The 72,089-nt window shown below is 36.6% G+C and overlaps 2 protein-coding genes and 1 non-coding gene across 6 annotated transcripts in view; 1 reads left to right on the top strand and 2 right to left on the bottom strand.

The window, feature by feature from the left end:
* The window catches only part of LOC142521380 (homoserine kinase-like), a 1,551-nt gene extending 362 nt beyond the window's left edge, over window positions 1–1,189 (bottom strand). The window contains exon 1 of the mRNA XM_075624580.1: window positions 1–1,189. This exon is cut by the window's left edge and continues 362 nt beyond it. Coding sequence (XP_075480695.1) covers window positions 1–667 — 667 coding nt within the window. The 5' untranslated portion in view covers window positions 668–1,189.
* A 48,793-nt stretch (window positions 1,190–49,982) lies between these two features.
* Window positions 49,983–57,901, top strand: LOC142521055 (uncharacterized). 4 transcript variants are annotated; one of them, XR_012814060.1, is made up of 8 exons: window positions 49,983–50,351; window positions 51,037–51,178; window positions 52,364–54,005; window positions 54,116–54,747; window positions 54,848–55,129; window positions 55,599–55,862; window positions 56,345–56,437; window positions 56,571–56,678. XR_012814060.1 is itself a non-coding variant. In XM_075624240.1 (5 exons), the coding sequence occupies exons 2-4, from the start codon at window positions 53,577–53,579 to the stop codon at window positions 55,122–55,124; spliced, it is 1,338 nt and encodes a 445-aa protein (XP_075480355.1). In that variant the 5' UTR covers window positions 49,983–51,178; window positions 52,364–53,576; the 3' UTR covers window positions 55,125–55,129; window positions 55,218–55,592. The 4 variants fall into 4 exon arrangements, 1 of the variants encoding a protein (XP_075480355.1); XR_012814061.1 differs by lacking the exons at window positions 52,364–54,005; window positions 54,116–54,747; window positions 54,848–55,129; window positions 55,599–55,862 and adding exons at window positions 56,762–57,025; window positions 57,337–57,453; window positions 57,542–57,901 and having other exon boundaries at window positions 49,986–51,178; XM_075624240.1 differs by lacking the exons at window positions 55,599–55,862; window positions 56,345–56,437; window positions 56,571–56,678 and adding an exon at window positions 55,218–55,592 and having other exon boundaries at window positions 49,983–51,178.
* Window positions 57,902–69,077: 11,176 nt separating this feature from the next.
* Window positions 69,078–69,188, bottom strand: LOC142521553 (small nucleolar RNA R71). Its single transcript, XR_012814260.1, has one exon. It is a non-coding gene; the product is annotated as a small nucleolar RNA R71 (small nucleolar RNA).
* Window positions 69,189–72,089: the final 2,901 nt, after the last annotated feature.

Genomic DNA, 72,089 nt, shown 5'->3' on the forward strand with positions numbered 1-72,089 from the left:
TACCTTCTTTCATGAAGGCCTCGACCATTCTCTCCCCAATTTCTCTACCCCTCTCTTCATCATCCGTCACCGCGACGGCAGTTGGCCCTGCCCCACTTATTGTACACCCAAACGCCCCAGCAGCGATTGCAGCTTTCTTTACGTCCTCCATTCCCGGAATCAATGGAGCCCTCCTTGGCTCGACTATCTTATCCGATGACAATGCACTGCCCAATCCTTTCAAGTCTCCTTGCAAAAGAGATGCAACCAATGCCCCAGCCTGGCTAGAATTCCACACATGGTGGGACATCGTGATTTCTTTTGGCAATACAGCTCTCATTTTCTTGGTGGGAGCTTCAAATTCCGGATTTACTAACACAAAGAATAGTTTGTTTTCTTGAGGGAGCTTTAATTGCATTAGTTCAAGAGGATCATAGCTTCTAACCAAAATGAAACCTCCCATGATAGACGGAGCTATATTGTCAGCATGGTATCCAGAGACCTTCGCCTCCGACTCAAGCCCCGCGATAACGAGCTCTGATGGAGACAACAGCCCTCCGAAGAGCTCGTTAACGGCTGCAGCAGCAGCAGCTGCACTTGCTGCGCTGGAGCCTAGACCACTGCCGAGGGGTAGACCCTTCTCGAGGGAGAGGGAGACGCCAACCGATCGAACTTCCAGCATCTTCATGACAGCGATGGCAGCGATACCAGCGCAATTCCACAATGGATTCTTGCTGAGTTTTGACCCAGCTCCGGAGATCTCATAAATGGAAACCTCACCAGGACGAACATCCGGGTCGACTCGAAGGTTGACGTAGTCTCCGATCCCATCTACGGCGCAGCCCAGAAAGTCGAAGCCCGGACCCAGGTTAGCTACGGTAGCCGGGGCGAAAGATTTCACGGAAGTAAACACAGGTTTGGGCTCTACCGCATTGATTGCTACAGATTTGGAATTGGAGGATGGTTGAGCAGAGGCAGATACTGGCCGTTGTTTCCGGAGTCCGCAAACGAACCACTAGGGGGCGCAACGTCTTCCGCCGATCTCGCTTCTCCGTTCCGTGCTTTACAGTGATCCAAATCTTGAACGCGAAGCTTTGTAATTCACTTGAGCAGTAACAATTTGCAGAGAGAAAAAATTGAATCGCGCAGACAACAGTGGCGCAATGAGTATCGGAGAAGAAAGAGATGACGGAGACTAATCAAGAAATTAGGGATTCCAAATCACCGGATTTGTTTATTTATATTTTTTAAAAACAAAATAATATTAATATTTTTATTATTACATTTAAATTTTAATATGGATAAAAGTAAAAATTTATGGTAAAAAATAAAAATTTCAAAATTTATCAAACTACACACTTTATAAAATTTTTTCTCTAATCAATTGTGATTTTTTTCACACAATGAGAGACATATTTATAAAATTTCTTTGAAAATAATTCAAAAATAAATATATCATTACATACATTATCACACACTAATTTTAAATATTTACAACTCTTATTTTCAACATTAACTTTCTTATTTTTCAACATTCAAATATTACAACTCGTATTTTTCAACACTCCCTCTTGTGATGATAATCATGATACAATGATTGTCTTCATTACGTGTTTTATATTGCCTCGTTAAAAATCTTACTAGGAAAAACACATTGGGATAAACACCATAGTAAGAAAAAAGAGTGCAGTCACGTAAACTCTCCATCATGTTAACACGAACGATTCTTCACAAATTTCGTAGATTGCGCATTCCAATGTTATATATATGCTTTCTGAATATTGTCGTAGGAAGTGTCTTTGTGAAGAGATCTGATAAGTTTTTACTTGATTGAATGTTACGAATATCAATATCTTTATTCTTCTCAAGCTCTTGTGTGAATGCGAAAAACTTAGGGGGAATATGTTTAGTTCTGTCGCTTTTTATATATCCTTCTTTCATTTGAGCAACACATGCAGCATTATCTTCATATAGTGTCACAGGCTTCTTGTCGAATGATAATCCGCATGAGGTTTGGATATGTTTGGTCATTGATTTTAGCCACGCACATTCACGGCTTGCTTCATGTAATGCAATAATCTCGGCGTGATTTGATGAAGTTGTTACAAGTGTTTGTTTCTGTGAACGTCAAGAAATTGCAGTGCCTCCACGAGTAAATACATATCCTGTTTGGGAACGTGCCTTTTGTGGATCAAATAAATACCCATCATCAGCATAACCAATTATGTTTTGATTGGTATCTTTTGAATACAAAAGTCCCAAGTCTGTCGATCCTCGTAGATAACGGAATATATGTTTAATTTCGTTCTAGTGTCTTTTTGTTGGTTATGAGCTAAATCTTGTCAATAAATTTACAGCAAAAGATATATCAGGTCTTGTGCAATTTGCAAGATACATAAGGGCACCAATAGCACTTAGATATGGTACTTCTGGACCAAGAATAATTTCATCATCTTCACATGGACGGAATGTATCCTTTTCTATGTCTAATGATCTAACAATCATTGGAGTACTTAAATGATTTGATTTATCCATATTAAAATGTTTAAGGACCTTTTCTGTATAATTTGACTGGTGAACAAATATTCCACATTCTCTATGTTCAATTTGCAAACCCAGACAATACTTTGTTTTTCCAAGGTCCTTCATTTCAAGTTCTTCCTTACAGTACGACACAACTTCTTGAATTTCCTTATTCGTTCCAATGATGTTTAAATCATCAACATATACATCAATAATTACGAATCTGGTTGTTGTTTTCTTAATGAAAACATAAGGGCATATTGAATTGTTTACATATCCCTTTTTCATTAAGTGTTCACTTAGCCGATTATACTACATTCAGCCGGATTGCTTTAACCCATATAATGATCTTTGCAATTTCATAGAATAACATTATTTGAGTTTTGAACTTTGTGCTTCAGGCATCTTAAATCCTTCAGGAATTTTCATATATATATTACTATCAAGTGATCCATATAAGTAAGCTGTGACAACATCCATAAGACGAATTTCTAAATTTTCAGATACCGCCAAACTAATCAAATACCGAAACGTAATTGCATCCATAACAGGAGAATACGTTTCTTCATAATCAATTCCAGCCCTTTGAGAAAAACTTTGTGCAATAAGTCAAGCTTCATATCTTACTATTTCATTTTTCTCGTTTCGCTTTCGAATAAAGACTCATTTGTACCCAACAGGTTTTACACCTTCAGGTGTAAGGACTATAGGCCCAAAAACGTTACGTTTATTTAGCGAATCAAATTCAACCTGGATGGCGTCTTTCCATTTTATCCAGTCCTGTCGATTTTTACATTCACCATATGATTTTGGTTCATGATCTTCATTGTCATTTATGATGTCAAATGCCACATTGTAAGAAAATATCTCATCAATTTCTTTTGTATCTTTTCGGTTCCATATTTTTCCAGTATTAATATAATTAATAGAGATTTCACGATTCTCATCAGTTTGTGGTTCTGACGGAACATTTTCATCATCATGTATTTCTGCCGGAATATCATTCTCTATTTTGTGATCATCGTGTTTCTCTATGATTTTAATTTTTCGAGGATTTTTATCCTTGTAACCGATTGGCCTTCCACGCTTCAGGCGTTTAATGACATCATGAGTGTCTTCAATTTGTTTCTTTGGAATTTCAATTCGAGCAGGGGCATTGAAAAAATCCACTCCCATGGCAATAACATTTTAACACTAATAACAAATGCGGAAGCCTTATCATTTAAAAGAGAAATAACAATATACCATTTAACATCATAAACATTTTCAAAACTAGTATACATAAACATTCACCTTTGAAACAACCAAAACAAAGCCAAAAGCCAATATAAATTTTTCCTATCATTCATTTGCAAAATACAAAATTATCAACATTTCCAATGTTCAATGTACCCCAAAATAAAAGTTTCATGACAAAAGTTCAAAAGTTTCCTTTCCTTGCTATACGACTTCTTCCTCCTGGACAATCCATTTTATATTTCTTTTTATTACCTGCATCACATGACTTTAACTGGAATGAGATAAAACTCAGTAAGTAGAAAGATATACATAACAAGTACATATACATGGCTTGGCGTGAAACATGGCTATAGCAATGACAATGAAAATAGAACAATATCATCTTTAATGAACAATAAATAACAAAGCAATATAGATGGTAGTTCATGGCATGAATTAAAGGAAAGGAAATGATAGTTCTGTGACCTGTGACCTGTGACCCGTGGATAGTATCTCTTTAATATATAAATACATCAAAACTGTGAGAGATACTCATAATCATGAAATTGGACAATGACATGCATGTAATAACTATCATTCCTTGGCTTCAAGTATAGGAAATTTCATTGAGTCAATTTAACAAATACTTGGTAGGCAACAATAGAGTACTAGCTCCTTATCAATGAATTCAATGGTATTCTTGGATCAATGAACAAATAACAATACATACATCAATAATATAATAATAGAAGGAGCTAGACATCAATAAACATGGCTTATATACTTATATATCATGTGAGCATTTGAAAGGGAAAGCTTCTACTTACAACCCACAAGAACTATGATGCCTATGATGATCTTGAATCAATCCTACAACAATAATCACAATAATAACCATAAATCATCACCAATAATCCAATGAATCAATGAACCCAACTTAACCCTTAATATTTCAAACCCTTCCAACTCCTAAAAATAAAGAAGCCTTACCTTGGGTATATAAGCCTTCAAATCCATAAAAAAACTTTTTTTTTATGCCATAGACACGGACCCCATGCCCCCCTCCGTGTATGGGTCCGTGCACACTGGAAATCACACATTTTGCTTGCCAAGACCCGGACCCCGTGTAAGGGTCCGTGTACCCACTGTCCAAGGGCCAAAACTGTACCTTTTCTTCTGAATTATCCAAAGTGGTAAACATGAAATTGTAGCCCTATGTCTTTTCTTGCATCTCCAAATGGCCTCATGTCATTTGAAGGTCTGAGTAAAAAGTTATGCTCATTCTCCCAACATGTGTCAGTTCAGGAACAACGATACACACGACACATTTCGGGCCACTTTTGGCTCGTCTTCCCTAATGATTTGAACAAAATTCAAAACATGAAAGTTATAGCCTTATATTTTATCATTCTAATGGAAGTGGCCTCACATCAATTGGATCAATATACAAAACATTATAATTAAAACCACAACTATGGCCAGATTTTCATATCGTTTCTGCACTTTCATTTCCTATAATCATCACCAACTATGAACATAATACCAAAACAATAACCATAAACAATGACCATATAATAACCATTTCAATAAACATATCTCCTAAACACCCAACCAAAAATAATAATATTATAAACAATAAAATCCTAAAAAGTTGGGATATTACAATCTCCCCTCCTTATAAAAATTTCATCCCCGAAATTTGCTTACCGTCAAATAAACTTGGATAACGATGTTTCATCTCCTCTTCCGGTTCCCACGTGGCCTCTTCAATCACATGATTCCTCCATAGGACTTTCACAAGTCCAATTTCCTTGTTTCTCAACACTTTGACTTTGCGATCAAGAATTTGAACCGGCATTTCCTCGTATCTTAGGTTAGGTAAAAGATCCAATGACTCGTACTGAAGAACAAGAGATGGATTAGAAAGGTACTTACGTAGCATAGAAACATGGAAGAGATTATGAACTTGATCCAAGTCCGGTGGCAATGCAATACGATAAGCTCGGTCTCCAATCTTATCAAGCATCTCAAACTGCCCAATATATCGAGGACTTGACTTATCTTTCTTGCCAAATCGCATAACTCCCTTGAGAGGAACTATCTTAATAAATACATGATCATCAACCTCGAATGCTAAAGGTCATCGTCGAACATCGGCATAACTCTTCTGTCGAGACTGAGCGGTCCTCATTCTTTCTTGGATCAGTGCCACAACATCTGCTGTTCGTTGAACCAACTCCAGGCCCAACATCTTCCTTTCACCTACCTCTTCCCAAAACAAAGGAGATCGACACTTTCTTCCATATAAAGCTTCATAAGGTGCCATGTCGATAGAAGAATTGTAGCTGTTATTATACGTGAACTCCACAAAAAGCAACTTGGAATCCCAATTTCCCGGGAAATCAATCGTACAAGCCCTTAGCATATCTTCAAGAATTTGGATAACCTTTTCTGATTGACCGTCGCTTTGAGGATGGTAGGCAGTACTAAAAGCAAATTTCGTTCCCAAGGCTCGATGTAAACTCTTCCAGAACTCAGATGTAAACCTTGGATCACGATCTGAAACTATCGATACCGGTATTCCATGAAGTCTCACAATCTCTTGGATATAAGCCTCAGCATATTGATTCATAGAATACGTCGTCTTGACAGGAAGAAAATAAGATTACTTGGTCAATCGATCCACGATCACCCAAATAGAATTGAAGCCCTTCTGCGTCCTTGGCAACCCAACAACAAAATCCATAGTTATGTGCTCCCACTTCCATTGCGGTATGGGCAAGGATTGCAACAACCCCGCCGGTCTCTGGTGCTCAATCTTAACCTGCTGACAGGTTAGACATTCAAAAACAAATAACATGATATCTTTCTTCATACCTGGCCATCAGTAAAGACGTCGAAGATCTTGGTACATCTTGGTACAACCAGGGTGTACAGAATTTGGCGCTGTATGAGCTTCAAAAAGTACATCTTTTCGAATGTCATCATTCATAGGAACACATATCTTACCTCGAAAGGTCAATAAACCATCACGATTCAACCCAAACTCCGAAACTCCTGTCAGATCACTTTTCCTCTTCAACTCTAATAACTAAGCGTCCAACTGTTGTTCCTTCAAAATTCGATCAAATAAGGTTGAGTGGAGAACCAATGCAGATAATCAAGCCACGGTACCTTGAAATGGTTTAGAAATAACAGATTCCAATAAAGAACTCGACTTGCGACTCAAAGCATCCGCAACCACATTAGTTTTACCAGGATGATAGCTAATGGTGCAATCATAGTTTTTCACAAGTTTCAACCATCTCCGCTGCCTCATATTCAATTCCTTCTGCGAAAACAAATAACTCAAACTTTTGTGATCCGTAAATATTTCACATTTCTCACCATAAAGATAATGTCGCCAAATCTTTAAAGCAAAAACCACAGCCGCCAACTCCAAATCATTAGTGGGATAATTCTTCTCGTATTCATTCAACTGACGAGAAGCATATGCTATCACTTTCCCACGCTGCATCAATACGGCACGTAACCCCTGCTTTGAAGCATCTGTATACACAACAAAATCTTCAGTACCACAAGGAAGTACTAAAACAGGGGCAGAAGTCAACTTATCTTTCAATGTTTGAAATGCTTTTTGGCATTCTGTGGTCCATTCAAACTTGGTAGCCTTTCGTATCAAACTCGTCAATGGCAATGCGATCTTCGAAAAATCCGCTATGAATCTTCCGTAATATCCTGCCAAACCAAGAAAACTTCTTACCTCTGACGCTGTCTTTGGAATGGACCATTGTGTAATGGCTTCAATCTTGGATGGATCAACCGAAATTCCTTCTTTCCAAACAATATGGCCAAAAAATGCCACCTGCTCCAACCAGAACTCACATTTCTTTAACTTGGCATATAATTGCTTATCTCTCAACAGCTGCAACACAATCCTCAAATGCTCACGATGAAGTTCTCGTGTCTTTGAGTAGATCAAGATGTTATCAATAAAAACAATGACAAAACTATCCAAATACAGCTTAAAGACACGATTCATTAAATCCATGAAAATTGAAGGAGCATTGGTTAGTCCAAATGACATCACCAAAAATTCATAATGGCCATACCTCGTTCTAAAAGCAGTTTTTGGTATTTCCTCTGTTTTTACCTTCAATTGATGATATCCGGATCAAAGATCGATTTTTGAAAACACGGTGGCTCCTTGCAATTGATCAAAAAGATCATCAATACGTGGCAAATGATATTTGTTCTTAACAGTTTCCTTGTTGAGTTCTCGATAATCAATGCATAATCTCAACGATCCATCCTTCTTTTTCACAAATAACACCGGAGCTCCCCATGGCGATGAACTAGGCCGGATAAAACCTTTATCTAATAGCTCCTGTAATTGATTCTTTAATTCTTTTATCTCAGTCGAATCCATTCTGTATGGAGCCTTAGAGATTGGAGCTGTACCTAGAATTAAATCAATAACAAACTCCACCTCTCGATCAGGTGGTAATCCCGGCACATCATCTGCAAATACGTCAGGATAATCTTCAACCACATCAATATCCTGTAATTGCATATTACTTTCCTTGCGCACATCCAACACTGAAGCAAGAAAACCAATACCACCTTTTTGCAACAATTTAGTAGCTTGTAGACAAGAAATAACAAGAATACTCATCTAAGAGCCTAGACCAACAAATACATCATTCTCATGGTCATCGGCTAAAAAATTCACTGTCTTGCCCAAACAGTGAAAGGGGATCGATTAAGGCGCTTGCTTGCGCCACAAAAGTTTCAAAATTATTTTTCTAGCAAGAAAAACGAGCACCCTAAACTATAATGTGTAGCAAATACAATAAAACACAAAATGTCATACATAGGGTGTTTTAGAATTTTACCTATCAATTTTAAAAGATTGATGATGGCTCCAACTTAGTTGTCAAACAACTAAGCTCTTCAATGGAAAGATTGATCTACAAGCTTCCAAGATCACACCTTGCTCAAAATCAAGCCAACCACCAATAAGGAAGATCCACCTTACACTTGCACTAAAAAATGTAAGACATTTTTCTTTGAGAAGTGTAAGTTTTTCTCAACAAAAAGAAGAAGAAAAATTTGAGAGAATATGCTCTCAATTTTCGGCCAAAGCATGTAGAGTGAAGTGGAGGATAAATTTTCTTGGTGTATGCAAAAGTAAAAGTAAGCATGTGCATGTCATGCCTTGGATATTGAAAAAGTAGTCTCCAACCCTTCACCTCCCAAGCATGCAATTCTATTTGGGCTTGTAACAATTACAAAGCCCATGAATTTTTATTTAAATATTTCAAACATATTTGATACCATTTAAACTTTACTTGATTTTACTCAAGCCCACTAGTTGAATAATTATTTCCTATTAGGCTCTACAAGACCCAATATTGTTTAATTAATTCAACACTTGAATTAATTTAATTATTTGGACTCTACTAGGCCCACTAGTGTTTAATTAATTCGACACTTGAATTAATTTAATTTAGTCCATAATAATGTTTATGAAAATTACAATTTTCAAACACATTATTTGTTTGGCTAACTTTTAATTTAGGAACATTTCCTCAAATTAAAAGTTACATTCTCCTTATAGAAGTCATACTTCTATTTTTATTTGCGCTTATAAACTCCTTTATAAGCCGTTCAACACATTGAACTATTTTACTTCTCAACGAGATCTAGAATGTTAGCACTTGTGTGGCCCTCAATGGTTCATTGATACAACTAGCCGTGGGTTCACATCTCCATGTGATTCGGGACTTAATATGTCCTTATATGAGCATACCCCAATTGCTCCATTCTTAATTATCAACTCCCTTGATAATAAGAACGTCAGAACTCAAGTCTGATAGTACCCAACCAATCATGTTAATCGCCTAGCAGCATCGTTTACATGATTCCCTAGGTATCAAATGATAGTGCCAGCAAGAACCATTCAATTATGGTTAGCGTACAGTACGGTCTCTTCATCTCATATATCCTGACCGATTCGACAACTATTGATATATCGAGAGCTGTCAAAGAATCGATACTATGTGTCATGTCGTAGTTGCATCGATGGTGTAATCTAAGAAACCCTTTCTTAATTACCACCATAATCTGATCAGAGATTTCAAACTACATACACATAGGATATCCATACCCGAAGGTAAGCGGTGAATCCCCGACTACAATGCATCGACTCCTATATGTTTCGACAAAACACCCAACCTTGCCACCTGACCTCATATGAGTTGGTAAACAAGTCAAAGTGCAATGCTAGCATATAGAGTCTCAATGTTGTCCAGGGTCATAAGGACTAATGGTGTACAACCATAAACTAGGACGTTTCCACTCGATAAGTGAGAACCACTTGGAAAGTCCTTTATTGATGGTTGTTCAGTGCACTCTACAAGGAGCACCTATCTGCATGTTCGGACATCTCAATGTCCCCTACCAATAAAACATGGTACTCATATCGCAGATACTAGTCTCAAACTCGAGCGGCCTATATCCTTCTTAGCGGCGGCTGAATCGACTAGGAACTGTTTAGAATATACAGTATTGCAAATATGAGTTTCATGATACTCATCATATGAGCATCTCATATTCTTTCTACTATTTGTATATTCAAGGACTTTATCTATGCGACAAGCATGGGTATACAGATAAAGATGTGCCAAAACAATAATTTCAAATATTATTAAAATAAAGATTGTTTATACATAGAGTTTCAACATGAACCCTCAGCCAACACTTGGCTCAACGGGCACTTACTCTAACAATCTCCCACTTGCACTAGAGCCAACTACCCTTATGCTTCAAACCCATCAATTCGCGATGCTTCTCGAATAATGGTCCAGGTAAAGGCTTAGTTAGCAGATTAGTAACATTATCTGCGGAGCCGACTTTGTCAATCGACACCTCTCCTCTTTCTACAATCACTCGGAGGATGTGGTACTTTCTCAATACGTGTTTGGATTTCTGATGAGACCTTGGCTCCTTTGCTTGAGCTATAGTTCCCGTGTTGTCACAAAACACTAGGACAGGAGCAACTCCATTAGGAATGACGCCCAACTCTTGGACAAAAATTTCTTATCTAAACAGCCTCCTTTGCTGCAGCTGATGCAGCAATGTATTCTGCCTCAGTGGTGGAATCCGCAGTACTATATTTCTTGGAACTCTTCCAAGAGACAGCAGCACCATTGAGCATCAATACGAACCCAGAGGTTGACTTCGAGTCATTGATATCGTTTTGGAAGCTAGAGTCGGTATAGCCTTCCAATTTCAGTTCTCCACCCCCATAGACCAAGAACAACTTATTGGTCTTTCTCAAATACTTGAGGATGTCTTTCACAGCTTTCCAGTGTGGAAGACCAGGATTCGATTGATATCTACTCACTACACTTAGTGCGAAAGCCATGTCAGGATGTATAGATATCATCCCATACATGATGCTACCAATTGCAGATGCATAAGGAATGCTTGTCATCGCCGCTATCTCTGCATCAGTCTTGGGAGACATAGACTTGGATAGGGATACGCCATGACACATTGGTAGATGTCCTCTCTTTGACTCATCCATCGAGAACCATTTAACGATGGTATCAATGTATGTGGACTGGGTGAGACCAAGCAATCTTTTTGATCTATCTCTATAGATCTGTATTCCCAATACAAAAATGCTTCACCCAAGTCCTGCATCGAGAACTTACTCGCTAACCATATTTTAGTTGATTGAACATCCTTACATCATTTCCAATGAATAAATGTCATCAACATAAAGCACCAGGAATGTCACAGCACTCCCACTGACCTTCTTATACACACAGGGTTCCTCAGGATTCTTAGTAAAACCAAACTCTTTGATTGTACTATCGAATCTGAGGTTCCAACTCCTAGATGTCTGCTTTAGACCATAAATAGATGTTTGAAGTTTGCATACCATATGTTCACTTCCGATAGATGTAAACCTTTCAGGTTGAGACATGTAAATCTCTTCCTTAATATGCCCATTAAGAAAGCCTGTCTTGACATCCATCTGCCATATCTCATAGTCATACCATGCAGCTATGGCTAGCAATATCCTTATAGACTTGAACATTGCAACTGGAGAAAAGGTTTTCTCAAAGTCAACTCCTTGTCTTTGAGTATATCCTTTTGCCACAAATCGAGCTTTGAATGTCAATACCTTCCCATCCGTCCCAATTTCCTCTTGTAAATCCATTTACATCCTATGAGAACAGTTCCCTCAGGTGGATCCACAAGGTTCGACAATTGGTTCGAATGCATGGAATTCATCTCTGATTCCATTGCTTTAAGCCACTTGGATGAATCGGCATCAGATAACGCTTCCTTGAAGGTCCTTGGATCACATCCATGGTTAGGCTCATTATGGCCCTCTTCAAGAAGCAGACCATACCTCATAGGTGGTCTCAAGACTCTCTTGGATCTTCTAGGAGCTTGTATCTCCTCTCTTGGCTCTTCGGGTGTGGGTTCTTCAATTGTGGGTGTCTCTCGAACCTCTTCGAGTTCTATCATCTCCCCTTTGATATCCAATAGAAATTTTTTTCCAAAAAGATTGCATTCCTAGAAACAAACACCTTTGTTTCTTGAGGATGATAGAAATAATATCCAACTGAATTCTTTGGATATCCCACAAAGTAGCATAAAATGGATCGACTATCCAATTTACCTCCCACTACCTGCTTCACATAAGCAGAACATCCCTATATTCTAAGATAAGAATATTTGGGAGGCTTACCCATCCATATATCATGTGGTGTCTTATCAACTGCCTTTGAATGGACATTGTTCAACAACAGTGCCGCTGTCTCAAGCGCATATCCCCAAAAGGATGGCGGCAACTCCGTGAACCCCATCATAGACCGAACCATGTCCATCAAAGTTCGGTTACGACGCTCCGAAACACCATTCAACTATGGTGTAGCAGGCGGAGTCCACTGCGAGAGAATCCTATTCTCCCTTAGATACTCTTGGAACTCGGCACTCAAGTACTTACCACCTCGATCCGATCGAAGTGACTTGATGCTTCGTCCCAACTGTTTCTCTACTTCACTTCTGAATTCTTTGAACCTTTCAAAGGTTTCAGACTTGTATTTCATCAAATACACATACCCATACCTGGAAAAGTCATCGGTAAAGGTGATGAAGTAGGCATGTCCATGCTTAGTGGTGATGCTAAGCGGACCGCACACATCGGTATGGATCAAATCCAATAACCCTTTGGCTCGCTCCACATGGCCCTTAAAGGGAATTTTGGTCATCTTTCCTTTTAGACAGGATTCACAAGTCGTGAGAGCATTAATATCAGACATATCAAACATGCCCACTCCCACTAGCTTTTTCATCCCTATTAGGGAAATATGTCCTAATCGAGCATGACATAATTGTGCCGAATTAAGAGTATCTTTCTTTCGCTTCTTTCAAGTTCTCCAGTACCAATCAAACATTCATTCTTGTAAATGTTGCAAACACCTTTGCTAAATAAACAAGAATATCCATCTTTATCAAGCATAGAAATGGAAACAATGTTTTTCACCATATCAGGTACAAACAAAACATCTCTTAAAATCATTGTTCAAAAGCAAGTAAATATATCCTACGGCCTTGGCAGCAACTCTTGCTCCATTGCCCATCCTTAAGAAGGTCTCACCTTCCCTAAGTCTCCTATTTCTTCTCATCACCTGCAAATCATTACAGAGATGTGAGCCACACCCGGTATCCAATACCCAAGAAGTAGAGTTAATTGAAATGTTTACTTCAATGTAGAACATACCGTTTCCAAAACTCTTCTGGACAAGATATTCTCTGCAGTTACGCCTCCAATGTCCAGGCTTCTTGCAGTGATGACATATGTCAACAGTCCTGTCAGCTTTAACTGGTGTAGCTGCCACAGCGGGACTAGGAGCTTGCCTCTTCAGGGGCACGTTCTTCTTGGGACGTTGGAAAGAACGCTTCTTTCCCTTTCCAGGTGGACCGGTCTTCGTGACAGATGAAGAGCCCACATAAAGAACTGGATTATCTTTCTTGATGGTGGACTCAAAGGTAACAAGCATATTCACCAACTCCTCAAGGGTTGGCTCCATCTTGTTCATGTTGAAATTCACCACAAAAGGATCAAATGAGCTAGGCAGTGACAAGTGCAACACGTCGGTGGTCAGATCCGATGGCAATGTAAGATCCATGCCAACAAGCTTATCCACAAGCCCAATCAACTTTAGGCCATGCTCATGGACCGAGGCCCCATCTCGCATGCGTAAAGTGATCAGCTCCTTGACGGTAGCATGCCTAAGAGGCCGAGTTTGCTCACCAAAGAGCTCCTTGAGATGCAAATGAATGTCAGCAGCACTCTTTGCATCCTCAAAACGTCTCTGCAGCTCATCATTCATAGAAGCCTGCATATAACACTTAGCTCGCAAGTCATGGTCACACCAATCCTTGTAAGTCTGCAATTCCTCAGGAGTCCAGCTAGTCGGAGCCTCAACAGGGGGCGACTCAGTAAGTGTATACGCTATCCTTTCCGAATTCAAGACGATTTTCAGATTTCTTAGTCAATTGAGGTAATTAGGTCCGGTTTATACGTGTTTGTCGAGTATTACAGATAGCAGATTGCGACTCGAAGATATTGTCAAAAAGTACTGAAAAGTAAAACAGATAAATGTTAATGACTATTTTAAAATATTTAGTAAGATATAAAGTATGGACTTTTACTTCATAAATTTTCGCTCCCACTGTTTTGACATTTTTCACTACCCTCTAGTGAAAACAGGAAACTCCTTTCCTCAGTAGCTACGTAAGGTCCAATTAGCAAATTATGATCCCGAATAATATCAGCCAATCATAATTCCTAAAAGGTAGTTTCCAATTGCATCACCATGCAATCCTCTACGTAAACTTTTGTCTCACGTTTGATTAGGACCCAATAATATGACGTCGTTCATCTTTACGTGTCAAGCCTTACCCATCGATGTTGAACCTTAATGGACGGTCGCCATGAGTTCCCTCAATAATATGAGCCGAAATCATGGGAGTTCCACGTAGTTCACATCACCATGTCAATGGATGTCACAGCTTTCCGGTGTCCAGGGCCCCCCCAATAATATGAGCCGAGCCCCGAACACGGGTAGCGTTCATCATGCACCCATTGTCGATGGAAGACATGAAAATTATAAACACTTTTATAATTCTCTTTTTCGGGCTTGATATTAATTTTGAATCTTATTCAAAATGAGGTTTTTTAATTTTGAAAGGTCTCATCATTAATTTTGTTTAAAAGCTCGCCATGTTTGATCGTATGTTTGCCAGATTCATGCAACTTTGTTATTATCATAATAATAATACACATACTCATTATTTATAACATATCATGCATATATTATAAATAGTAAACAAAACAGCACGGGCCTAGGTCCAATCCTAGGGAAATGCATAGGATGCAAATGCAACTTTACATAAGTTTTCAATATTTACATGTCTTCGATCTTCATAATCATCAAGGCCACCATCTTCCAATTTTGATCTTCCACTATACTAATATTTACAAAAAAATATCCATGGCAAATAGGGATACATCTCATGGGGTGGAAACGGGCCATAAACCAAGACCACTTATAAATTGATAATTATTACAATATTCAACACAAAATATCCTAGCATACACCTAGCAAATTGGGCTTGAGCTTTTGATCATCTTTCATGCATAATATCACATATCATACACCATCAATTAATTATCACAATAATCAATTGATAAATATTATATATCTTGATCCAATCATTAACCGCCACGATTATAAACTAAATCAACAAAGTATACAAACTCCTTTGTCTACTTTCTAATTAATTTATTCATAACCGAATTTCTTGTAAATCACAATTTGCTATAAATAATTAAAGTCCAAATTCAATTATTTATTTCATGAGAAAATATGTACAACTTTTGTAAATTTAAACTTAAGGGCCCAAAAAATAATTTCACCAAAAACATTTTGGCCAATTTAAATTCACAAATTGTATTAGACATCTAATGGCCAAACAACTTCAAGGCCCATGAAACTTTGATGTTCCTAAACACTTTTGAAAACCCTAGTCGTAATCGCCGTCGCCGGATTTCAGTCAACATGCACACCAAAATTTTTTTTTTTGATAAAAGCAAGGGGCTGTTCGGGCAGCCCAAGCTGCCCGAAATGGGCAGCAACTTGCTGCCCAAAGACGCCCCAAAAACCGACCTACGATTTGTCGTTTTGATTGTCTCATACGGTTAGAAATTGACCTCAATATAATATCATGTATATGCTACACAAAATAGTGACCATAGCTCTGATACCACTTGAAAGGGGATCGATTAAGGTGCTTGCTTGCGCAACGTAACTTTCAAAATTATTTTTCTAGCAAGAAAAACGAGCACCCTAAATTATAGTGTGTAGCAAATACAATAAAACACAAAATGTCATATATAGGGTGTTTTAGAATTTTACCTATCAATCTTAAAAGATTGATGATGGCTCCAACTTAGTTGTCAAACGACTAAGCTCCTCAATGGCAAGATTGATCTACAAGCTTCCAAAAGCAAACCTTGCTCAAAATCAAGCCCACCACCAACAACGAAGATCCACCTTACACTTGCAATAGAATATGTAAGGAATTTTTCTTTGAGAAGTGTAAGTTTTTCTCAACAAAAGGAAGAAGAAAAATTTGAGAGAATATGCTCTCAATTTTCGGCCAAAGCATGTAGAGTGAAGTGGAGGACAAATTTTCTTGGTGTACGCAAAAGTAAAAGTAAGCATGTGCATGTCATGCCTTGGATATTGAAAAAGTAGTCTCCAACCCTTCACCTCTCAAGCATGCAATTCTATTTGGGGCTTGTAACAATTACAAAGCCCATGGATTTTTATTTAAATATTTCAAACATATTTGATACCATTTAAACTTTACTTGATTTTACTCAAGCCCACTAGTTGAATAATTATTTCCTATTAGGCTCTACAAGACCCAATATTGTTTAATTAATTCAACACTTGAATTAATTTAATTATTTGGACTCTACTAGGCCCATTAGTGTTTAATTAATTCAACACTTGAATTAATTTAATTTAGTCCATAATAATGTTTATGAAAATTACAATTTTTAAACACATTATTTGTTTGGCCAACTTTTAATTTAGGAACACTTCCTCAAATTAAAAGTTACATTCTCCTTATAGAAGTCATACTTCTATTTTTATTTGCGCTTATAAACTCCTTTATAAGCCGTTCAACACTTTGAACTATTTTACTTCTCAACGGGATCTAGAAAGTTAGCATTTGTGTGGCCCTCAATGGTTCATTGATACAACTAGCCGTGGGTTCACATCTCCATGTGATTCGGGACTTAACATGTCCTTATATGAGCATACCCCAATTGCTCCATTCTTAATTATCAACTCCTTGATAATATGAACGTCAGAACTCAAGTCTGATAGTACCCAACCAATCATGTTAAACGCCTAGCAGCATCGCTTACATGATTCCCTAGGTATCAAATGATAGTGGCAGCAAGAACCATTCAATTATGGTTAGCGTACAGTACGGTCTCTTCATCTCATATATCCCGACCGATTCGACAACTATTGGTATATCGAGAGCTGTCAAAGAATCGATACTATGTGTCATGTAGTAGTTGCATCGAGGTGTAATCTAAGAAACCCCTTTCTTAATTACCACCATACTCTGATCAGAGATTTCAAACTACATACACATAGGATATCAATACCCGAAGGTATGTGGTGAATCCCCGACTACAATGCATTGACTCCTATATGTTTCGACAAAACACCCAACCTTGCCACCTGATGACCTTATATGAGTCGGTAAACGTCAAAGTGCAATGCTAGCATATATAGTCTCAATATTATCCAGGGTCATAAGGACTAATGGTGTACAACCATAAACTAGGACGTTTCCACTCGATAAGTGAGAACCACTTGAAAAGTCCTTTATGGAGGGTTGTTCAGTGCACTCTACAAGGAGCACCTATCTGCATGTTCGGCCATCGCAATGTCCCCTACCAATGAAACATTGTACTCACATCGCAGATACTAGTCTCAAACTCGAGCGGCCTATATCCTTCTTAGCGGCGGCTGAATCGAGTAGGAACTGTTTAGAATATATAGTATTGCAAATATGAGTTTCATGATACTCATCATATGAGCATATCATATTCTTTCTACTATTTGTATATTCAAGGACTTTATCTAGGCAAATAGCATGGGTATACAGATAAAGATGTGCCAAAACAATAATTTCAAATAATATTAAAATAAAGATTGTTTATACATAGAGTTTCAACATGAACCATCGGCCAACACTTGGCTCGCCGGGCACCTACTTTAACACAGTCAATAAACTCATGATAAGCAGATAACCAATCCATACCCAATATAACATCAAATGCTACCATCGGAATAAAATTAAGATCAGCAAACAATAATCTCGTACTCATTTGAACCGGATAAGCTTTAAGGATACTAGTAGGACAAATTTCATCTTCAGAGGGCAACACAATATTGAAGTGTAATGGCATAACAGTAGGTTCAACAGATAAAGAATGCATGAACACTTCAGACATAAAAGAGTGTGTCGCACCAGTATCAATTAATGTAAGTGCTTTCTTGTCGAAGATTAAAATATTACCTGATATCACTGAAGAATCAGGATTAGCACTTTCTTTGGTCATTGCAAAAATTCTTCCTTGAACTCTTCCTTGATTCGAAGAAAGAGGACACTTCCGTGCTGTGTGCCCCATTTCCTTGCATCTAAGACCACTACCAAGCAAACATTCACCTTTGTGTGGCTTGCCACACTTAGGATAAACAGGTCGCTCCATATCTGACAAAGGCAAAGAAGGCTTATTGCGATGCTCCATCTTGCCTTTTCCTTTGTGGCCACCTCGCACATTAGTACTTGTTCCTTGCCCTCTAGCTTGAAAAGCTTGCCTCCTTAACTACCGTTCCTTCTCAATCTCTTGTTCATCGTGCTCGGAATGTAAGGCTCTCTCAACAATGTCTTGGTAGGTGAACACCTTTGACATATGAACATCTCTTCGAACCTCTGACTTCAAACAACGAAGGAAGTGTTCTACCTTATCTTTATCGTTTTCAGCAATAAAAGGAACAAAAACACATCCTTCTTTGAACTTCAAAATATACTCAGCAACAAACATAGCATCCTGCTTCAATTCAAGAAATTCCTTCACCTTCTTGGCCTTGACCTCTCTTGAAAAATATTTGGTGTAGAATAATTTCTTGAATTTGTCCCACTTTAATTCTCGAACATTAACTGTAACCTTGGTGGCTTCCCACCAGATACGAGCATGACAAACATAAACACAGAACAACTTACCTTATCTTGGTCGGTGAACTTCAAGTAATCGAATATGGCCTCCAATGATTTGACCCATTCCAGAGCCACTAGTGGATCAGGGCCACCAATAAAATCAAGAAGGTTCATACGTCTGAAACGATCATATGCACAATCATCAGAACTTTCAGTTGTGCCTTGGCCTCTTCCACGACCACGACCATGGGTCGAGGTGTGCATGTTCAATAGCTGTTGAATTTGTTCGCTATGAACCTTCGCTTGTTCTTGTAATAACTTACTGAATTCGTTAACAACCTTGGCAGTCTTATAAGGAAGAGGGGTCCTATCATCCCCTTCAATATTCTTTCTCTTGGGAGGCATATCCTACACAAATTCTCACTTTAACACAGATAGAAAAAATGATACATCGGTGGCAATGAAATAGAATCAACTCTCAATGTTAAAATCAATAGATGCAGGATCAAAAACAAACCAGATTGTCCTAGGTAGAAGAAGTCATATATGGTCCGAAGAACTTTTGCTCTGATACCAATTGAAACAACCCACTCCCATGACAATAACATTTTAACACTAATAACAAATGAGGAAGCCTTATCATTTAAAAGGGAAAGAACAATATACCATTTAACATCATTGTTGGAACTTTTAAAGTTCGAAATCTTGATTTTAATGATAACAAAACTTGTTAATTGTGTTACTAATGATCTACCTTAGTGTGCAGCATCTAGGATCACTCACGAGATGTTTACATCGCAAAACTGAAAACCCAACGGATCGCACAAAATGAATCAGTCTAAATGGTTTCGTCAATTGAGCAGTCCAGCTGATTGTCCAGTTGATAGGTGATTCATCAGGAGAACCTCAGAAGCCTGGCCAGCCGAAGAAATGTTCAACTGATGAAGAAACCCAGCTGATCAGTCCAACTGAACGAGTGTGAAATCAGTTCAATTGACGAGTCAACTAATTTCACCATCCGAACTGAAAGATCAATTCAACTGACTAGTTCGAAGCATCAGTCAGAATCTTTCAGTTATGGATGAAGAAAAACTCTCTCAAGTGGAATCCAGTTGTACGTGAAGGTACAAAGCCATTATCCAGTCAAAGGACAATAATGGACGTTGCATCAGAGCATTAAAGACAAAATATTTCAGAAGGACAGTCGAAGAGTCGAGACACAAAGTCCAAGAAATGAATTCAAGATGCAACAAATACAACGAATGAGTCTCACTGTATGATCAGTTTTCCCGCCTATATAAAGAGAAGATCAGTGAAGACTCAAACAAGGCTCAACAACAACAACCACAACAAAAAGAAGTGAAAAAGCTTTTAAGCATTTACGAGAGAAAAAAAAGGGCACGCTCATTGCATATCAGCTTTCAGAAGCAATCTGCCCAGAGGGAACTCTTCACAGTTATATCAGCTTAGATCAGAAGCGTATTTCCATAAGTGTGTGAGAACATCCTTGTTCAGTTCTCACACACACACAAACACTCTCATTCACTCAAATACAGTCTTGCACAAAGACGTTAAACTTGTGTATGTAGTCTTTCTCACATAGACATTAAAGAAATGTTCTAGTCTAGGAGTTCAGTTTAGGCAGTGGGTAAGTTAAGTTCTAGCTGAGTGGGTTTGTACAAGTGTTTTTATAAATCAAAGTCTTCTAGTGGATCCTACCCGAGGCGGTGGAAGGGGTGACGTAGGAGCATTTGAAGTCTCCGGACATCCATAAATATATCTTGTGTATTTAACTGTTTAACTATTGTTTTCAAACTGTTTGGATCAGTTAGAGTATCCATCAGTTCAGTTGTCACCATAACTGAACTGATGAATGCAAAAACTAATTTGTCCCTTTTCGGTTATTCAGTTTACATAAGATAAAATGTTTTCTAATATAATAGTCTTCTTCACGAAGGATTACTTCGAGTTTATTCCTCTTGGTCTTTAACCAAACTCGATTTAATTTATCGGTGTTAATATTCTTAGAACACGAGCTATTGCAGCTCATTGGAGAATATTTTGTTTGAAGCATCCCAGAGATGCCCAGCAAACGATCCTTCAATAAACATTTTCAAAACTAGTATACATAAACTGAAACGTCTACCGATTTTAAAAGTGCAGGAAATTTTTTTTTTATAAAGCTCGCATTTTCGAAATAACATTTAAAATAATCGTAATAATTTGATAGTAAAAATAACCAAACTCACCCATAAACATACGAAAACATAAACTAATAAAAATCTTAAAATCATCAGCGTATGAAAATATTCATCTCCTTTCTCATAAATCGAAATGCGAAAAACATGTGGTTCCCGGGTCATGTCACCGCACCAGTTCTGCCTACTCAGAGTTCGGCACCTCCAGTCTCCTCAACATTTAGCTCACCTGCATCACACACGCTTAGTGAGTCTAAAGACTCAACACACCTGTACCAGGAATAACAAGTACATATACATAGCACACAGCAGTGAAAAATATCATACTCAACATAGCTTTCATGAACTTAAAAACATAACGTAAATGTGTTGTGTAAAATCATATCGTGTCAAAGCATGTCATCATATACGTAAACGTGTCGTATCCTTTCAAAACATGATAATAATCATAGCATGTGTCATCGTATCAGCATATACGTGTTAAAGCATGTCATCTCATGTCATCATATACGTAAACATTTTCTTTTTAATTGAATTCAGTTCATTAGTTGTGACTTTCGTATCAGCTCTATCGATGGATCCATCTACGTATAACCACGGTACCGAGCGGCGAGGGACATCAGCGACAGAATTACCCGTCCACTGAGCCCGGGCCTCAGCTCATCATATCTCATATCATCGTATACATATACATCATCAGTCACAACCAATTCTCATCCTTTAAAAACATCATCATATTCACCACTTAATAAAAACATGCATATACGTAACTTTTTCCTTTAAACCAAGCATACAACGTATTTATCGTAACTCCATAAAATTCATGAACATGATGCATAAACATTTAAAACCTGATAAAATGTGTTCAGGGCGCTGCCCTGACCAAAATCTCACCCCGGGTGCAAAATGACAATTTTTCCCCTGGAAACCCAAAAATTCTGTTTTGCTCCTATACGTAAAATTTCACGTTTTTGATATTTTCTTAATTTCATTGACTCTAACATGTCCCAAATAATTATTTAAGCTTACACAAATTTTTTCATATTTTTATTTGGCTTAAATCGATGACTTTTAAATTAATCTTTAACTATAACATATTAATGTGTTTTAATCCCGAATTAAACCAAACCTTAGCATAAAATTCTCAAATTAAAACTTAGAGATCTAATAATTATTTGAGCTTAAATAAAATTATGGGAGCTTAAATATAGGTGTTTCAATTAATATTTTAACTAACGTTTCGTGCAGCGATTAAATCCCGGATAAATCCAAAACTCATTATTTTGATCCAAAATATACCAAACTCTTAAATGTGTCCCAAAACATATTTATAAGCATTCCTAGACGTAAACTTGAGCCCATTTCATAACTTAATCGAATTGTTTTAAAACTTGGACCGGATCCCGATTTTAATCCGAAATGACCAAAAACTTAACCAAAATTTTCTCAACTTTTTACCATACCTTAAAAACACTATAATGGTCCTAAAATATTAATTTTAGACCCTTAAACCCACGGATGATGGTTCCAGACAATGCCATAAATTTCGCCCCTACCCCACTCTTGAACCCTATTCCCTTTTCTTCTCCAACTCGCATCCTAGCTCACCACCGACGGATCAAGCCTCAACTCCACCTTACCTTGGCCACCCTAGGACTCCCGTGAACCTACTGAACCCACGCAAATTATCCCATGCAAGCCGCAGCCCCTTGAAACCGCTAATCACACCAAAACGTCTCAACCGAGCCAAGCCTCTACCTCCTCGATCCATAGCGCTTGGGACGGTTCCAGCACTAGCCGAGCCCTTCCAAGACTTGTCTCAGACCCACCAGGGTCTGGTCTAAGCCTCAGCGAAGTCCCTGTAGTGCTGGTTGAACCCTGGACGCTGACACACCAAAGATCGAGTCACCCCCGAAGAACCCACCTCATGTCCCTTCACTCGTATACGTCCAGCAAATTTTCTAAATCCCATGACAGCAACTTAACACCAGCAGCAGCCTCTAGACACTCAAGAACCGCAGCCCCTTGCCAAAGAATTCAGAAAAATCGTAATATGATTAGTGAACAAAAGATGCATGTGTTTGAACAAAAACCGAGGGATCTCCATGATATGCTTTGGATCGTGAATTCCACAAACAAATAAACATAATACAGCATGTATATAACGTGTATGATGCAGCAATAAAAGTACATGGCGTGCCTTGGTGATTGAAGAACAAGAACGATGCAATGGAGACCCGGAAGAAGTTTTCCTTTTGCAAACCAAGATAGAACCGAATTAAAGCCTTCAAGTGCTGTACTCTGAAACCGAGGACAAGGAGTGTTGAATGAGGGTGTTGGCTGGTGGTGATTTAAATGGTGTAGGGTAGTCATTAATATAATATTTAAATGGTTAATAATCAAAATAATGAGCCTTAGTTATTAATTAAAAAGTTTAAAAGAGTTTTGACTCCAATAAATTTAAAAGTGGGCTCATTAAATCCAAACATACTCCCGAAAAATATTTCGTGTTGGAAAGATTTTGAAAATATTAGCCGAACCCTCAAAAAATCCTCCGATTTGATAAAATTTGCGTACCAGTTAAAATAAAATCATACGGGTCAAAATACCCAATAAAATCTCATTTCTTGAAAAATACCTTTAAAACACCTTATATTAATTAATAAAAATTAATCATGTAATAAAATAATTTTTCCTGAAATTTCTCTGGTCTCCGTTCCTCGTTCGGGCGCGAAATGAAGCTTAAAAATCTTTAATGAATGAACCTTTAAAATTTCATGACTTAAATTTTACCATGCATGAATTATGCATAAAATGCATAAAAATATTTAAACACAAATTCACGAAATAAATATGCATTTAAAACCTTAAAACAATTTAATAAAATACAAAAGAAAGTTTAACAACTTGCATGCATGTGGTTTACGTGAGCCTTCAAATTCTCGGGACGTTACAATCTCCCCCCCTCCCCCCTTAAGTTGAATTTCATCCCCGAAATTCGCTTATCCTTGATAATCAAAAAGTTTAGACTTAGTTCTAGTATCTCAATAGTTCACGCTTAGCTACTCTGATAAAATAATAAATCTTATGTAATGTCCGAGAATTTTGTTATTGTAATCTGAAATGATTTATTTATAATTGATGTGATTATAGATGAAAATGATAAAACCGGGGAAGACCGGAGAATAAATTGTTATGTGCGAGGACTGAGCCCTCGCGCATATGCGCGACCCAGTAGGGCGCATACCTCGCGCAGAGAACCACGCGCATATGCGCAACCAAAACCCGCGCATATGCGCGAGTATGGAATGAGTTATTTTGAGAAACCGATTCAGATTCTTGATCGTAAAGAAAAGCAACTCAGAACGAAGACTATTCCGCTTGTGAAAGTTCAGTGGAGTCGTCATGGCATCGAAGAAGCTACTTGGGAGACTGAGTCAGACATGAGACAGAAATTCCCAGAGTTTTTTCATTGATGTGAGTCTCTTTGTTTAGCTTTTGTTCTCCATTTCTTGTTGTATCTGATTTGCTATCTGATTTGATTGCCTGTGATTTCGGGGACGAAATCGGATCTTAGAAGGGGAGAAATATAATGCCCGAGAATTTTGTTATTGTAATCCGAAATGATTTATTGATAATTGATGTGATTATAGACGGAAAGGATCAGACCGGAGAAGACCGGAGAAGAAATTGTTATGTGCGAGGACTGAACCCTCGCGCATATGCGTGACCCAGTAGGGAGCATATGCGCGAGGTAGGCAGAGAACCTCGCGCATATGCGCGACCAGGACCCGCGCATATGAGTGAGTATGGAAGAGAACCTCGCGCATATGCGCGTGCATATGCGCCGGAAGAGGACGCGCATATGCGCGAGCAGAGGAAAGCTTGATGCCGAGACTAGTAGGTCTCGCACATATGCGCCGAGGAAGGTCCCGCATATGCGCGAGACGTGCAGTATGAAGAATAAGCCACTTGGCTTGCCATGCAACTTGATATATATAAATCCTTTATTCAATCAATTGAGAATTCAGAAAAGAAAGAACCGAGGCCAGGAGAGTTTCCAATCTTTTTACCTACTAGAATTCAATTTGTGAGAAATCCGCCCGTCAGATTTTCAATCCGACTTCAGTACTGTACTTCTCTTGTCAAGATTCGACAGGACGTAAGTTTTACTACTTTTTAATATGGTTCGAAATTCATGTATTGGAGAAATCATGATATGACCGTTATTATGTGTTCCTGAGACTGTTGTAATCGTATAATCTTAATCAGATTGAAGAACGGATACCGTATGCAATTGTTATGATTTCATAATTGAATTGATTGAGATTATACTGATTTGATATCAGATTGAGTTTGTTATCGATTATGAGTTGAGATCGGTATTTGTTGATATTTGTATTGCTGGGTATATTGAGATTTTGCCGTTATGCCGTTGAAACAGAATTAGATTGAGTTTTTATTATATCCAGTATTGATTTGAGTTGTATATTGATATTATACTCCTCAATATTGTCATTGCCAGATTGAGTATTGACAGATTCGAATTCGAGACTTCGACTTCGTCAGACCGACAAGAGAAAGGTATAAATCAATATCGAACTGGGAGATACGACTCGAGTTTGATTTGACTTGAGTTTCCCAAAACCACATACTCGAGTTTGATTTGACTTAGACCCAGATTAATTAATTGATCCTAATGACGATTAAGGAGACGAATTAGGTTCGGGTCCCCACAGCAGGTGGTATCAGAGCAGTAGGTTCCTTAGATTGAGAGAGGAACTAGTGAGCGGGGTAGATTGAGTTTTCTTTCCTGCTTCTACATGCTAGCATGGCATTATGTTGTGATGTCTGATTGCTTTTAATGCATGTTTACCTGATTATCTGATTTGATTGGAAACATGTGTCTTGAGAATGAATCAGAACCGATTCTTGATCAGCATTAAGATGATCGGAGGAAGACTGAAACAGATTTGTTGTATTTGATTACTAATCCTTTGGGTAATCAGATATGCCTCCTCGAAGAATCCCAGAACAGGGAAGTACCTCGAATAATCAGATGGATAATACAGTAACACCGATGGAAACACTACTGAAGAGATCTCAGTTGTTTGAACCGTCGACCCTGAAGGGCACTGAGACATCTGTTGATTTTGAGAGTGGCGATAGTAGTAGTGGGAAGAAGAAAGATCATTTGAAAGCTAGAGGAAGACAGTTTAAGAAGTCTGGTAGTGGTTCATCCAGCTCAAGTGGTTCACGACAGAGCCAGAGTCATACCGGAGTCTATTGTAGAACATGTGGAGGGAGACATCCAACAGAGCAATACTACGGAGTATTTGGTAGTTGCAACATCTGTCAATAGCCGGGACATTTTGCTAGAGTATGTCCCCAGAGAGGTTCCCGGAGATCAAAAGGAGCAGAATCATCTGGATTAGTGGCTCAGACTGATAGACGATCATCTGCTGTTCACTCCTTCCAGCCACCACCGACTACTCCTCAGTCACAGCAGAGGCCAGGAGAAAGCCAGACTGTTAGCCAGCCTCCGAGACAGCAAGCCAGAGTATTCGCTTTGACTGAAGAACAGGCTCAGGAAGCACCAGATGATGTTGTTGCAGGTAACTGCTCTTTATGTGGTTATCCTGCTTACGTATTGATTGCTACGGGTGCATCCCATACATTTATTTCTGAGCGATTTGCATTGATTCATGCATTGTCTGTCGAGTCATTATCTGCTGTAGTATCCGTCTCTTCACCTTTGGGGAAAGGTCTTGTATCAGTGACGTCTGTTAGACATTGTATTGTACAGTATGACGGACATGAGATTGAATTAGATTGTATTGTACTTGGGTTGTCTTATTTTGACTGCATTATTGGTATCGATATGCTGACCAAGTACAGATCTATCGTAGATTGTTTCCAGAAGATTGTGAGATTCATACTTGAGATGGCTGATGAATGGAAATTTTACGGTAAGGGTTCTAGAGCTAGAATTCCTTTGATATTTGCGATATCTATGACTCGATTGTTACAGAAAGGAGCAGAGCGATTCCTTGTGTATTCAGTTGACGTACTGAAATCGAGCCCATCATTGGCTGATTTGCCAGTGGTATGTGAGTTTGCTTAAGTCTTCCCAGATGAGATTCCGGGTTTGCCTCCGATTCGAGAGATAGACTTCAGCATTGAATTGGTACCAGGTACAGTTCCGATTTCTAGAGCTCCGTACAGAATGACACCGATTGAACTGAAAGAACTGAAAGAGCAGTTAGAAGATTTACTGGCCAAGGGTTGCATCAGACCGAGTGTTTCTCCTTGGGGTGCTCCAGTACTGTTTGTGAGAAAAAAGGACGATTCAATGAGACTCTGCATTGACTATCGGCAACTGAACAAGGCTACGGTAAAGAACAAATACCCTTTGCCTCGTATTGACGATTTATTTGATCAGTTCCAGGGTTCTTCTGTTTATTCCAAGATCAATTTGAGATCTGGATATCATCAGCTGAGAGTCAGAGATTCTGATATATCGAAGACAGCTTTCAGAACCAGGTATGGCCATTATGAGTTTATTGTCATGCCGTTTGGTTTAACGAGTGCTCCAGCTGTGTTTATGGGTTTGATGAACCGTGTATTTCAGAAGTATCTCGATGATTTCGTGATTATTTTTATTGATGATATTCTGATATATTTGAAGAATATGATTGATCATGCTGAGCATTTGAGAACTGTGTTGAGAATTCTGAGAAAAGAGAAATTTTATGCAAAGCTGTCGAAATGTGAGTTTTGGCGGAGACAGGTTGTATTTCTGGGTCATATTATTTCTGAAGATGGTATTTCTGTTTATCCTAGCAAGGTTGAGGCAGTGATTAACTGGCCTAGACCGACATATGTGCCAGAGATACGCAGTTTTATGGGTTTAACAGGATATTATCGACGATTTATTCAAGATTTCTCGAGTATTGCTAAGCCTATTACTCAGTTGACTCAGAAGAATGCTCCATTTGTATGGTCTGAAGAATGTGAGTCCAGTTTTCTCGAATTGAAGAAGAGATTGACCAGTGCTCCAGTGTTGACTATTTCATCAGGTACTGGTGATTTTGTTGTTTATTGTGATGCTTCTCACAGAGGATTGGGATGTGTTTTGATGCAGCGAGGACATGTTATTGTCTACGCCTCAAGACAACTGAAGCCACATGAGTCTCGCTACCCAATTCATCATCTTGAATTGGCAGCCATCGTCTTTGCATTGAAGATTTGGCGACACTATCTATACGGTGAGAAGTTTGAGATCTATTCTGATCACAAGAGTCTGAAATATCTGTTTTCGCAGTCAGAATTGAATATGAGGCAGCGAAGATGGCTTGATTTAATGAAAGATTTTGATTGTGAAATCAAATACTATCAGGGAAATTCTAATGCAGCAGCTGATGGACTGAGTCGAAATGTATGTTCTTTATCCTTGTCGACGATTGGTGTTTCAAATTTGATTGAAGATTGCTGTTTGTCTGGATTAGCATTTGAAACAGATTGTAGACCATTGAGATTGTATACTATTCAAGTCAAACCAGAGCCGATTTTGAGAATTAAAGACGCTCGAAAAGTTGATCAGAATGTTGGGCATCGATCAAAATATCAGGTACGTGATCATGTACAATATGTGAATAATCGTCTAGTTGTGCCAGATGTTTCAGATTTGAAGCGACAGATATTATCAGAAGCGCACAGTAGTCGATTCAGTATTCATCCTTGTGGCAGAAAGATGTATAATGATTTGAAAAGACGGTTTTGGTGAAAAAGATGAAAGCGGATATTGTAGAGTTTGTATCAAAATGTCTGAATTTTAAACAAGTGAAAGCAGAAAGAAAGAAACCAGGAGGTTTATTACACAGCTTGTCTATTCCTGAATGGAAATGAGATTACATTTCTATGGATTTTGTGACAAAGCTACCACGTTCCTCCCAAGGTTGTGATGCAATTTGGGTCGTGATTGACAGATTGACCAAATCAGCATGTTTTATCTCGTATAAGATGACGTACAGACATGACCAGATTGTAGAGATTTATGTCAGAGAAGTGGTCAGATTGCACGGAGTGCCGAAGTCGATTGTATCAGACCGTGATCCTCGGTTTACTTCGCACTTTTGGCACAGTTTGCAGCAAGCTCTAGGTATGAAATTACAACTGAGTACCGCATATCATCCACAGACTGATGGATAGTCAGAGCGGACTATCCAGATATTGGAAGATATGCTTAGAGCTGTAGTGCTAGATTTTGGCACTAGTTGGAAAGATTCTTTGCCTCTTTGTGAGTTTTCGTACAACAACAGCTATCAGACGAGTATAGAGATGGCTCCATTTAAAGCGTTGTACGGCAAGAAGTGTAGATCCTCTCTTTATTAGGATGATATGTCTGAGGTATCTGAGATTAGGCCTGATATGATTAGAGATATGATTGAGAAAGTGAAGCTGATTCAGAAGAGAATGAGACCAGCTCAAGACAGACAGGTCAAATATGCCAATGTTCGACGTCGACCTCTGGTATTTGAGGCAGGAGACCGAGTATTTCTGAAGATTTCTCCTTTCAGAGTCGTTGTCAGATTTGGCAAGAAAGGAAAGTTGTCTCCACGATATATTGGACCTTATGAGATTCTCGAGAAGATAGGAGATTGTGTCTATCAACTCGTCTTACCGCCTTCTCTATCTGGAATACATGATGTCTTTCATTATCTTTATTGCGGAAGTATCTTCCTGATGAATCTGATATTCTTCAGCCAGACGAGGCCGAACTGGATGAGACATTGAGTTATTTTGAGAAACCGATTCAGATTCTTGATCGTCAAGAAAAGCAACTCAGAACGAAGACTATTCCGCTTGTGAAAGTTCAGTGGAGTCGTCATGGCATCGAAGAAGCTATTTGGGAGACTGAGTCAGACATGAGACAGAAATTCCCAGAGTTATTTCATTGATGTGAGTCTCTTTGTTTAGCTTTTGTTCTCCATTTCTTATTGTATCTGATTTGATTGCCTGTGATTTCGGGGAAGAAATCAGATCTTAGAGGGGGAGAAATGTAATGCCCGAGAATTTTGTTATTGTAATCTGAAATGATTTATTGATAATTGATGTGATTATAGACAAAAATGATCAGACCGAGGAAGACCGGAGAAGAAATTGTTATGTGCGAGGACTGAACCCTCGCGCATATGCGTGACCCAGTAGGGAGCATATGCGCGAGGTAGGCAGAGAACCTCGCGCATATGCGCGACCAGGACCCGCGCATATGCGCGAGTATGGAAGAGAACCTCGCGCATATGCGCCGGAAGAGGACGCGCATATGCGCGAGCAGAGGAAAGCTTGATGCCGAGACCAGTAGGTCTCGCGCATATGCGCCGAGGAAGGTCGCGCATATGCGCAAGACAAGCAGTATGAAGAATAAGCCACTTGGCTTGTCATGCAACTTGATATATATAAATCCTTCATTCATTCAATTGAGAATTCAGAAAAGAAAGAACCGAGGCCTGGAGAGTTTCCAATCTTTTTACCTACTAGAATTCAATTTGCGAGAAATCCGCTCGTCAGATTTTCAATCCGACTTCAGTACTGTACTTCCCTTGTCAAGATTCGACAGGACGTAAATTTTACTACTTTTTAATGTGGTTCGAAATTCATGTATTGGAGAAATCATGATATGACCGTTATTATGTGTTCCTGAGACTGTTGTAATCGTATAATCGAAATCAGATTGAAGAACGGATACCGTATGAAATTGTTATGATTTTCAGAATTGAATTGATTGAGATTATACAGATTTGATATCAGATTGAGTTTGTTATCGATTATGAGTTGAGATCGGTATTTGTTGATATTTGTATTGCTGGGTATATTGAGATTTTGCCGTCATGCCGTTGAAACAGAATTAGATTGAGTTCTTATTATATCCAGTATTGATTTGAGTTGTATATTGATATTATACTCCTCAATATTGTCATTGCCAGATTGAGTATTGACAGATTCGAATTCGAGACTTTGACTTCGTCAGACCGACAAGAGAAATGTATAAATCAATATCGAACCGGGGAGATACGACTCGAGTTTGATTTGACTTGAGTTTCCCAAAACCACATACTTTATTGTAATGCATTAATGTTTGCAATTCATGAGATTGATATGCTTGGTCTATTGATTTATAGCAGAGCATGTATAGAGTCATGGGCGGATGTGCCTAGTCATGGGCTGATGTGCCTTGTTATTGGCTGAGTTGCCAAGTCTTCGACGGAACCGCCAAGACACTAGACTTTTGGTGTATCGATGTTGCGTAAGAGTAGATCGACTTCTATTGCGAAGATTCGATACAGAATGCCAAAGTCTGAATTAGACTGCGATCCCTAGATTAGAGATGAGTCGAGTCTGAGATGATGAGTCACAAGTTTATTTACAGTTTTATATCGATTCATGTCTTTCAGATTTTGATACATGTTATTGATATCTGTTTCATGCTTTTATATCTGTATATGATTGCATGTTACGTTGTTTATAATGGGAATTATATTCTCACCGGAGTTATCCGGCTGTTGTTGTGTTTGTATGTGTGCATGACAACAGGTGGGACATGATTAGGGTCACGAAGAGGATGAGAGATTCAAGATTAGCGTGGAGATCCGGACTTAGAAGTATATTTGGTTTACAACACTTGATGTTTAGTTGTTGAACCTTAGTTTGAGATAAATGTACTTTGTACAAGACTTGTACTTTACTGTTGATATGTATATCAGATTGATTATCTTATGTTCCGCAATTATGTATTTAAAAAAAAAAAATTAGACCCAGATTAATTAATTGATCCTAATGACGATTAAGGAGACGAATTAGGTTCGGGTCCCCACATCTTAAGATGTACTTATGTCTCCTCAATCTTAATAAACTCTACCTTCTAAATCCATGTTTACGAAACTCAACTTATAACGACCCATGGTAACCTAGTTTCATTTTTTTTCTATAACCTCAAATTTCAACTTTTCTTAAATTTTTCATATTAAAAATGGCAGTCCGAATTTTATTGCGTCTTACTTTATTATACTATACTCAGGATGTTTATTGACCTATTATATTAGCATTTATGCAGTTTAACTTGAGAAACCTTAGCACCAAAAATTACTGATCGACTTCTATCCTCTGTAATACACTTAAAAATTAAACCTTATTTCAACCCCATAATAATATTAGCATAAGGTCCTTGAATGGAATCTTTATCTTACGACACCAAACTTACGTACTTACTATTTACAAGTACACCCGGATGTAAAATTGTTGCAAATCTTAAACCTCGAATAACATTAATCAATAAACCTAATTATACAATAATGATCTTCTATTTAATTAGTAAAACCCTTCTTGCATCAGTTGCATGCTTAAATTATTCCCTTCCCAATTACAATATAGTTAAGGCCTAAGACTCTTAGATTTTTCTCTTTGAAACGAATGTCGCATCCTTACGTATGTCTAATGCTTAATTAATACTAGCGTATAAAACTTAATAAGTCATCACAAGGGAACCTTAGACTAACTCTAATAAATCAACTTCACTTATACCCTATAAAGTTTCAGAATCTCCATATCAAAGTTTTAAATTTCTTACTCGATAAAAATCTTAATATTCATTCATTGATAACTTATGTTGAACACCACTAATTCCCTTTTGTTTTGTTTTGTTTTTTTTATTTCACCTAAAATTTCCGTATGAACAAATATCCCATAAATTTGAATTTCAAACTTACGCAACCCAAATAGTTTTGGATAACATAATTCCAACACACATATTCACTTATTCCCAAGTTGCTTAATGACTTAAAAAATTCCTCAAGACAAGGTGTCTACCTCATCTCTTACATGCGTCTATCAAACATCCAAACCATCAATCATTCCCAACTTTCTAACCAAATTAAATTCCAACAAAGGTATAATTTTAACTCTTAAGATCATGATTAAAACTTAACCTACACCAAACTTAGGTTCCCAAAAATTAGTTAACTTACTGTCGATCTTATAACTTAACTAATTACTCAACTTTATCTTAAATTGTAGACACTCTAAATTCTTAATTTGCCATAGCATTAATTCACTAGTGTTTAAACTTTCAAACCAAATGTTAATCTATCTTACGAAGCCCTTGATTAGCATTTCTTATAACATTATAACTCAGATGTTTTAAAGTTCTAAATATCCCTTCAAGCCTAAATCATCAAAAAATTCATATACTTTAAACTATTCGCTTCTCACTTATTGCTAAACAAGTCCCCAAATATCTTAAAAATTACAAAAATAATTTTTACTTTCCTCGAATATTATCCAATTTGTCCTTAATATCGAGAATTCCACAATTACCCATTAATTCTTGGCGTTCTTAATCTCATTTTATAGGTTTCTCGTAACATAAAGTTTAATAATCTTAAGATTATTAGACCCAAGATCAATTCTCATGACCTCGAAAATTACTTATTTTACCCAAGTGTTTCTCAAAAGTTCGAATTTAATCCTCAAAATTTCAAAATTTGCAATTTGGTCCTTAAAATTCTCGAAAATTACATTTTTTTACCCTATAACTCCTCGAAATTTGCATTTTTTTCCATAAAATTTTCGACTTGGCCTCATTAAACCTTAAAATTTTCAAAACTAAAAATTTAATTCCAAAGTTTGATAAATTCGAAATAGTCCCTTAGAATTTTATTGTTGCACTTAGGTCCTCAAATTATTGTTAATACAGTTAGGTCCTTAAAATTCTCAATCCATGCAATTCAATACTTCGATCCCACTAGGTAGAACATGCATCCTAAATAAATTCTACGTTTTTATACTTCTAAAGATCGTCGTAGTTTTCGAATCATTAATTCTTACATGGAATCCTCAAAAAGTAATTCAACTACCAACCAAGAAACATCAGTAATTTCTTAAAAATTCTACAAGTGCCAAAAGAATTCATAATTTTCAAGATTAATTTATTACCCCAAAGAGTAGAACATCAGTACTACTAATCCTAAAAATCAATATAATCAAAATCATTATCAACCTCTCCTAAAGTCCAATATACAAATTCTTAGACACGTCCAATTCCACCACAAAACCAGTATGCATGAAAATCATATAATTTCTCAGTTCATGTCATACATGCATAAATTTTTTTTAAAGCATCTAATCTCAAAACATAATGTAATGCCCAAGAATTTGATTATCGTAATCTGATATGATTTATTGATTATGAATTGATATGATTATAGCCGGGCCAGTTCGAGACCAAATTGGGCAAAACATATGAAATGTATAATCTTTTGGGCCGAATGTTTCGCGCTCGGGCGGAGGTTTTTGTTCGCCCGAGCGCCACTTGATAAAAGGAGAAAGCCGAACAGTGCGCGCCCGGGCGGAAGTCTTTGACCGCCCGAGCGCGCTTGAATAAAACGCAAGGGCCGAGAGATCCGCGCCCGGGCGGAACTTTATGTCCGCCCGAGCGCGAGACGTGCAAGTTGACAAGTAAGCCACTTGGCTTGGAGCATGCACGAGAAATAAATATATATATATATATATATATACATACAAGTGATTCCTTCAGAATTTCAAAGGAAGAAACAGAAGCTCCCGAGAAAAGCTTCAGGCTTGAATTCCAAAATTTGATTGTAGTAAATCCGCCCGTTAGATTTTGAATCTGATTTCAGTACTGTGTTCCTATCGACGCAGACTTCAACTGGACGTAAGTTTTGTTACGTTTTGATATGTTTTGAAATTATGATATTGTTGGAATCGAATACCCTTCATATATGATGTTCTTGGCAAGTTAGACATCATAGAATCAAAGTCAGATTGAGAAACAGATTGATTATGGAATTGTTATGATTTTTCAGAATATATCAATTGATATTGGATAGATTTGGATTATGGATTGATTACGGATTATATTGGATATGGGTTATTGATTGAAATTGATATACGTTGATGTGGTAATGACCGGGATAGCGGGATTGTGCCATTATGCCGTTGATTTTGAATTAAATCTAGGTTAATCAGATTGGTGTTGAGTTGAGCGGTATATTGATATGGTATTATTGATATTGTCATTGCCAGATTGAAGGTTGACAGATTTTGAATTCCAGACAGGAACGACATCAGAACTGCAATAAAAGAAAGATATAAGTCAATGTGGTATTGGGAGATCGACTCAAGTAGGATATACTTGAGTTTCCCTAAATCACATACTTATTGTTGTTATATGCATTGATTTGATTTTATATGTTGTTCTATTGATTTATAGGAAGCATGTATTAGACGAATATTAGACGAGTGATCTTGTGACAGAAGTGCCGGATAGTGGTGGGATCGCCACGGGCACATTGCACGATGTCACAAGATAGTGTATTGGCGATAGTGCCACAGTCTGTGACGGATAGGTCAAGACACTGGATGTTTGGTTATATCGAAGTGGATAGAATCGGAGTTTCTTCTATTACTGTTGGTCAATATAGGAATACCAACATCTGGAAACCGGGATCCCTAGACTAGGATTGAGTCTAGTCTGAGTCGTGGAGTCACGAGTATGATTGATAGTTTGATATTAATTATGTTTCAGACTTTGATATATATCTGGTATCTGCTTCATGCTTTATATTGATTATATGATTGCATGTTCGTTGATTTATACTGGGATTATATTCTCACCGGAATTATCCGACTGTTGTCGTGTTTGTATGTGTGCATGACAACAGGTGGGACAGGATCAGGGTCGAGGAGATGACGAGAGATCATGATTAGAGTGGAGACCACGGACTTTGATATTGCTGTAGATAGGGTTTGAACACTTGATAGATAGTTGTTGAACCTTAGTCTGTATTGAATGTATGTCGTACAGGACTTATACCTTATTCTATACTGATATGTATATTAGTATGATTTCCATTACGTTCCGCATTTTAAAAAAAAATTAAAAATTTAGACCTTGTTTATTATAATTGATTAAATTGTCCTAATGATGATTAAGAGTATGATTAGCGTCCGGGTCCCCACAACAAGTGGTATCAGAGCGATAGATCCTTTAGATTGATATAGGAGCTAGTGAGCGGAGTAGATTGAGTTTTCTTTCCTGCTTTTGAATGCTAGCATGTCTTACTGCTTTAATACATGTTACTTGCTTATCTGATTTGATCTGGTAATATGTTTTATTGAGAATGAATCAGCACCGATTCTGGATCAGCAGTAAGATGATCGGAGGAGGACTGAAATAGAATTCTTGTTTGGGGTCACTAATCCTTTTGATTATCATATATGCCTCCGAGAAGAATACCATAACATGGTAGTACTTCGAATCCTCCAATGGATGTTACAGCCACTCCTATGGAGATATTATTGAAAAGGTTTCAGTCGTTCCATCCACCAACTCTGAAGGGTACTGAGAATTCAGTAGATTGCGAGAGTTGGCTAGATGATATAGAGATGATGTTTGAATCCTTGGATTACACTGATGAGCGGAGAGTGAAACTGATAGGGCACCAGTTGCTTGATGTGGCAAAGAACTGGTGGATCACAACAAAACGGGCCTTGGAGCATCGAGGTACGACTATTACCTGGAATGTCTTTAGAACTGAATTTTATCAGAGATTCTTTCCAGTGTCGTACAGAAAGGACAAGGGGGCCGAGTTTGCTAATTTGAGACAGGGCCAGCTAAACATTGAGGAATATGTGGCCAAGTTCTCGACCTTGTTGCGGTTCGCTCCACATGTGGCTGAAAATGATGAGGCCGTTGCTGATCAGTTTATTAATGGCCTAAATCTTGAAATCTTTACCTTGGTGAATACCGGGAGGCCAAACAATTTCACTGATGCCTTGAACCGAGCGAAGGGAGCTGAAGCAGGTCTGATGAGACAGAGAGGAGCTTCGTTTGTGCCTCCAGCACCGAGACCAGAACAACCACCTCCTCGATTCGAGAGTGGCGGTGGTAGTGGAAAGAAAGACTTTCTGAAAGCTAGGGGAAAGCAGTTCAAGAAGTCTGGCAGCAGTTCTTCCAGTTCTAGTGGCTCGAGACAGACTGGTCAGGGCCAGAGTTATACAGGACCTTACTGTAGCACTTGTGGAGGGAAGCATTCCACTGAGCAGTGCCGAGGAGTGTTCGGCAGTTGCCGTATCTATAGGCAGCAGGGACATTTTGCCCGAGTATGTCCACAGAGAGGTGCCCAGGGATCCCAGGCAGCAGAGTCATATGGATCAGTGGCTCAGACAGGGAGACGACCATCTGCTGTTCATTTTTTTCAGCCAGCACCGTCTACTCAGTCACAGTAGAGGCCAGGAGGAAGCCAGACAGTAAGCCAGCCTCCGAGACCGCAGGGCAGGGTGTTCGCTTTGACTGAGGAGCAGGCTCAGGATGCACCTGATGATGTTGTTGCAGGTAACTATTTTATTTCTGGGTATCCTGCATATGTATTGATTGATACTGGTGCATCGCATACATTTATATCTGAGCGATTTGCATTGAGTCATGCATTGCCTATTGAGTCATTGTCTGCTGTAGTGTCTGTCTCTTCTCCGTTGGGGACATGTTTGATATCAGTGAAGTCTGTTAAACATTGTATGCTACAGTATGATGGACATGAGATTGAGTTAGATTGTATTGTGCTTGGGTTATCTGATTTTGACTGTATTATCGGTATCGATATGTTGACCAAGTACAGAGCTACTGTCGATTGTTTCCACAAGATTGTGAGATTCAGACCTGAGATGGCTGATGAGTGGAAATTCTACGGTAAGGGTTCTCGATCTAGAATCCCTTTGATATCCGTATTGTCTATGACTCGATTGTTACAGAAAGGAGCGGAAGGATTCCTTGTCTATTCAGTTGATTTACTGAAATCGAGTCCATCATTGGCGGATTTGCCAGTGGTGTGTGAGTTTGCTGATGTCTTTCCAGATGAGATTCCTGGTTTGCCTCCGATTCGAGAGATAGACTTCAGCATTGAGTTGATGCCAGGTACAGTTCCAATATCTAGAGCTCCATACCGAATGGCACCAATTGAGTTGAAAGAATTGAAAGAGCAGTTGGAAGATCTACTGGCCAAGGGTTACATCAGACCGAGTGTGTCTCCTTGGGGTGCTCCAGTACTGTTTGTAAGGAAGAAATATGGTTTGATGAGGTTTTGTATCGACTACCGGCAACTGAACAAGGCAACGGTAAAGAATAAATACCCCTTGCCTCGCATTGATGATTTATTTGATCAGTTGCAGGGTTCATCTGTATATTCCAAGATCGATCTGAGATCTGGATACCATCAGCCGAGAGTCAGGGATTCTGATATCTCGAAGACTGCATTTAGAACAAGGTATGGACACTATGAATTTATTGTCATGCCATTTGGTTTGACGAATGCACCGGCTGTATTTATGGGGTTGATGAACCGTATCTTTCAGAGATATCTGGATGACTTTGTGATCATTTTTATTGATGATATCTTGATTTATTCAAAGAATATGATTGAGCATGCTGATCATCTGAGAATTGTGTTGAAAATTTTGAGGACTGAGAAGTTATATGCTAAACTGTCGAAATGTGAGTTCTGGTTGAGATAGGTAGTATTTCTGGGGCATATTATATCCGGAGACGGTATATCAGTTGATCCCAGTAAGGTTGAGGCAGTGATTTCTTGGCCGAGACCGACTTCTGTACCAGAGATTCATAGTTTTATAGGTTTGGCAGGATATTATCGTCGATTCATTAAAGATTTTTCTAGTATTGCCAAACCTCTTACACAGTTGACTCAGAAGAATGCTCCATTTGTTTGGTCTGAGGAATGTGAGACCAGTTTTCTTGAATTAAAGAAAAGACTGACCAGTGCACCGATTTTGACGATTCCATCAGGTACATGTGATTTTGTGGTTTATTGTGATGCATCTCATCGAGGATTGGGTTGTGTATTGATGCAGCGAGGGCATGTCATTGCTTATGCCTCGAGACAGCTGAAACCACACGAAACTCGTTACCCAATTCATGATCTTGAATTGGCGGCCATTGTCTTTGCATTGAAGATATGGCGACATTATCTGTACGGCGAAAAATTTGAGATATATTCTGATCACAAAAGCTTGAAATATCTGTTTTCACAGTCTGAATTGAATATGAGGCAGCGAAGATGGCTGGATTTACTGAAAGATTTTGATTGTGAAATCAAGTATTATCCGGGGAAATCCAATGCAGCAGCAGATGCACTGAGTCGAAATGTATGTTCTTTGTCCTTATCGACGATTGGTGTTTCCAATTTGATAGAAGATTGCTGTTTGTCTGGATTAGCCTTTGAAACAGATTGTCAGCCTCTGAGATTATGTGCAATTCGAGCGGAACCAGAATTGATATTGAGAATCAAGGAGGCACAGAAAGTTGATCAGAACGTACAGAATTCGATTGCAATGGTCAGAGCTGGACATCAATCGGAGTATCAGGTTCCTGATGGTGTTTTGTATGTGAATGACCGTATTTTTGTGCCAAATGTTTCAGAATTGAGACAACGAATACTGACAGAAGCGCACAACAGTCGTTTTAGCATTCATCCCGGTGGCAGAAAAATGTATAATGATTTGAAGACACAGTATTGGTGGAAACAAATGAAATTTGATGTTACTGAATTTGTAGCCAAGTGTCTGAATTGCCAACAAGTGAAAGCCGAGAGGAAGAAACCAGGAGGTTTACTGCACAGTTTATCTATTCCTGAATGGAAATGAGATCACATTTCCATGGATTTTGTGACGCAGTTACCACGTTCCTCCAGAGGTTTTGATGCGATTTGGGTCGTGATTGATCGATTGACCAAATCTGCATGCTTTATTCCATACAAGATGACGTACCGATATGACCATATGGCCGATATATATGTCAGAGAAGTGGTCAGATTGCACGGAGTGCCGAAGTTGATTGTTTCAGACCGGGATCCATGGTTTACTTCGCACTTCTGGCAGAGTTTGCAGCAGGCTCTGGGTACGAAGTTACATCTGAGTACTGCATATCATCCACAGACTGACGGACAGTCAGAGCGGACAATTCAGACATTGGACGATATGTTGAGAGCTGTAGTGCTTGATTTTAGCACTAATTGGCAAGATGCATTGTCTCTTTGTGAGTTTTCGTACAACAACAGCTATCAGACGAGTATTGAGATGGCACCATTTGAAGCGTTGTACGGAAAGAAGTGTCGATCCCCTTTGTATTGGGACGATGTCTCTGAGGTTCCTGAAATTGGAACTGACATGATCAGAGATATGCTGAAAAAGTGAAGCTGATTCAGAAAAAAATGAAAGCGGCACAGGACAGACAAGCCAAATATGCCAACATTAGACGACGAACGTTGGTATTTGAGGCAGGAGACAGAGTATTTTTGAAGATTTCACCTTTCAGAGGAGTTGTCCGATTTGGCAAGAAAGGGAAGTTGTCTCCACTATACGTTGGTCCATATGAGATTCTCGAGAAGATAGAAGATCGTGCCTATCGACTCGCATTACCGCCTTCATTATCGGGGATACATAATGTCTTTCATGTATCTATGCTGCGGAAATATCTCCCTGATGATTCTCACATTATTCAGCAAGACGAGGCAGAACTTGATGAAAGTCTAAGTTATGTTGAAAAACCGATCCAGATTATCGATCGCAAGGAAAAGCAACTTAAAACAAAGACTATTCCTCTTTTAAAAGTTCAATGGACTCGTCATGGCACTGAAGAAGCTACTTGGGAGACTGAATCAGACATGAGACAGGAATTCCCAGAATTATTCGACGATGTGAGTTTTCTATTCAGTATTCTATTATACATTTCTTTCTGATATGATTTGACTGCCTGTGATTTCGGGACAAAATCAAATCTTAGGGGGGGGGGGGGGGGGAGAAATGTAATGCCCGAGAATTTGATTATCGTAATCTGATATGATTTATTGATTATGAATTGATATGATTATAGCCGGGCCAGTCCGAGACCAAATTGGGCAAAACATATGAAATGTATAATCTTTTGGGCCGAATGTTTCGCGCTCGGGCGGAGGTTTTTGTCCGCCCGAGCGCCACTTGATAAAAGGAGAAAGCCGAACAGTGCGCGCCCGGGCGGAAGTCTTTGATCGCTCGAGCGCGCTTGAATAAAACGCAAGGGCCGAGAGTTCCGCGCCCGGGCGGAACTTTATGTCCGCCCGAGCGCGAGACGTGCAAGTTGACAAGTAAGCCACTTGGCTTGGAGCATGCACGAGAAATATATATATATATTTCAGAATTTCAAAGGAAGAAACAAAAGCTCCCGAGAAAAGCTTCAGGCTTGAATTCCAAAATTTGATTGTAGTAAATCCGCCCGTTAGATTTTGAATCTGACTTCAGTACTGTGTTCCTATCGACGCAGGCTTCAACTGGACGTAAGTTTTGTTACGTTTTGATATGTTTTGAAATTATGATATTGTTGGAATCAAATACCCTTCATATATGATGTTCTTGGCATGTTAGACATCATAGAATCAAAGTCATATTAAGAAACAGATTGATTATTGAATTGTTATGATTTTTCAGAATATATCAATTGATATTGGACAGATTTGGATTATGGATTGATTACGGATTATATTGGATATGGGTTATTGATTGAAATTGATATACGTTGATGTGGTATTGACCGGGATAGCGGGATTGTGCTATTATGCCGTTGATTTTGAATTAAATCAGGTTAATCAGATTGGTGTTGAGTTGAGCGGTATATAGATATGGTGTTATTGATATTGTCATTGCCAGATTGAGGGTTGACAGATTCTGAATTCCAGACAGGAACGACATCAGAACTGCAATAAAAGAAAGGTATAAGTCAATGTGGTATTGGGAGATCGACTCAAGTAGGATATACTTGAGTTTGCCTAAATCAAATACTTATTGTTGTTATATGCATTGATTTGATTTTATATGCTGTTCTATTGATTTATAGGAAGCATGTATTAGACGAGTATTAGACGAGTGATCTTGTGACAGAAGTGCCTGATAGTGGTGGGATCGTTACGGGCACATTGCACGATGTCACAAGATAGTGTATTGGCGATAGTGCCACAGTCTGTGACGGATAGGTCAAGACACTGGATGTTTGGTTATATCGACGTGGATAGAATCGGAGTTTCTTCTATTACTGTTGGTCGATATAGGAATACCAACGTCTGGAAACCGGGATCCCTAGACTAGGATTGAGTCTAGTCTGAGTCGTGGAGTCACGAGTATGATTGATAGTTTGATATTAATTATGTTTCAGACTTTGATATATATCTGATATCTGCTTCATGCTTTATATTGATTATATGATTGCATGTTCGTTGATTTATACTGGGATTATATTCTCACCGGAATTATCCTGCTGTTGTCGTGTTTGTATGTGTGCATGACAACAGGTGAGACAGGATCATGGTCGAGGAGATGACGAGAGATCATGATTAGAGTGGAGACCACGGACTTTGATGTTGGTGTAGATAGGGTTTGAACACTTGATAGATAGTTGTTGAACCTTAGTCTGTATTGAATGTATGCCGTACAGGACTTGTACCTTATTCTATACTGATATGTATATTAGTATGATTTCCATTACGTTCCGCATTTAAAATAAAAATTTAAAAAATTTAGACCCTGTTTATTATAATTGATTAAATTGTCCTAATGATGATTAAGAGTATGATTAGCATCCGGGTCCCCACACATAACGACAAACAAAAATGTACTGTAAAGCATATATCATGTAAGCATGCAGATGATAGCATTAAAATATTTAAATCATAAAAGCTTACGGACTTGAGGTTTGAAGACTGAGCGGCAGAAGCTGGCGGTGGCACAACCCTATACAGGACCCTTGCTCTGATACCAACTGAAACGTCTACCGATTTTAAAAGTGCGGAATTATTTTTTTTTATAAATCTCGCATTTCGAAATAACATTTAAATAATCGTAATAATTTGACAGTAAAAATAACCAAAATCACCCATAAACATACGAAAACATAAACTAATACAAATCTTAAAATCATCAACGTATGAAAATATTCATCTCCTCTCAATCTCATAAATCGTAATGCGGAAAAAATGTTGTCCTCGGGTCGTGTCACCGCACCAGGTCTGCCTACTCAGAGTTCGGCACCTCCAGTCTTCTCAACATTTAGCTCACCTGCATCACACACGCTTAGTGAGTCTAAAGACTCAACACACCTGTACCAGGAATAACAAGTACATATACATAGCACACAGCAGTGAAAAATATCATACTCAACATAGCTTTTATGAACTTAAAAGCATAACGTAAATGTGTTGTGTAAAATCATATCGTGTCAAAGCATGTCATCTCATGTCATCATATACGTAAACATGTCGTATCCTTTCAAAACATGATAATAATCATAGCATGTGTCATCGTATCAGCATATACGTGTTAAAGCATGTCATCTCATGTCATCATATACGTAAATATTTTCTTTTTAATTGAATTCAGTTCATTAGTTGTGACTTTCGTATCAACTCTATCGACGGATTCATCTACGTATAACCACGGTATCGGGCGGCGAGGGACATCAGTGACAGCATTACCCGTCCACTGAGCCCGAGCCTCAGCTCATCATATCTCATATCATCGTATACATATACATCATCAGTCACAACCAATTCTCATCCTTTAAAAACATCATCATATTCACCACTTAATAAAAACATGCATATACGTAACTTTTTCCTTTAAACCAAGCATACAACGTATTTATCGTAACTCCATAAAATTCATGAACGTGATGCATAAACATTTAAAACATGATAAAATGTGTTCAGGGCGCTGCCTTGACCAAAATCTCACCCCGGGTGCAAAATGACCATTTTGCCCCTGGAAACCCAAAAATTTTCGTTTTGCTCCTATACGTAAAATTTCACGTTTTTGACATTTTCTTAATTCCATTGACTCTAACATGTCCCAAATAATTATTTAAGCCTACATAAATTTTTTTCATATTTTTATTTGGCTTAAATTGATGACTTTTAAATTAATCTTTAATTATAACATATTAATGTGTTTTAATCCCGAATTAAACCAAACCTTAGCATAAAATTCTCAAATTAAAACTTAGACATCTAATAATTATTTGAGCTTAAATAAAATTTCCCATAATTTTATTAAGCTTAAATCTAGGCGTTTCAATTAATCTTTTAACTAACGTTTCGTGCAGCGATTAAATCTCGGATAAATCCAAAACTCATTATTTTGATCCAAAACATACCAAACTCTTAAAAATGTCGTAAACTTGAGCCCATTTCATAACTTAATCGAATTGTTTTAAAACTTGGACCGGATCCCGGTTTTAATCCGAATTGACCCAAAACTTAACCAAAATTTTCTCGACTTTTTACCATACCTTAAAAACACTATAATGGTCCTAAAATATTAATTTTAGACCCTTAAACCCACGGCTGATGGTTCCAGACAATTCCATAAATTTCGGCCCTACCCCACTCTTGAACCCTATTCCCTTTTCTTCTCCAACTCGCATCCTAGCTCACCACCGACGGATCAAGCCTCAACTCCACCTTACCTTGGCCACCCTAGGACTCCCGTGAACCTACTGAACCCACGCAAATTATCCCATGCAAGCCGCAGCCCCTTGAAACCGCTAATCACACCAAAACGTCTCAACCGAGCCCAGCCTCTACCTCCTCGATCCACAGCGCTTGGGACGGTTCCAGCACTAGCCGAGCCCTTCCAAGACTTGTCTCAGACCCACCAGGGTCTGGTCTAAGCCTCAGCGAAGTCCCTGTAGTGCTGGTTGAACCCTGGACGCTGACACACCAAAGATCGAGCCACCCCCGAAGAACCCACCTCATGTCCCTTCACTCGTATACGTCCAGCAAATTTTCTAAATCCCATGACAGCAACTTAACACCAGCAGCAGCCTCTAGACACTCAAGAACCGCAGCCCCTTGCCCAAGAATTCTGAAAAATCGTAAATATGAGTAGTGAACAAAAGATGCATGTGTTTGAACAAAAACCGAGGGATCTCCATGATATGCTTTGGATCGTGAATTCCACAAACAAATAAACATAATACAGCATGTATATAACGTGTATGATGCAGCAATAAAAGTGCATGACGTGCCTTGGTGATTGAAGAACAAGAACGATGCAATGGAGACCCGGAAGAAGTTTTTCCTTTTGCAAACCAAGAGAGAACCGAATTAAGCCTTCAGCTGCTGTACTCTGAAACCGAGGACAAGGAGTGTTGAATGAGGGTGTCGGCCGGTGGTGATTTAAATGGTGTAGGGTAGTCATTAATATAATATTTAAATGGTTAATAATCAAAATAATGGACCTTAGTTATTAATTAAAAAGTTTAAAAGAGTTTTGATTCCAATAAATTTGAAAGTAGGTCCATTAAATCCAAGCATACTCACGAAAAATATTTCGTGTTGGAAAGATTTTGAAAATATTAGCCGAACCCTCAAAAAGTCCCCCGATTTGATAAAATTTGCGTATCGGTTAAAATAAAATCATGCGGGTCAAAATACCCAATAAAATCCCATTTCTTGAAAAATACCTTTAAAACACCTTATATTAATTAATAAAAATTAATCATGTAATAAAATAATTTTTTCTGAAAATTCTCTGGTCTCCGTTCCTCATTCGAGCGCGAAATGAAGCTTAAAAATCTTTAATGAATTAACCTTTAAAATTTCATGGATTAATTTTACCATGCATGAATTATGCATAAAATGCATAAAAATATTTAAACACAAATTAACGAAATAAAAATGCATTTAAAACCTTAAAAATACAAAAGAAATTTAACAACTTGCATGCATGTGGTTTACGTGACCTTTCAAATTCTCGGGACGTTACATAAACATTCTCCTTTGAAACAACCAAAACAAAACCAAAAGCCAACATAAATTTTTCCCATCATTCATTTTCAAAATACAAATTTATCAACATTTACAATGTTCAATGTACCCCAAAATAAAAGTTTCATGATAAAAGTTCAAAAGTTTTCCTTCCTTGCTATATGACTTCTTCCTCCCGAACAATTCATTTTTCATTTCTTTTTATTACCTGCATCACATGACATTAACTGGAATGAGATAAAACTCAGTAAGTAGAAAGCTATACATAACAAGTACATATACATGGCTTGGCTTGAAACATGGCTGTAAGGCCCGAGAATTTGATTATCATAATCAGATTTGTGTTGTTGATAATTAAGATAGTTGTAGACGCCTTGTATCGGACCGGAAGAGACGAGAAAGTAGATGCAAATTATAGATATGAGATGAACTCGGCACATATGCGCCACTAAACCGGCGCACATGCGCGAAAAGTACAAAAGTATCGGCGCACATGCGCGAGATAAGGCGCGCATATGCGCGACACCTCCAGAACCTTTGGCGCATATGCGCAAGATGAAGCGCGCATATGCGCGAGGTGTTGAATTTGCCTTGGCCGAGACCAGTAGGTCTCGCGCATATGCGCGGGTAATGTCACGCATATGCGCGAGACGTGTACTTCAAAGAATTACAACACTTGTCCTTGCCATGCAATATAAAGGATGTGTGTCTTCATTTCTCTCCTAGCACAGCTGAGATCACCGAGAGAAAGAGAAAAGTTCAAGGAAAGGGAAAGTTTTCTTCTTTTAAAGCTAGTTTGTACAAGATTTTCACATCCAAACGTTAATCCGATTTCGGTTTTGAGCTCCTCTCATCAAAGGCTTTAAGGGGATGTAAGTTTCATTCATTTCCAGCATGATTTGAGATATTGATGTTGGGGAAATTGTGAATTACACTAGATTATGTGTTCTTGTGAAGTTAGTGACTATATATTCGTAAACGGATCGATTATCGGATATCATATGCAATTGTTATGATTTTCCAGCATATTTAGAGTTAAATATGCAGATTTTGAGTACTATCATGTGCTTATAATGATGATTATGAGTTGAGACTTATGGATTGTTGATATATGTTGAGAGTTGGATTGACCGGTATCGAGAATTACGTCGTTATGCCGTCAAATTGTACCGAGATCAAGTATTGAATTGGATATGTGTTGATTGAGATTAGAAATTGATAGAATATGTATCAAGATTTCCATTTCAGATTTGATAGTGACAGATTTGTCATCGAGACTTCGACATCGACAGACATTGTGCGACGAAAGGTATAATTCATGTTTTGTTTGGGGAAGACACAACTCAAATGAGATTCAATTTGAGTTTCCCAACCAAATCACATACTAGAATTGTTGTTTATCTTTTTATATGAATTTGATTTGTTTATAGATTTATATTCAAATCTCTTGATATGATGATGTCTTGTTTATAGATGTATATTCAAGCCTTTGAGATAGGAGAGTCATTGGCAGACTTGCCAAATAAGACGTTCGGTGGTATCGACGCTTCGGATCAGATTCACTCCGATTGTAGACATTCGATACAGACAGGGCCGAAGTATAGGAATAAGACGTACAGTTACCCCGATTGGGAGGGTAGGTAACAGACAGTGACGTCTTATTCACACCGGGATCCCTAGAGTAGAGTCGATTCGAGTCAGGACATGATTTGATTTGAATTGCATGTTTAGATAGATCGGTTTCATAGACTATGGAGCCATTGTTATTGCTTTCATGCATGATTTATGATTTCGTATCAGCATGTATACATGTTTTATACTGGGATTTGTTCTCACCGGAGTTTCCGGCTGTTGTTATGTCTGTATGTGTGCATAACAACAGGTGGGGCAGGATCTGGGTCATGTCAGAGATGAGATCAAGATAGCGTGGTGACTACGGGCGCAGAAGGTCACTAGTGATGTTGTACTAGATTTGTACTACTCGTAGTTTATGGTTTGTATTAAACACTAGTGATGTGTTTGTAGTAAAACATGACATGTATATTATATGTGTTGTAATTAAATAAAGAAAGATATTATGCTTAGTATTTACATTTGAATTAATGTTAAAAAGCGAAAATTTGACCCACATTTTGAATAAAGATCCAATTAATCCCGAAAAGAATTGAGTTAGAGCCCGGGTCCTCACAATGGCTATAACAATGGCAATGAAAATAGAACAATATCATCTTCAATGAACAATAAATAACAAAGCAATATAGATGGTAGTTCATGGCATGAATTAAAGGAAAGGAAATGATAGTTCTGTAACCTGTGACCTGTGACCCGTGGATAGTATCTCTTTGATATATAAATACATCAAAACTGTGAGAAATACTCATAATCATGAAATTGGCCAATGACATGCATGTAATAACTATCATTCCTTGGCTTCAAGTATAGGAAATTTCATTGAGGCAATTTAACAAATACTTGGTAGGCAACAATAGAGTACTAGCTCCTTATCAATGAATTCAATGGTATTCTTGGATCAATGAAAAAATAACAATACATACATCAATAATATAACAATAGAAGGAGCTAGACATCAATAAACATGGCTTATATACATATATATCATGTGAGCATTTGAAAGGGAAAGCTTCTATTTACAACTCACAAGCACTATGATGACTATGATGATCTTGAATGAATCCTACAAAAATAATCACAATAATAACCATAAATCATCACCAATAATCCAATGAATCAATGAACCCAACTTAACCCTTAATATTTCAAACCCTTCCAACTCCTAAAAATAAAGAAGCCTTACCTTGGAGCTTATAAAATTTAGAAAGAAAATCTAAGGAATTCACTAAATCCTTGACCTTGAAGTGGAGAATTGAAGGAGAGAAAACCTTGTAGAGAAATAAGCTAGAGCCGATGGAGAATGAGGGAAAAGTAGAGAAGTGTGGAGAAGTATCTAGAAATGGATATATAAGCCTTCCAATCCATAAAAAAACATGTTTTCTATGCCATAGACACGGACCCCGTGCCCCTCTCCGTGTATGGGTCCGTGTACACACTGAAAATCATACATTTTGCTTGGCAAGACCCGGACCCCGTGTATGGGTCCGTGTACCCACTGTCCAAGGGCCAAAACTGTACTTTTTCTTCTGAATTAGCCAAAGTGGTAAACATGAAAGTTGTAGCCTTATGTCTTTTCTTGTATCTTCAATTAGCCTCATGTTATTTAAAGGCATGAGTAAAAAGTTATGCTCATTCTTCCAACATGTGTCAGTGCAGGAACAACGATACACACGACACACTTCAGGCCACTTTTGGCTCGTCTTCCCTAATGATTTGAACAAAACTCAAAACATGAAAGTTATAGCCTTATATCTTATCTTTCTAATGGAAGTAGCCTCACATCAATTGGATCAATATACAAATGATTATACTAAAAACCACAACTACGGCCACATTTTCATACCGTTTCTGCACTTCCATTTTCTATTTGGTTCAAGATCAACTTTCTATTCTACCTATTCATTTCCATAATCATCACCAACTATCACTACAAGAAAACTGGTTTTTTGCGGCACGACATTAACGGCGTGCATTAAAAGCACGCCGTTAATGTAATTTTTAAAGGTGTGCTTTAAAATGCACGCCGTTAATGTGGTTGCACCTTACATTAACCACGACGTGCAGAAAAAAAACACTGTAAATATATTTATCAATGACGTACCAAAAAATGTGCTGTTAAAGTTTTTTGTTTCAACATGAACGCCGTAAAAAATAATATTTACTGCGCACAATGCACGAGATGAGTATTATCAATAAAATTAATACTTTACAATTGAGAAGGCGCCAGATCCCAAAAAAATCGCACCTCTCTTTTTCTCCCGATCAAAACCCTTCATCTTCCTCTATTTTCCCCATCGTTCTTGCAGATTCAATCTTCTTCTCTTTTTCCCATCGTTCATCGCCAAATCCTCAATCGTCGTCCTTGCAGGTGTATTTTTCTGATTTTGTAATAATATGATGTCCAGCAATGAATGATAACAATTGGAGACAACGAGCAACAACAGGAAGAAAGAACGATTCATGTAGATAGATGAATGAGAACTCCGTCCACACTTCTCTCACTTGCCATTTACTCTGCACTTAACAACTTCACCCGTATATCTCTTTTATACCTCAGCACATTCTTCTCGAGCTCTTCCTGGTATGGGTTCTTAAAATCTATCTCAATTTCTCTTTTGTTGGTTGTATTTGTGTGTAAGATTGTTTCTTGTTTCAACTTTTGCGTGATTTTTGGACTGGTTTTTGCGATTGGCTTGTGTATTAATGTCATTCTGACGGTATTCTGTATTTTAGGATTATAGTGGTCATTTTTTTCTGAATGAATTTGATTAATGATTCGATCCTTTGCGGATTATCGATTTGTTATCGGACCAAGTTGTGTGAATTTACATATAAGAGTTCAGAGGACATAAAAGAGTAATTGGGTGGAGATTTGACATGATCTGCCGCAAGAAAAAAATGTTTCATAGAACAGCCCAATCATGAAAACTTTGGTTTAATATTGTAGGAATCAATGTCACCTTCTTCCGTAGCTTTCTTTCCCTGTTTTTTCACCTTGTTCTTCTCTTTAGCTGATTCTAGCTTGATTGATTTATGGGGTTTCTTTTGTACATCACCACGCCCCCTAATTCCTGAAGCAAACTGAGAGTTAGTTATGTTTTTATTTATTGATTTTCTGTTCTTCTTCATAGCTTCGTTCTTATGTGTCACTTCTTTAGTCTCCTTTTGAACATGGCAAATTTCATTAGAATCTGATTATTTTGGAACGTTGATGCCCATGACTGATTATTTGTTCTTTGGAATCTCATGCAATTTGTGAGGGAAAGAGGTGGTGAATATTGCATATTCACTGAAAATAGATCGACAGCTCTTGTTTTCATTCACACCGAAGCTGAGACGCAGGTTGGATCCGACTATAATCAACACCGAGTAAATTATTTCGGAATCATCCTCTCAACCTTAACAAAGGTAAATTTTTCTATTAGGTCTGTTAAGTTTGTGTATGCTAGTCAATAGGACTCAACAGGCCGATTATCTCATTTCCCATTTTACAGAAGCTCCACGTTATAAGATTATCAGATCAAATCCTGTATATTATTGTTACCAATTTTGTAGAAAATAGAAGAGAAGTTGGTGGTTTTCTCATCCTGTTCTAAAGATGGGTTCGCGGAAACCAAGTTTTTCATGCTATGTTATTGAAAGATTTCGAATTTTTAAAGCTCATAGTATAAATTTTGGTGAATTGGATCTGAGAAAGTAGTAGTTTAGAGAAAATTAAAATAATTGGGTTCAATGGAATCAAAGCAAATAGAGTGAGTGTCCAGGTTCATGAACATTTAGATGCTTAAAGAAGCAAACAAGAAACCTTGCATGTGTCTTTGGCCTAACATGTCACTTCAAATTTGGGGGTGCAATAAGAATGCAGCGGATGCCAACAAAATAAAGTTCAAACAATGAATAAAGATTTAATAATTTGATAATTGATATTTTAGAATTTTAAATGCTTGAGTAGATTTTATTGAAACATTGCATATTGTGGTTCTGCTAAGAAAATCAGTGCAATGATATAAATTTTAGGTGGATTGGACAAACTCTATCGATAGAATTTTGTATTTTTTACACCAGAATCAGAGGATAACTTATTTACTAATGAATAGATGCATAGGAATTAATCAGTGATGAATAACTTATTTACCAAAAAAATATTTCAAAATAATAGTCACCATTATTAGAATTACAAGGCAGGCAAAACCTGTATTAACAAAACAAGTACATCACTGGATATTAAATTTTCAATAATTAATTACGTTTCTCGAATTTCGAATTATGTTTAGTTAACCGATTACATGGCAACTCATACAATTAATAATTAGTTAATAATATATATGTCTAAACATATAAGTTAATTGGCTAAATTCGATCATATAATTTGGTAAGGAAAAGTGCATTAAAATTTGTGAATTTTTAAAATAAGACATATAGTTCATATTTTGATATAATATTTTTTTATTTGAATTAAATCTACATTAACAGTTTTGTGGCTAGTTTTTAATATTTATGGAAGAAGTTTAGGTTATATTTTTATTCATTTTCTCATTTTATTTATGAAGTAATGAAAATTATTTGAAGTCATATATTAATTTGAATGTTAAGGTTTGGGTCATTTACGAAATGGATAAAGAATGGATTCATTTGCCTTCAAGACTTGTACCCGATTATGAAGAAGGGCTTCAAAAATTTCTTGCACAAGCCAAGGACTACGCCAAAACACGTGACGTAATATTATGTCCTTGCATACGTTGTAAAAACAAGAACTATATCACATTTGACAAAGTGTATGAGCACTTAATTATCAAGGGGTTCGATCCTTCTTACACGATTTGGTTCTTCCATAGTGAAACTGATACTCCACAATTTGAAGGTGAAGGTAGTTTAGGAGGAGTTCAAGAAGCGGAGGATGATAGTAGAGAGGCATTTAACTTATATAGGGATGTATTTGTCTCAGATGAAGAGGTTGGACACACTACGTCTGATGCAAGAGATTATGAGTTTGATGATTTATTAGAAGATGCAGAAACTCCTCTCTTCCCTGGATGTACGACTTATACAAAGTTGTCAGCATCTGTCATATTATACAATTACAAGTCTACCAATGGTCACACTGACAGTAGTTTCAATGAGCTCCTTAAGATCTTAGGTGACATGCTTCCAGAAAAAACCACACTTCCACAAACTGTTTACTCAATGAAAAAGTTGTTGAAACCATTTGATTTAGGATATGAGAAAATTCATGCTTGCCCAAATGATTGTTGTCTATTTAGAAAGGAGCTCAAAGAATTAGACTCATGTCCAAAGTGTGGTTCCTCAAGATGGAAGGTGGACAAAGTTATCTTCAAAGTTCGTAAAGGAGTTCCTGAAAAGGTGCTAAAGTATTTTCCTGTGATACCAAGATTTAAAAGGATGTTTAAATCAGAAGAAATGGCTGAAGATTTGATTTGGCACTCCAATCACAAAAGTCAAGATCATATGATTCGTCATCCAGTTGATTCAGTAGCTTGGGATACAATAAATCACAAGTGGTCTGCTTTTGCATAAGATCCTAGAAATATTCGTCTTGGTCTTGCAACAGATGGATTCAACCCTTTTGGTGACCTTAGTTCCAGATATAGTTGTTGGCCGGTTATCTTGGTCAATTACAATCTTCCACCATTGAAGTGCATGTCGAAGGAAATCTTATGTTAACATTACTAATACCAGGTCCAAAGCAACCGGGAAACGATATAGATGTGTACTTGGAACCTCTTGTGGAGGATTTGAAGGAGTTGTGGGACATAGGTGTGGAGGCATTTGATGCATTTAGCAAGTAATGTTCAGTCTGAAGGCTATCTTGATGTGGACAATCAATGATTTTCCAGCTTATGGAAACCTAGCTACAAAAGGGAAATTTGGTTGCCCAATATGTGGTGAAGACGTATGTTCTATGTGGCTTAAGTATAGTAGAAAGTTTTCATACTTAGGTCACCGAAGATTTCTTGCTCCTGATCATCCATTTCGTGAGAAAAAAAAGTGGTTTAATGGGAAAAAAGAGAGAAAAGGAAAACCGAGGCCTTTAACTGGTTTAGAAATTCTCAATGCGGTAAAAGTCATTGAAAATGACTGGGGAAAAAAGAAAAGGAGTCAGAATATCAATAATGCAAAGAGAAAGAGAAAGACGCATGATAGTTCAAAAAATGTACAAAAATCAGATCAAATGTGGAAGAAGAAGTCAATTTTTTTCAGTTTGTCATACTGGAGTGTGAGTTATTTTTCACTCTATTCATCAAGTTTTATAAATTTGTTTTTTTGTTCATAAATTTTTATGAATCCTGAACTAATACTATGAAATATGTTAATGGTTACGTGCAGGGACTGTTGCTACGTCATAACTTAGATGTGATGCATGTTGAAAAGAATGTCTGCGAAAATATCATAGGCACATTGTTAAACGTGAAGAAAAAATCCAAAGATGGTGTGAATACTCTCAAAGATTTGATGCACTTAAACATTAGAAAAGAATTACATCCTCAAAAGAAAGGTGAAAATATGTATCACTTGCCTGCTGCACCTTACACATTGTCTAAAAAAGAGATGAATGTATTTTGTTCTAGATTGAAGAAAATTAAGTTACCCGATGACTATAGCTCAAATATTGGTAATTGTGTTTCTTTAGAAGATCATAAGCTTATTGGGCTGAAATCTCCTGATTGCCATGTTCTAATGCAACAACTGCTATCAGTAGCATTGAGAAGTCTTTTACCTAAAGGTCCACGTAGTGCTCTATTTCTGTTGTGTGCATTTTACAATGAACTATGTCAAAGGGTGTTAGATAGGAACCGTTTAGAAAAACTCGAGGAGAATATTGCTGAAACTCTATGCATGTTGGAAAGGTACTTTCCACCCGCTTTTTTCACTATCTCGGTTCATTTGACAATTCATTTAGCAAGAGAGGCTCGCTTGTGTGGGCCTGTCCAATTCCGTTTGATGTATCCACTTGAAAGGTAATAGATATTAATTTATTTTAGACCAATATTATGTTATACAAATAATTTAAATTTGCTACAAACACTACTTTCATGTGAAATTTGTTTTGTTATTTAGATTTATGAAAACACTTAAAGAGTATGTGAAGAACCGAGTAAGGCCAGAGGGTTGCATAGCTGAGTGTTACCTTGCAGAAGAACGAATGCGATTTTGTAGTGCTTATATAGAAAAAACGGCTAGTATTGGTATCTGTTCTAATCGGAATCAGGATTTGGAGAATGGATTAGTGGAAGGTCGCCCAATTTCTCAAGGAACAGAAAAAATTTTAGAAGACCATGTGTTGCAAGCTGCACATCGATATGTGTTGTTCAATACTGCTGAAGTTGAGCCTTAATTACAGTGAGTATAGTTAATTTCATATAATATTTGCCTTTTCTATTACATAATTCATATATTCTAATAATCACCCTTTAATGATTTTAAATAGGATGCACATTGAGGAACTTAAACAAACAGATCGTCGTTTCTTAATTAATGAAACATTGTTACAGAAGCGACACATGGAAACATTTGCTCAATGGTTATCAAAATATGTTTGCAATAACTCATCAGACAGAATTCAATGGCTAGCACATGGTCCAAGAAAACATGTTATATCTTATATGGGTTATATTATAAATGGATATCGATTCCACACAATTGATGTTGAAAGGTCGACACAAGATAGTGGTGTTTCGATTGAAGCAGATATTGTTTGTCAGTCTAGTGCGAATGATTATTCACATACTGTTGGAAGAGTATTATACTATGGAGTTATACGAGATATTGTTTTACTAGATTACTATTCTTTCAAAGTTCCCGTTTTTAGGTGTGATTGGGCAAATCATGAAACTGAAATCAAAATGGAAGATGGTTTGACACTGGTCAACTTACACCAAGGTCTAAGAACTTTTGAAGGCGATCCTTTCATTTTAGCATCACAAGCAAAACAAGTATTCTATTCTAGAGACAATGACGAGAAGTTGATGATGGTCGAGTGGCTTCACGAGATCTTTGTCTTTTGAAGCCCGAATTTATTGATCAAAACCAATGGGACTTGTTTGTAAAAAAGACACTATCACCACCATTTCAAGTAAGTATCAATTCATTGTTATGGATTTTTTTGGGCTGTTGTTTATTGATTTATATGCTATGATAACCTGCAACTTGGTGAGTTATAATACTTAATGGTTGGCCTACATTGTGTCCAAAAATTTAAAATGTGATTTCCTTGTGGATTCCACTGGTCCATAAAAATTTACCACATTGCTGTTTTCTGAAAATATTTGAAATGATGTATTCAATGCTTCATGTTAGATCCCAAGTTATTATTTGTGTCAATAGCTTTGAGTTTCACATTCAGGAAACTATATATTTTTCAGATAGTTGGGTATTCATTCCCATTTACTGGGTTGTTTGATTTGTTTCTTTTTCTGGTAGTGCTCAGTTACAGGAAGTCGATATTGTTTATTTCGTGTCATATAGGCTTATTTCCAAATTGTTTTTATTTTTTCTATTAGTAATCATGTGACTAATCAATTATATATGAATATGTTATATGTTTTTTCTTTTCAGGAAAAGAATGAAAAATTTAAGGCTACGAGGGGAAAACAAAGATACAACCACACAATGAGCAGGAGAGGTTATGCCCGTTTGGCTCACATTATGGTAACTATTATTATCTGAAAAACCTTATGAAAATTTCTTTTCAAAGTTTTCTTATTTTTAATTGTAATGATACATTTTTTGAATTATGTTCCTAATGGATTTTTCATATATTTTTATATGCCTCATACTCAAGGAGAAAACAAGTTCTGCTGATATACCGATTACAAGAACAAAAGTATGGGTGGAAGGCCATAAGAAGAAAAATGGACAATCTAGTGGTGAAGCTGTTGGAGAAAAAATGGTAATAAAATTTTTTCTGTCAGAAAGAAACTGGTAAACTTAAATTCATTATTTTCTCAAAAATTATTTGTTTGTTATTTGCAGAAAGAAATAGAAGAATGTGCACCTGAATCTCAAAACACTACTAACATTGCTGAGAATACAATTAGCCTTGTATTTGGGAAGGAAATTCGAGGTAGAGTGCGTGGAATGAGCTTTGGAGTTACACCTTCAAAAGTTGGAGCATCTTTGCAACAAAATGGAACTATTAAACAACTTCAAAGTATGATGCACAACCTTCAATAAGAAGTGCAACGAATGAGGTTAATTGTTTTCAAAAATATGAGCCAACAAAATGAGCAAGAACAGGTTAGTAACTAAACGACATTAGATAAAATAATTTGTATTGATGCTGTTGAGAATTCTTGTTTAGTGATGTGGTTTATGTGGTCATAATATTTTGTATTATGTTTAATTTGGTTGATGTGGTCATAATAATTTGTATATTGTCTACCTTACTAAATAATGAAAGTATATTTTAGATTGAAATTGATGACATGCAATGTGCTTCTTCCGCACTGTATATTATCTATTGACCTCACAGTAGAAGTAATCTAATGAAGCTTCTTATATTGGAGATTTGTTGTTTGACATTTTTTTTGATTTATCTCAATATGTAGGTTGGTAGTGGTGGCAGTATTGGGATTGGGAACGATATTGGTAGCGGCTGTGATATCAATCGTCCAAAAAAAAGTGGTAATGCTGATAATGTGAACCAACATCAAGTTGCATCTCGGGTAACTATCTTAAAAGTTTGTGTTATCTAAACAACATTTGTTATAAAATAGATATGGCATAATTAATATTTGTATGGTTTATATGAAGTCAAATTTAAAGAATGTGAGTCATGGAGATATACTTGAAAATACTAAATGTAAGTTGCTTCATTGGTGTGGTGATAGAGTTGTTGCTGAAGGTCGAATTGCATCCACAGATCCAACGGTAAAAGTGCATCACTTTCCTCTTGGTGGATCTTGTTGGAAAGTTTGGGTTGATAGAGTTCTTGTGGAGCAGGTAGACTTAATTCGACCGAATTCTGAAATGATTTTTCTGGATGATGCAGTTGGTAGCACAATAGCATGGTTTTCTAAATTTATCGTTTTGTGTGACTGATACAAATCCTATTGGTTCTAGGATTACAGACACTATTACATCAAACCATCATATTAATGAGTATTTTGTCTACTTCGATTACTTAGTATTTATATTATCTTATAATTTTGCTTTAATTCTTGTGATTGGTTGGATGTGGTGATAAATCTTTTGAGTTTCGATATTATTGTTTCCATTTTGGTTCGTAATAATATAATTAAGGTTAATATGATGCACGTTGCTGATGAACCAAAACGACAACACACTTTGTACAATGTTGAACATGTCAACTACAACTTGCGTTGCACCCTGCAAATAAGATCACTACTTTTAATCGCAGCGTGCAGTTGCAAGCCAATAGCTCACCTTATCAACAGCATATTGCGCATGCCATGGATACTTTTAACCGCAGCATGCAATGCACGCTGCCAATTTGTCAACATATCAACATGTTTTGCACGACGTTGATACTTTTAACCGCAAGAGGCAATGCACGCTGCCAATTTGTCAACATATCGACAACATGATTTGCACGTCGTTGATACTTTTAACCATAGTGTGCGGTGCACGCTGCCGAATGATAACTATCAATAGCACACTCTGCACGCCGTTATTATAGTAAACTGCAGCGTAAACCACACGCTGCCAATAGTTTCAAACTTAATACGGCTTTTAACATTACAGCGTGCGTCGCAGCGTGCATTGCACGCGGCGGATATCTTTCCGCGGCGCACATTGCACGCCGCGGAAACCCACTTTTCTTGTAGTGTATAAACATAATACCAAAACAATAACCATAAACAATGACCATATAATAACCATTTCAATAAACATATTTCCTAAACACCCAACCAAAAATAATAATATTATAAACAATAAAATGCTAAAAGGTTGAGATATTACAGGCATTTATAGCATGTAAATATGATTTAGTTTCCCTTTTTGTTTCTGCAAATGCATCTGATATCTAATTTTCTATTCTTTGCAAGTGCATAATTTGTTGTACATCTTTTTCACATTGTTTAGTTCTTGGATCCAGATGTAATAATGATGATGTATACCATGTAATTTTCTTTTCGATATTTTTCTTTTCTCCCCTTAACATTAGGAAGATTTCCTCATTAAAATGACAATCAGCAAAACGTGCTGCAAATACGTTGTGTAGTACCCGAAAAACCAATATGCGTAAATATGTGCATAATATCTATTATTTAATTTTAAATGATTATTATTTTAGGAATTTGTTGATTTAATTGCATTTAAATCATTTACGTTATTTTTTTATAAGGATTTTAAATCGCGTATTTCAAATTTTAACTTTTTAGATATATACGCGAGACCGGACCGGAGATAGGAAATCGGAGATGAATTTTATGATTCAAAAATATTCTTAAATTTATTCCGAGCTAAGAAATAATTTATTTTAATGAAATCAAGTGGATTTAAGTCTACTTTAATTAATTAATCACCAATTTAATTGTAGGCTTCTTAATAATCAAGATTATGCTTAATTAACCTTTTAATCAAGCTTATCTAACATAGGATTCTACTTAGCAAAACTTAAACAAATCCTACACCAATTTGGGAAGACATGTCTCGGTTCACTCCACTCCACACAATCCCCAATTTGACACCATTTAACTCCCCCAACAACAAAACAAAGGCCACCCATTCATCATGCATGTTCCCCCCAACTTGGCATCATTTACTCCCCCATGCACCACCTTATTTGACCACAAGCCTTCACCACCTTCTCCACTCTCCATAGCACGAAAATTAGGAGATTTGACAGCTCCCATTCTTGGCCAAGGCAACAACAATAGCAATGTGTCTTCATTTCCGTTGCCGTGTCTACCGATCCGACGTATTGTGTTGTTTATTGTAAAAAAACAACTTAAGGCATGTAAATGTTCTTCTTTGCTCTTCAATCAAGCCATATTAATATTTAGAAACATCATACTCATGATTTTTTTAAGGCAAAAACCGAAATATTAATGAACCATTTTCGAAAATGTAGTGCAGAATTTTGTTCTTCTTTCATGCTTCACGGTTTGCTTGTTTTTGTGAGTACAGGTGGATGGTTCGATTCCAGGCTTCCAAGGCTACATCTAGACATGTTCTAGGATGGATTAGGACCACATTGGTCCATTAGTTCAGCCCCCATGCTTGCTGGAAATCGAAATGACAGCAACTTCCCAAACATGTCCCAATTGCATTCGATTTTCTTGTTTGATGTCAAAGGGAAATGGATCTGATCTTGGCTGTCCTAAGGGCCTATAGCCATGGTTAGAACACTTCCCTATCATGTCTAAGACGTGACCAAGTCGCCCTTTTGAGGCTTGGTCCATGGTGAAATCGGTTTTCAAATCAAACAACAAGAACAGCCCCTTCGACCCTTTTAAATTCTGCATGTGTCCTCTCGGTTTTGGGTGTTGGTGTGGATCTTGGTTGGCTCTTTAGCCCTTAGCCACGGTTCATACCATACCCCATGATGTCTAGATCAAGCCATGGGCAACCATATGGCCATTGGTATGATGCATGACAGCAACAAAACGAAATTTCAGAAACATCACCGTACAGATTTTTGTGTTCTCGGTTGAAGCTTGGTGTTGTCCTAGGTGTTGGATTGGATTGTGGTTGGCCTAGGGCCCTTAGCCATGGTTCAAGCCACCCCTTAGGATGTTGGGAAGAGATTCTGGTCGGTGGTTCAAGCCCCAATGACCAATCGTCTCGCAAACGAAGCAATGCAAGCGCAAGTGCAGTTGCTGGAATTTTCTGGCAGCAACTTGGTGCTTCGATTCGGAGGCTCGTTTGAGTTCTTGGTTGGCTTTTAGCCTATGGCCTTGGACTGGACAGTGCCTCATCGAGTTAGGAAGGTCATGTTTTTGGCCGTTTGTGATTCGGATCATTTTTGAGGTCGTACAAGAAGTTACGGTGCGATGTGCCAAATTGACTCTCGAAAGAGCGTTTCATGTTTTGGTCTCCATTCACCAAAATTTCGGCCCTTGTCATTTTAGGAGCATTATTTCATCATTTTAAGTGTATTTTAATCATCACTAAATGATGGTTCGGTGTTGGTTCGGGTTGGCACGGAGTCATGATTAAATACGGAGTCGTTGGGCGTAATTGTCTCTTTTTTGGATTCAATTACAAAGTTTGGTCAAGAAAATCATTTGCATATTTTTCATGTTAAATTTAGGTCGCAGCGAGCCTGGGAATGATCCAGTCCATGTGGTAAAATAATACAGGATATTTCATTATGCCATTTAATTATATTACGTGCATAAAAATATAAAATTTTCATTTTTGAGATTTATGCGATATTGCTTGTGACTTCAAATGTTCCTACGTCACCCCTTCTTCCCGTTGAGAAGGATTCACTAGAAGACTTTGATTTATACAACTTTTTGTACAAACCCACTCAGCTAGGACTTACCCACTGCCTAAACTGAACTCCTGACACTCAAGATTGTAGGCAGCACATCACAATCAGCATATTGTTTAATGTCTCATATGCAAAGACTACAAACACATTGTTTTACGTCTTTATGTGAAGCTCACTCAACTAAACTTTGAAGTTCAACTCTCTTGTATATGTGTGAGTTATTGTATGTGAGGAATTTATCCTTTACAGTGTACATCTCAAATGTAGGGGTGTTCATTATTCGGATATAACCGAAAAAACCGACCGAATTTGGTAATTCGGTTTTTTGAATCGGTTTTTCGGTTCGGTTTTGGATTTAGTTTTTGAAATATTCGGTTTTCCGGTTTGGTTTCGGTTTTTATGTATTGAAAACCGAAATAACCGAACCGGCCGCATTTTATATTATATTATTATTTAGTCCCTAGTGTTTCCAGCTTTTATAGATTTTAGTCCAAAACTTTTAGTATTTATAATATAATTTATTTCCATATTTAACATTTAAAAAACTCAGCCGGCCCTAGCAGTAGCTATTCTTATGCACAAAAAATCAGCGTGTTCTTCCTCTTCTCTTGAGTTTTGATCGTGTTGTTCGTTGTTCGTTGATTTTCAGTTTTTCAGGTACTTTTTATGATTTCTCGAATTTTTAAGTTTCTTTTTTTTTTTGGGATGGTGAAGTGGATGATCTTCCTTGTGTGTGTTGGTTGTACGTTCTGGGTTTGAGCCCTCCTGTGTATGTACAAGAACAGTGTACCTGGATCCAAAATGTAGGTGTATGTTTGTCAAGATTTGTAGTTTAGGTGTTTTTTTTCGGTGGGCATGTAGTTTTACTGAATCGAAGTACGAAGAATCATTCACAAGGGGATACAAAGACAAATTTCGAACATGGGATGAAGTTTTTTAGCCCATTTTTATTAATAGCTCAGGAACGAGAGAGTGAGGGGTAAACAAATTCAATTCTCACTTCGAGAGTTTAGGAAAGTTCGATGGTTATCTATATATTTTGGAGCCAAGACAGGCGACAACACATATGCACGGAATCGAGCATGTATATTGTCTCAGCCAATAGCTTTCTTCAACATGGCAGAAGCGACAAGATATTGATCTTACAAGATATAGTTAAACTTAATATCTTGATATTTAAATATGCTGTTATTCATGTGTGTCTGTATTTTTGCCTTTAGAACAAACATGAATATTGATATTCCCCCGACAGATATATATATGATGGGGTCAAGTAGTTGAATGACAAGTAATAATAACAAGATGTAGACTAAAATCCATTGTTTTTAATTATATTCTTGCCAGAATGGCTAAATCATTAAGATCATATAATTTGATTTATGGTTTTCGTGTGGGTATGTCTTACATTGATTTAATTACATACTTCTTTTACCTTTGTTGGATTTTTCATTTATTCTTATTTTAATCTTCATATTATGTTTATTGTATTATTAGATGGCTGAAATTGATAGTACACTAGGTGAAAGTAAAAATTCAAATAATGAGCCACCTATTGCATCTCCTGCAAAAACCACGGAAGATTCAAAGAAGAGAAAAACCGTAAAGCCTAGATCAATTGTGTGGGAACATTTTGAAAGGTATGTTGATTGTGATGGGAATAAAAGAGCAATGTGTCTTTATTGTAGTTCAAACTATGCTGCTGATTCAAATGCCAATGAAAAATCTTCTTTAAATAATCATCTGAGAAAGTGTACGCAAAATCCTCATAATGCTGGGACTAAACAAGCCAAATTAAGATTTCAAGAAAATTCAAAAGATAGTGGAAATTCAGTTAATATTTGGAGATTTGATCAAGAAGCATGTAGAAAATCCTTAGCTCAGATGATAATTATGGACGAACAACCTTTTAGTCTTATTGAAAGAGAAGGGTTCAAGCATTTTATTAATTTAATACAACCTCTATTTCGAATTTCTTCCCGTGCTACAATAACGATAGATTGCTTTGAACTTTTCTTGGAAGAAAAGAAAAAACTTAAGTTGTTTTTTAAAGACACACATCAAAGAGTTTGTCTCACAACAGATACATGGGCTTCAATACAACGAATCAATTATATGTGTCTCACAGCTCATTTTATTGATAAAGATTGGAAACTGCACAAGAAGATCTTGAATTTTTGTCCAATTAGTAGTCATAAAGGTGTTGATATGGCAATTGCAATCACTAAGTGTTTGATTGATTGGGGTTTGGACAAAGTGTTCACTGTTACAGTTGATAATGCTAGTTCAAATAATACGGCAGTGAAAGAACTTTCAAAACAATTTAGTAAATGGGGAACTAATTTCATGAATGGTAGTCACCTTCATGTTAGATGTGTTGCTCACATAATCAATCTTATTGTTCAAGATGGATTGAAAGAAGTTGGTGATTCTGTGAAACGTGTGAGACAAGCTTTGAGATACATTAGGCAATCTCCTGTAAGGATGAAACGATTCAAAGATTGTTGTGAAATTGAAAAAATAGAGAGTAAAAAATCATTGTGTTTGGATGTCCCTACTAGGTGGAATTCGACCTATTTGATGTTGAATACATCACAACAATTTGAGAATGCCTTTGTGAGATATGGTTTTCTTGATCCTGGATTGTTGGATAATCTTCTTAATCACACTTGTGAAGATGGAAATATTGTGGGTGCTTTTGTTAATGATGACTGGAAGAAAATAAGACACATGGTAAAGTTTCTTGAAACTTTTTACGAACTTACCTTAAGAGTATCGGGGTCATCATATATTACTTCAAATGTTCACTTTCATGAAATTGGTGAAGTTGCTTGCATTTTGAAAATGTTAGTGGATAGTGATGATATTGATTTGAGTTGTATGGTGGAGAAGATGAAAGCTAAATTTGAAAAGTATTGGGGCGCTCCAGAAAGATGAATAAGATGATTTTTGTTGCTTGTGTGTTAGATCCTCGTTTCAAATTTGAGTATGTTACTTTTGTTCTTTTGAGTATGTATGGAGAAGATAAAGGGCTTGTGCTCTCAACTAGCTAATTTCTTCATGCTAACTGCTCATGCTTTGAATCCTTTTCAAAAGCTCTTGTTTGATCTTCAATATGTTGTATTTATAGGCTCCAACAATGACATATACCTTAGACACAAGAATATGATCGTTTGAAAAGTTTCTGTACTATTTCTGGAATTGCAACGGTCAAATTCGCCTTGTTGGACATTTTCTCGACTGGTCAACTCTGGTCAACTCAACTGGTCATTCAGTTCAACTGGTCAGCAGCTGGTTCAGTTCAGTTCAGTTGGTCAACTGCTGGTTCAGTTCAGTTCAGCTGGTTCAGTTCAGTTCAGTTTCAGCTGGTGTGCTGAAATCAGTTGATTTCAGGAAAGACAATTGATTTAGGTCAATTGCTTCAGAACTCAATGCTAGATTATGCAAAAGGTAACTCTCCTAGTGGACTCCTCCACCCTTCTCTTATCACAGACTTATGCCATTATGCAGGAGTGACTTGGGCAGCAAACGAAGAATTGTTGAAACCAAAAAATGTCATTGTGGTAATTCAACCACATAGGTCACTGACATCTGATCAACAAGATACACGTGAAGGTCAAAGAGAATTCAACAGAAGAGCTGCTGAAAGACGTGACCATGCTCAGGCCCAACAACAACGAACACAACCGCAACGAAGAAATGTGCGGGATAGATTAACTTATTTGGAAGAGGAGATCCGCCAACAACGCCAGGACATGGACGCTTTTCGGTTTAGGACCGATACATTCATGGATTATATGATGGATTTCACATCTGTCTTGGCTCGACAATTTCCATCGACTTCCACATCTGGTAATCCATTTCCGCAACCTCCACAGTGGCCACCCACATATGATGCGCCTGAGTATCACCCACCACAAGAAGGAGCAGACGATGAGGATGGCGATGACCACTGACGGTCATTGCCCGAGGTATGTGTATTCCCTAACTTTCACGATCATATACATCGAGAACGATGCACATATTTAAGTTTGGGGGAGAGATATTATTTTATTTTGTGTGTTTTATTTTGTGTGTTGTTCATTTTATTTAGTTTTATTTGAGTGTTTTATTTTTTTCTTGTGAGTTTGTTGCTTGTGTGTTTGTAGTGTCATAGTCATGAAATTTTTTATTTGAAATGGCCAATGATGAAAAAATTTTTGTATTGAGAAGAAAGACCATGCATTTCATTAATGTTCATCAATCAATTTGAAAAATTTAGAGAACAATCATGAAATTTGGTAAATTTGAGACTTATAAATTCTAAACAACTCTGCGATTTTCATTTGATATTAAAATAAATTTTTGCAAACACATATATGATTAAGGCAATCTTTGATTTTATTTGGGCCTATTTATATTGTTCATAAATATTCATTTGAAGCCCTCTTGAGCCTATATGAGAAAAGAATTGTGTTCTTGAAATTTCTTGGAAGCCAAGCATTTTTCTTTTGAATATATATGTCACTTTTCACGATAATTAGATTCTACTTTGTGTTAATGAATTGATATTTTGTCTAGAACTATCCAAACAACACTCGAGGCGAAATACGGACAAACTATGATTTAGGTGATTTTTTTTATCGATTGAGCCTTTCAAGCTACCAAATAAAAATAATTTATCATTTGTCACCTCTTTGAGCTTATATGAATTCGAATGACACACGTTAATATGTGTAAAAGACCCCCATTCGATATCCTTTCATGTAGCCCACATTTACCAACCCTTTGAATATCTTATACAATTATTTCCTACCTTCTCAAGGGAGTAAGAATTCAAAAGATTAAAGAAAGTGATATTCTCCTACAAAAGAAAAGAAAAGAAAAATGATGAATGGTGTTTGATTGAAGAAGTTGGAGAAAAATGGGAGAAAAAGAGATGAAATGAATACAAAATGGAGATAAAAGAAAAAGTGGAGTATGCAAAAGAGTTATAAAAATTCAATTTACTCCCTTATTTGAATTCCTAATCTTCATTTGTAGCTATAGCTATAAACCAAGGCCTAACATTACAACCATTGAAAATCCTATTAACCTAGTCATAGTTGTCCAATATACTAGTGGAGAGGGATTGGGAGGATTTAGCCTATGGACAATCGATAAACACTTCCATTGAGTACGAATCTTGATCATTTTTACACACACCTCATTGCATCAAATATTTATTGGGTATTCCTTTCTTGAATGAATATTGCTTTGAACCCAACATTTACCGGAAAAGACCTCTTGATTTGTGTTTGTAAAAATTGAAATTGATTGAGAATGTATTGAAACATGAGTTGAAGAGATTAGAAGTTAAGAAAATTAACCGATTTCATGATTATATCCGGATGAAAAATTGGTTGGATTGATTTAACTTGTGATTGCATGAAGATTTAGTTAAATTATCTTGAGGCCAAGTTCTTTTAAAAATATTTCATGATTTGTTTGTTTGTGTGTTTTTATTTTGCTCGGGACTAGCAAAATCCTAAGTTTGGGGGAATTTGATAAGTGTAATTTATTTCACTTTTATTACTTGTTTTTAACTTAGAATTATGTGATTCTTGAGCAGTTTATTTGATTTGTTGTTGTTTTTGTTGTTATAGTTTGGAAGTATAGAATAAGAGTGTGAAGTATTAAAAGTGTTGAATTGGAAAGTGCAAAAAGATAAAAAAATACAGTAGCTACAGCGCACCCGCGGTAAGCTAGTGCACCCGCACTGACACAGTTGATGAAACTTAAATTAATAATTTATTATATGTTAAAACCTGTATTTTATAATTTAAGTTTCATTAAAATTATAAAATTATGTTATTTTAGTATTGTTTGTTTACATTTAATTGTCTTACTAAATATGTTTTATTTTCAGGTTTTCTACGTGTTGGTAAAATAATGATAACTCAAGCTAGAAAATTCAAATGGAGGTGACCCAAACATGTTTGGAATCCTTGAAAAATTATCTACAACTTTGCAGAAGACATGATTGCCTAAAAAGTTCATTAAGATGATCAAATTGTGCAAATATCAAAAGGAGGACAAATTTATTTTTATTATGACCAGCATATAGTAAAAAAATCATAACTATTTCAATATTTAACCAAATGAGGTGAACCAAGTGGCCAAATTCATCTACAGACAATTCCCCACATGTTTGCCGTTTTGAGCAGAGTCAAATTCGGTGATTAAAGTCGTGGAACAAAGCATTGAAAGAAGGGACATGGAATTGAAATTGGAGGAGACAAAGAATACTATTGCAACTACATGGCATTAATAAAAATTTTGACCCTTTCTCTCATTTGGCCTATAAACAGAGGCCTTGTGCTAGCTTGAGAATCATTCTATCTCATTGTAAAATATAGTGTGAGTGTGTATCAAAGTTCTAAGTTCCAATATATTTTCTTTCATGTTCTCAACTATGAGTGATATTTTAGTGTTGATCAAAAGTAAGCTTATGGCAAGCTAAATCTATTATGTCAAGGTGAAGAGGATGCATTCTTGGTGATGTAAGATTGTTTATATTTTGTATATTCTTTCTTTATTTCTTTTCATTTAGCTAACTTATTTTTATTGTAGGTATAAAAATGAATTATTTGTTGTTATCAATTTACATCAAATGCTTGATACCATTAAAGTGGTTATCTTGATTTGTTGTTTAATTTTGATACAATAAATATTTCATCACTTATTATTATATATATATATATATATATATATATTTATATAATAATATCATAATATTTCATTTAGCCGATAGCGTGGCTCTGTCGGTTGTTCTAAATGAAATATTATGATTTAATACTAACATCTAACAATCTAACATTTACTTTATCGCAACTAACTTTTATTTTTCGCATCTAACATTTACTTTATCTCAACTAACTTTTACTTTTCCGCAACTAACATTTACTTTATGCAATTATTTATTTATATAGTTATAATTATAATCATAGGTACCATATATAAAATATCGGTTAATTCGGTATTTTCTATAGTGGGAACTATATTATATTATGTGTGTGTTTAATTTTCTTGGAACCATTATTTATGGTGGTTTCTTTTGTTTTACTTTTAGTTAAACAATATTACATAAACCAAGAATAAATCCTCAAGCTTTGACAAAATTTATAATTTGTAAACTTCATTCTTGCATTTGGTAATCTATAAATTAATAAATTTAAACTCATAATAACCTTTTTGAGGATCGATCTCGTACTTACGAAATATATTACTTGCAGATAACCTACACTTGGGTGAATTATTATTTAAGTAGTAGCAAGTTTATGTCGCCGTTGCCGGGGAGGTATAAATTAAGTTTATATTTGTTAATTATGTTTTATTTATAAGTATTGTGTTGTTTTTTTTTTGTATGAGTATTTGGAGTCGAAAAAAAAGTGGTAGACTTATTCGAGTATCTGAAAATAATTTAAACATAGATGATAATTCAAATAATCAAGATAATGATGATAATAATAATAATAATAATAATAATAATAATAATAATCAAGAACATGATCAATTAAGAACACTTAGGTACCATATGAACCCTATTAGAACTAGTGCCCCATCTTGTTTAGTTTTTCCTCCTGATGCATCTAATTTCAACTTCAAACCTCAAATTATTCAACTTTTACCAAATTTTCATGGCTTAGATTCTGAAAATCCATATTTGCATCTAAGAGAATTTGAGGAAGTTTGTAACACTTATAATGATCAAAATTCTAGTATGGATATAGTTCGATTAAAGCTTTTCCCTTTTTTTTTAAAAGATAAAGCTAAAACATGGCTACAAAATTTAAGATCAAGTTCAATAAGATCATGGGAAGAAATGCAACAACAATTTCTCAAAAAGTTTTTCCCTTCCCATAGAACAAACTCTTTTAAAAGACAAATTACAATTTTTTCTCAAAAACAAGGAGAAACGTTTTATCAATGTTGGGATAGATATAAAGAATTACTTAATATATGCCCACATCATGGTTTTGAAACATGGAGAATAATTTCTCACTTTTATGAAGGTCTAATACCTAAAGATAGGTAAATGATAGATTTCATGTGTAATGGAACTTTTGAAGATAAAAACCCAAATGAAGCTATGGAATATTTGGATTCATTAGCAGAAAATGCTCAAAATTGGGATAATATAGGCACAATAGAACCACCAACAACTAAAAACAATAATTCAACAAATGGGGGTGGTATCTATAATCTTAAAGTTGATATAGATATTCAAGCTAAACTTGCATCTTTAGCAAGAAAAATTGAGTCATTAGAAATGAAAAAAGAGTGGTCAATTAAAAAGTATTCAAGAAATTGTTTGTCATATATGTGATACACATGATCATGCTACAAAAGATTGTCCAACATTACCTTCATTTAAAGAATGTCTCCATGAACAAGCAAATTATGTTAACAATTATAAAAAACGAATACTAGATCTTTTTTCACCATCATATAATCCTGGATGGAAAATTCATCCTAATTTTAGTTGGAGGAATGATAATAATGCACAACCGTCACAACAATATTTTCAAAATAACCAAAATCATCAAGGTTATATTCCTTATGTTACACCTCCAAGAAAAAACTTTGAAGATGTAATACATGCATTTATCCAAAAGCAAGAGTCTATCAATATTCAAAACAGTCAATCTACGAGTGATTTGAAAGAAACTCTTGCAAAATTTGCATCTGCACTTAATATTCATGAAAAAGGAAAATTTACATCTCAACCTCAACCTAATCCTAAAAATCAAAATCAAGAATTAAAAAATGAAAAAAATTGATCAAATAAAATCTGTTATTACCCTTAGAAGTGGTAAAATAGTTAATGATCCATATAGTAATGAAAACAAGGATCATTTAAAATCAAAGAGTAAGGATGATAATCCTGATACTTTTGAGAATGATGATACCTTAAATTTTAAGAATAATATGAATGATAAATCATCTGAAATAGTAAATAAGTCAAATAAACCTCCACCATTTCCTCATGCATTAACAAATCATAAAAAACAAAAAAAGTGATTCTGATATCTATGAAGTTTTTAAACAAGTGAAGATAAATATTCCATTATTAGATGCTATTAAACAAGTACCTTCTTATGCAAAATTTTGAAAGACTTATGTACTGTAAAGAGAAAATTGCATGTGAAGAAAAAAGCATTCTTGGCTGAACAAGTAAGTTCTATTCTTCAAAATAATTCTAGTTTAAAATATAAAGATCCTGGTTGTCCAACAATTTTATGTATTATTGGAGAAAATAAAATTTAAAAAGCTTTGTTGGATTTGGGAGCAAGTGTGAATTTACTTCCTTATTCAGTTTATGAAAAACTTAATTTAGGAGAATTAAAACCCACTTCTGTTACTCTCTTACTGGCGGATAGGTCAATCAAAATACCTAGAGGTATTGTAGAAGATGTGTTGGTTCAAGTTGATAAATTCAAATATCCTGTAAATTTTATTGTTTTGGATACACAACCAATAGAAGTACATAATGAAATTCCAGTAATATTGGGACGACCATTTCTAGCAACTTCAAATGCTTTAATTAATTGTCGAAATGGAATAATGAAATTGTCTTTTGGAAATATGACTTTAGAACTTAATGTGTTCAATTTATGTAAACAACCAAGTATTAATGAAAATGAATATGATAATGAAATTGAAACAATTGTGGAAGAAAATATACAAGAAGAAAACTTAAATCAACAATCTGAAGTTTTTTCAATAGAAAGTTTTGAGTCTAAAAATAATTTTAAAGAAGATGATAATACAAAACTTGAATTAAAAGTTTTACCATTAGAATTGAAATATGTATTTCTTGGTGAAAATAAAACATTTCCTGTTGTAATTTCTTCCACTCTTTTGACAAATCAAGAAGAAGATTTGATTAAATTACTTAAAAAATATAAAAATGCAATTGGATGGACTTTGAAAGATATAAAAGGTATGAATCCTTTAATTTGTACACATAAAATTCACTTGGAAGAAAATGCTAAAACATATCAACAATCACAAAGAAGGTTAAATCCACATATGAAGGAAGTTGTTAAGAATGAAGTATTAAAACTATTAGACGCTGGAATTATCTATCCAATTTCAGATAGTAAATGGGTAAGTCCAACATAAGTAGTACCTAAAAAGTCCGGCATCACTGTTATAAAAAATGAAAAGGGAGAGTTATTACAAGCTAGGATTCCATCTAGTTTGGCGTATGTGTATTAATTATAGAAAATTAAATGATGCAACTAGAAAAGATCATTTCCCACTACCATTTTTAGATCAAATTCTAGAAAAAGTAGCAGGAAATTCTTATTACTGTTTTCTTGGTGGGTATTCGGGGTATTATCAAATACCTATATCATTAGAAGATCAAGAAAAAACTACTTTTACTTGTCCTTTCGGAACTTTTGCATTTAAAAGAATGCCATTTGGTTTATGTAATGCTCCGGCTACTTTTCAAAGATGCATGTTAAGTATTTTCAGTGATATGTTTGAAGAATATGTAGAAGTTTTTATGGATGATATAACTGTTTTTGGAAATTCATTTGAAAATTGTCTTAAAAATCTAGAAGAAGTATTAAAAAGATGTGAAGAAAAAAATCTTGTTTTAAATTGGGAAAAATGTCATTATATGGTTAAATCTGGGATTGTTTTAGGACATGTGATATCTGAAAAAGGAATTGAAGTTGATAAAGCCAAAGTTGATGTTATTGCTAATTTAACATCACCAAAAACGGTCAAAGAAGTTCGATCATTCTTGGGTCATGCAGGATTTTATAGAAGGTTTATAAAAAATTTCAGCATAATATCTAAACCTATTTCAAATCTTTTAACAAAAGATACACAATTTGAATGGACTCAGAAATGTGAAAATGCTTT

This window comes from Primulina tabacum, chromosome 12 (assembly GCF_025594145.1).
Source record: "Primulina tabacum isolate GXHZ01 chromosome 12, ASM2559414v2, whole genome shotgun sequence".
NCBI classification, from domain to species: domain Eukaryota; kingdom Viridiplantae; phylum Streptophyta; class Magnoliopsida; order Lamiales; family Gesneriaceae; genus Primulina; species Primulina tabacum.

Bases quoted from the DNA above. Each gene is read 5' to 3' on its own strand.
- LOC142521055 (XM_075624240.1), top strand. From the start codon at position 53,577: ATGTTCAGTCTGAAGGCTATCTTGATGTGGACAATCAATGATTTTCCA. The intron at 54,006-54,115 runs GTGAGTTATTTT...GGTTACGTGCAG, and splicing joins TCAGTTTGTCATACTGGAGT to GGACTGTTGCTACGTCATAA. The intron at 54,748-54,847 runs GTAATAGATATT...TTTGTTATTTAG, and splicing joins TTGATGTATCCACTTGAAAG to ATTTATGAAAACACTTAAAG.